The following is a 72,089-nucleotide window of genomic DNA, read 5'->3' on the forward strand; positions in this document are numbered from 1 at the left end:
TTACAACACTTGATTTTCAAAATCAGCCATTGTTGATCCAAGCTAAGGTAAATTTCTGCTAATCATGTTTTTAGTTTATTTGAGTCCTTAACTTGAGTTTAACTTAAGTTTAGATAGATCTATGTTATATATGTTAATTTTGGTCAAAAAGAGTTTAAAAATGGAAGATCTCGTGTCTATTTATTAAATCTATGGTTTAAAGTATTTCTCAACTAAAATTTATTAGATTAAGAGGGTTTTATTCTTAAATCAATAGATCATGAAGGATTTTTAAGAAATCTAATAACAAAGTTGAGTTTAAAGCTTGTTAATGGAGGACTATTTTTCAATTTGTGCAAATTTGAGTTTCTTAAGTTTAAATTGGTTTAGATTATTTTTTTAGAGTATAAATAAGTGTTTAGAACAATTCCTAAGTGGTTAGAATAGATCTGGATTGAGAAATCTAAATTTCAACTAGTTTCGGCTAAGTTTTCAATCTAGAAAATAGAGACTGGAGTATGTGGTTTTGTTTGAATTTCTAGTGCTTTAATATGTGCTCTAACATATATGTATGTTGTATTTGGTGTGGTTGAAGTGACGGATCCTTCAGTGCCATCATCAAGCAAGTCGAGAGGTAAGGAGAAAGTCGGTTGAGCTTTCGACAAAGTGAGCGAAAGTGTCGAGGTGAGTGTTCTGGAGTTTGACTACTAGTAAGTATGATTTCGGATGTTAATCAAAAGCTTAGGAGGTCTTAAATGAGATTTAAGGCTTTGGTATAAGTGTTTTTTTTTCCTTCGCTAGTGTTGAGTAAAGTATGCCTATATGATACTTTGTTGATGATGTGTAAGTGTGTAAACTAGTAATTAAATGTTGTTTAATATATGTATATGTGATGTGAGTTGCTGATTTTATGCACATATATGCAAGTCTAAGTGTGTTTGAATCTATTAGCATTGTAGAAATGTTGTAAACACCTTTATGTGAGCATGCAAAATGAATGTGTAAAGTTTTTGTGAAAATATGAAATGGTTGTATAATGTGCATAAAATAGTAATAAACCAATTGTTATTGTGATGAATTGTCCTTTTGATCACTTGGAATCATTGAATATAGTTGGCATGCCATAGGATTGTAGTACTCACCATTATGTGTTATATGTGATGAACATTGAGGCTCATGGGATGGCGTGGAGAGATAAAGGAGCGTTGAGCTTAGCTTTGTTCACTAGGACAGCTTGGTGTGTTTGGAGGGTGTTAGCCATGAGCTACACTTATGGGATAGTGTATGGCTCATTAAGTCTTTGGTGTGTTTAGAGATCTAGGTATCCAATGTATATGTAAGAATATATGTGTTTCATGGTTCTTAATTGCCAATATATCTTTTAATGATATTACTTGAGATTCATAGGTTGTTATACGTTATGGTTAAGTATGTATGTGTGGTATTTGAAATCTAAAAGCATGTTCTCTACTTGGAAAACATGATAGTGTTGTTCAGCTATAGCATGGCTTGCTTAACTTTGGATAATTATATTTTCTTAGTAGTAACCTTAACATTCCTTGAGCTATGTTTAGCTCACACTCTTCATTTTAAATGTGCAACAAGTAGAATACCAAGTGGTGAAGGTGAGTGAGCTAAGTGAACCATAGGAATCTACCATCTTAAGTAGGTGTTTGAAACTTGTGTTAGTTCTTAAAGGCAATGTGATATGGACTTTCGGGAGTAGACATTTTAAGTTGTTTATGGACTGTTTGATTACTAGCTCATCATTTATATTGATGGTATATGGTTGATATATTTTGGTGCATCTTGGAGGTAATGTTAGTAGAGTAGCTAAAATGCGGTAAGATGAGTATGTTGGTATTTTGGCACTTGAGGTATGTTTCAATAGGTGAATCGGTATGTTTTGACTATATAGGTATCTTTGAAAAGCATGAATGTCAAATTTATCATGTTGAGTTTGGATTTTTGGAGGCCAGGATGTTTTCGAAAAGGTTTGAAAGTTTGCATGCTTATGTTTTAAATGTTTTATTTCATATAAATGCAATAAATTTTTATATTTTAGATAATTCTCAATATTTTGACATTGTTATAAAAATTAGTCTATAATTAATTGATTCTAAAATTAACTGAGATTTATAATCGAACTAAGATCATTCTTTTGTTAATGGTCTAATTAAGTGTTCTAAGACTAACACATGTCGTTAGTTTAATTTTATATGTATGATACTCATATGATAAGCATGAATGATGATTTTACCCTTATGTGTGCTTAAGGTATGAATGCCTATTAAATAAGCATGCAAATAGGTTTAATTGCTTGTAATTGATCATGTATGACATATCAAACATATAATTGCCTTCCGCTGGTATCTTAATTAATATTAATGTTAGTAAATCACATGCGAATATGTCGATTCTGGTCTGGGTCACTTCGGTGACTAATGTAACGTCTTAAATTCGGGTCAGATTGACCTGGCGGGTTTAGGGCGCCACAATCATCAACCACTCAAAGGTAGAGTAGAGAAACACACATGAAATCCTTCATCCTTGCCAACTTAGCTTGCCCAAATGCTAGAGCCTCCTTTGTCCTGAAAGCAATTAAGCTCAACAACCCATATTCCAGTCAAACCAAACATATTTAACTTTAAAACCCAAAAATCCAATATCTTATAGAAGTTTTTCGACAATTTTAGAAATTCTTGCTTCTCTTTACCCTAATCTCACGAATGCAAAAAGTTAAAACGGCTTACAAGTTCCCAAATTCATTACTCCCTATCCTCAACTCTCATGATCGCCGCCCCATGTAACGTCTTCCTCAACTTTCTCTTCTTCGGAGCAACCAAAGAAGATGATGTAAAAGGAAGCTAAACAAAAATGGGGAGAATCCTATCATCAGAATAACCCTCCACACACACACACACACACACACATATATAACCCTTCTCGCACGGTCACCAAAGCCTCAATTAATCCATCCATCGACAATCATTTTGTCATCCACTAAAGGACCAACCAATTCTAACTTAACCAAAATAGAATTAGATCTCAAATAATTATCAACATGCCACAAAATTTTCCAAATTTTCCAATAGAGCTCATCAACTTACTATTTTATTCAATTATCTCCCCACCTTTCCTAAAGTTTGGGACTTAAATGAAAATCGAGTGTGACAAGTTGAACCTCCAGGGACTAATCGATAATTTTGACTTTTCCCCATTTATACTCGATTTGATTCAATTTTTGATCTAAACGATTATTTTAAACAATTCATCAATACCAAAATTTTTATGTTATGCCGTGATATGCATGAACCTATTTAATTCCATTTTTTGAATTCTCTTTAAGTTTTGCATTTTATTCAATTTGGTCCCTGAAACTGAAATAACAATCTCTCTCAATTTGAGCTTTGGTTTGAAAACTGATCTCAATCACATCCCTTAGGGACCATCTACTATCTATTATTACAAAATTTCACAATTTATTCACTTTAGTCCTTATGTACTAGAGGTGCTCATGAGCCGGGCGGCCCGGCCCAGCCCGATGGCCCGCCCGAAATATGGGAGGGTTTGGGTAAAAATATAGGCCCAAAATATGGGCTTGGGCAAAAAAACGAGGCCCGTTTAGAAAACGGGCCGGGCCTAGGCACCACTTTTTTGGCCCGGGCCCGACCCGGCCCAATATAATAAATATATTTATTTTTTAAATTTTTAAAATTTTTTAATTTTAAAATTTTTTAAAATTTTAAAATATTTTTAAAATACTTTTTTTTAATTTTTAAAATAAATTTTTGGTATTTATTAAAAAAATGGGCCGGGTCGGACCCGGGCTTATGGTTTTTTTCTCGGGCCGGGCCTGGGCAAAATTTTAAGCCCATATTTCGGGTTGGGCCCGAACCCAGCCCGGCCCGGCCCATGAGCACCTCTATTATGTACAAGAACTAACAATTAATCATTACAATTTAGTCTTTTTTTCATATCTAAGCTCAAAATATATCAATTTAACACCAATTTCTTCAAGAGCTAAACAATGACAACTTTAAAAAATTTTAACAATTTTATAAACTGGTACATGGGCTAGCTAAATCAAACTCCCATGACATCAAAAACATGAAAATTATAAGAAAATGACTTAAAATCACATACCAATCAAAGGCCAAAAGTGTTGAAGCTTAAACCCCATTTTTTTTCTTTATTTACTCACCGCGTGAAGAAGAAGATGGAGAGAAAATGCTTTTTTCTTTCTTTAAATTTAACATATATACTACGATTAAACTTCATTAATTAAACTTTAATTAACCAAACCATCATAATTAATCAAAGATGATGGATTTTAACATCATCCACCACCGTTTGAAGAAACAGAATGGTCTATTTACCATTCTGAGCCTTTCGCTATTTGAAAATCTATAGCTATTAGACTTTTACAATTTAGTCTTTATACCTAAATTAAATAATTAATAGACAAAATTGAAGGACCAAACTTTAATATTCTATTAAATCAATTCCATAAATATTTATATTTAATATTTACAGACCAAATTTACGAAAATGAGATTCTGAAACCGCATTTTTCGACACCACTAAAAATGTTACAACTAATATTTTGTAATAGTACTTCAATTTTACAAATAAATGATTGTGGTTCCAATATAGTGAACTTAAAGTCAGTAAATGGTATGTATAAATATTAATAACACTAAATTATAGTATGTGTAAATATTTTATATATAAAAAAATATGAATCATTAAATATATCTTTTAATTTAGATACAATAAGCTTGTAGATCTATATATAAGTTATAATTTACACTATTATTAATTAAAGACACATTGATTGTTTATAATTACAATCAATATTACCATTTACATATATTAAATTATTTAAATTTACTTATTAAATATCTTATTATTAGATTTAAATTTTGACAAATTTTCATAGCTATTAGGATTATAACTAATTTATATGTTATTAAGCTCATGCATGGCAGGGGCAAGAAAACTAGTATTATATATTAAAAAGTCTAATACCCAGGAGCAGAAAGGATCGCGTGCTCCGTAGGCACGTGCCCAACAAACCTGCGTGTTTAGTAAGTATAGAGCCCGCCTAGAGTGCTAGTCCCAGGAGCAGAAAGGACCGCGTGCTTCGTAGGCATGTGCCCAGCAAACCTGGAGTTCGCAGAGAATGTCAGTACTAAGGACAAAAAATGTCAGTACTAGGAGCAGTAGAGTCAAGACAAAATAGTTGGGCCCTATCATGAATTGTAATAGTACCTATAACAATATGTATAAATACCTCAATATTCATATCAATAAGACACAAGAGATATATTACTCTAACAAAAATAAAATATTAAATAATGAATTAAGTTAAAAAATTGGATTTAATAAAATAAAAAAGAAAAGAAAGGGGATTGGATCCAACTAACCTAGGTGGAGTTAGTTATCTGTTAACTTGGGCCAACGAAAATTTGTGATCTTTGGTTGACACCTGTATTTGATAGGTCAGCAACACGGAAAAAAAGAAAAAGAAAAAAGAAAAACAGAACACGCAAAAGATGTGAACCCCACATTCAAGTCTAACATTTTGACTCTAATGTGAATTCAAAACTCGCCAACCAAAGCCTCAACGTTTGGTAGATTGAGCCATAGGCTAAACTAATATTTTATATTCCATTTTAAAAAGCTAACACAAAAACTGGTTTTTATTTTCATATTTAATTAAAATTTAAGGCGATTATATTAAATAAAAAAGTTGAGGATTAACACATCTATTACGTGGATGAAAAAAAATTTATGTAATAAATATATTTACAAAAAATTAATATAAAAATTAAAAATATTGTTAAAATTTAAAAATTATAATTTTTTAAAATATTATTAAAATTTATATAAATATTAAATAAATTCAAAAAATTTAAAAAAATCATTTAAAAGTTAAGTCCACAATGAATAACAGTCCAGATTCATTTAAAACGATTTTTTAAAAAAAAAATTATATTAAGTATAAAATTATTAAAATATTTTTTTTTGAAAATATGATACGTGTATCAAAATTTTAATTATATTGGTACATGAAAAAATAAAAATATTTTAGTAAATAAATAAATAAAAATAAATTTAATATATTAATTGTAAGTCTAAAGTTTTTTTAAATGTGAATATATCCAATTAAAAAATATATATCAATTATTTATTACATGTGTAGTCTAAAATGTTCAAATAATAGGATATATTCACAATTAATAAAATTAAAATTTATTTTTATTTATTTTTTATATACCCTAAAATGTACTAATAGAACTAAATTATTTTGTACAAATATCATATTTTTAAGGAAAAATAAATTTTAATATTTTTTAAACTTTTTATAATTTAAAAAAATTGTTTGAATGAATCTAAAGATATTGCTATGTAGATTCATTTTGGATTTAACTTTTAAATCATTTTTATTAATTTTTAATTTTTTTTAATTTTTTTAATATTTTTATTAACTTTAATAATGTATTACAAATTTATAAGAAATATTGTTTTTGTAATTTAAAAAAAATTAAGTTTGAAATGAATGAATGTAGACAACTATTTCTCCATGTTCATTCTAGTAAAAAAATTGAATTTTTTATTTTGCTAATGTGGCACAGCTAGGTCAGCAACTACCGCTGACATTGAGTGTCACATAGCGTTGTTAATGGCCATGTCAATGCTATAACGATCAAAGATAAAAAAACGTTGGTCAAAAGGCTTAATTAATGCAATTTGAGAATTTGATAACTTAATTAAGTGTGTTTTTCGCAGAGGGAATTAATTGATTTTTTTGCCAAAATTTAGGGGCTTATATACTCCTTTAGCATGTATTAATAAAAATGAAAAATATTTTTAAATAGACTTGTTTTTAAAAATGAAAAAAAAGTAATCATTGAAAAATTAAATAAATAAAATTAATTGATTTCGACTTTTTTTCATTTTTTTATGTAAAATTGATTTAAAATACTGATAATTATCACAATGTATATTGATTTAAAAGAATAAAATCGAATTTAAAACACTACTTTATAGTGATAAAATATGAAATAAATTTAAATTAAAAGTGATAAATAAAATATTGAGTTAATTTCTAATTTGACATGTCGCAACTTGAATTAGGTTTCTATCAACTATTAATACCAATCAAAATACTAAGAAAGTCTGGTTTTTCAGGTAGAATAGCAGGTACTGAATTTTTAATCGTGAATTAGTAAACATTCAATTCGAAGATCTGAACGATGAAGAGACACCTCGCATCCAAGAGCCATGATCAGCAATGCATGTTGATATAGTGGTGGATAAATGTAGGGGAAATTTACTAATAGAAGTCATTTTTTTTCAAAAATTACCAAAATTGGCCCATTATTTAATTATTTACCGGAATGGTCCTTTTCCGCGAAATCGCGTCCACGTCAGAGCGATGTCAGGGTACGCGCCAGGAAATCGCGTCCATGTCAGCGCGAGTTGCTGACGTGGACGTGATTTTGACCCGCGCGTGAACAGTACGCAACGGTCAAAAATTTGACCGTTGCCCCCCCAACGGTCAAAAAAAAACTATAAATACCCCCACCCCTTTTTATTTTTTCACAAACAAATCCTCTCTCATATTTCCTCTCAATTCCTCTCAATTTCCTTCCAAAATTCTCTCAAATCCATATTTAATTTCAATTTCCTCTCAATTTCCTTTTTTTAAATAAATTTTAATTTTTTTTATATTTTTATAAATCGTAAAAATTTGTATGATTTCATCAATGGCCGGATCATTGACTTGTCTTGATAGGCATCACATATCGGTGGAACAAATGACAATGGTAAGTGTTAAATTTAATTTTTAAATATTATTTAAGAATTTTTTATTTATGCATTTTTAGATAATTATTAATTTATTATTTGTTATAAAAGTCTGAAGATCAGGTATTGGAATGTAATATCCGGAATATGCATGCTCCTCCATCACCGTTGGTAGAGAACTACCTGCAGGAAGCGGGTTTTTGGCACGTGACGACGGTAGGCCGGGGATGTAAGTTGGACCCGAAACTGATCAGTGCGTTGATCGAGAGTTGGAGACCTGAGACGCACACATTCCATCTTCCATGTGGAGAGTGCACTATCACTCTAGAAGATGTTAGTTTGCGGTTGGGATTGCCGGTGGACGGGCACCCAATCACCGGGTCTGCCCAATCTAGCAATTGGGAGGCGGTGTGCTACGAGCTTTTGGGTGCTATTCCGGAGAAAATAGAGGGATGTAAGGTCGAGATGGGCTGGTTACGTGACACATTCCCTGATCCGGATGAAGATTCAACCGAAATTGAAAGAATTTGATATGCTCGGGCATACATTCTTTAAATAATTGGAGGTTATCTGATGCCCGACACGTCACGGAGCCGCGTACATCTAAGATGGCTGCTAAAACTTGTTGATTTTAGAGCAGTCGGTGAATTGAGTTGGGGGTCTGCTGTCTTGGCAACATTATATTGGGAGATGTGCGGGGTGACGCGACCGAGGAGAGCAAACATCGGAGGTTGTCTATCACTACTGCAGTCATGGGCGCAGTTTCGCTTTCCATTTCTACGTCCTCGAGTGAACCACCCATATACATTCCCACTCATAACGAGGTAAATTTTATTATATTACATTTTACAATTATTATGTAGATTTTTAAAAATAAAAGTATGCTAAAAATTTATTTAATTAGGTGGAACCATCCGGTAAGTTATGCTCGATTACTGTCCTCTCTTGAAGATATACGGCTTCTATTGGACCAACGGTCGGAAGCAGAAGTAAGTATTATTGCAAATAGATATTTCTATACATTCGCTATTCGATTGATATTTAGTATTGAGTATTTAGTATTTAGTATTTAGTATTATGCCTATAACTAATATTTCTATCATGTTCATATAGTTTCAATGGACACCATACGAGGATCCGGCAATTCGGGCAGTAATCCCGGAAGAGTTTTTACAAAATCCACAAGCTTGGCACGTGAAAGTCGTGTTGGTCAACTACGCAACCGTGGAGCCGCACCAGAAAGACAGAGTGCTACGACAGTTTGGATGTAGACAACCGATTCCGGTGGATCTTGAGGTGTTTGACGATCAACACAAAGTCCACTTTCGGAAATTGAATACGGATTGGACGAGATACTGGTCCAGGTACATGGAAATATGGAAAGATCGGTATGAATATCTACCTACTCAGGAACCAATCATCGTTCCAGAGTTATCGTGCGTTCCAGAATACATGCCATGGTTTTGAATCCATGGCAAGCCGTATTTACTGATGTCAGAGGAGAGGCAACGGCAAATACGTGTCGAAAGGGTAAGGCGCGGGCATCTAAATCCAAGACGACAAGACGAAGGTAGCCCCTCAACAAGGCCCAGACATTCATTCGGCTCATCATCAGCGGCCAGAAGATCATCAGGCCCAACGAGAGCACCGACGCAGTCACCCGACGCAGCAGTTTAACCGATGATACCCACGCAACCGCTTTTTCAGATGATGCCAGGTGCGTTTCCTAGCCCTTATATGTACCCTAACCCTTATATGTATCCTTTTCTGAGTCCTATGGAGGTTGGAGCCAAATGCCTGGTTCAGCTCCATGTCCTGCTATACCGAGCGGACCACCGATGTATAGGCCAGCGGCGCACGAGGGATCACAATGGGGCCATCAGGGAGCTCTCCTTTTTACCAATCCCCACCAACGTATGGGTTTCAAACACTGTCGCCGTTCCTGATGCAAACACCTCCACATACACTATTCTTTGAAGGTGGATCATCGTCCCAAGTCCGACAACCAGATACCGAACCGGAAGAACCAGAATCCCCACCGAAGGAACAATAACCACCGCCGGAAGCTAAAGAAAAGAGGAATCCAGTGCGTAATCGTCGACGGCCACCATGTGGCACTGAATCCCTCGGGCATAGACATTGATTGCTGTATTTAAATTTTTTGTACAAATATTTTGAATATTTTGATATTATTTTATGTAAAAAAATAGAAATTTTTTGAGTTATTTTGATATTATTTGATGTAATAAAATAGAAGTTTATTTGATGTAATAAAATAGAAGTTTATTTGATGTAATAAAATAAAAAAAATTGAGCTATTTTGATATTATTTGATGTGATAAAATAGAAGTTTATTTGATGTAATAAAAACCCTAACCTAATTTAACCCTAAACCCTAACCTAAAATTAATTAAAAACCCTAACCCTAACCTAATTTAATTAAAAACCCTAACCCTAACCTAATTTAATTAAAAACACTAACCCTTAACCTAAATTAATTAAAAACCCCAACCCTAACCTAATTTAATTAAAAATCCTAATCCTAACCTTAACCTAAATTAATTACAAACCCTAACCCTAACCTAATTTAACTAAAAACTCTAAACCTTTAACTTAAAAACCCTAACCTTAACCTAATTTAATTAAAAACCCTATCCTAATTTAATTAAAACCCTAACCCTAACCTAATTTAATTAAAAACCCTAAACCCTTAACTTAAAAACCCTAACATTAACCTAATTTAATTAAAAACCCTAACCTAATTTAATTAAAAACCCTAACCCTAACCTAATTTAATTAAAAACCCTAAACCCTTAACTTAAAAACCCTAACCTTAACGTAATGTTAGATTTGGAAAAATGTTTTGACTGGTACTAAAAAATAATAATTTTACATAATTTGATAATTTTACTAACCATTAATACAATTTTTTGACTTAATAATTTTACATTCACATAATGTTAGATTTGGAAAAATATTTTGACTGGTACTAACAATTAATAATTTTATATAATTTGATAATTTTACTAATTAATACAATTTTTTGACTTAATACAATTTATCAATTAATAATTTCACAAACTTAATTTTTTACAATTACATTCAACTATTGCGATCAGGGCATGATCGACTTGTATGGCCTGGATTCCTACACCATCCGCACAACTTCGTTTGACTAGCTGTTTCTCGGATATCCATATTGTTACGTATTCTAGTCGAGCAAGGTCGACCCTTTGGTTTGCGACGTAATTCTCTATCCGGTAACAGCTTAAAAGGAGCAAGAGATACGGGTGGCCACTTACGTTCATCTGGGACCGGTGGGAAAACGTGTCTCCATACATTGTACATGTTTTCTAATTTGTACACTTTGTCCACATAACTCATCGGGTCCAGACGGAGTTTCTGACAAGCTGCAATAACATGAGCGCATGGATAATGAAGTGCATCAAACATCCCACAGTCACAAGTCCTATTTCACAAGTGTACACGATATTGCTCGCCAACAACACCTTGGTGCGGTCTGTTAAACTCTGTCATGCGAAACCATAAATTGTCGTGATCGTGACATACTGTGTGCATGGTATTTGTCCTCGCCTTGGCCTTGTTAATTTCTTGAACTACCTTACTGCACCATACATGGCCTCCCTGCATCTGGCCTGCATAACTTGCTGCTCGCTTTGGAAATAGCGCCGCCAAACCAAAATATGTCTCTCGCACAACCGATGTTATCGGTAGATGGTGCGTTCCTTTAAGAGAAGAATTTATGCATTCTTCCAGGTTCGACGTCATATGGCCATATCGTAGGCCACCGTCATATGCTTGTGCCCACTGTTCGAAACGTATGTTACAAAGGTAGTCTGCCCCTTATCCGTTTTGGGATCGTAAAATTGCCAACATCTCATGGAAACGATCTTTATTTATTTCATACCCTACCAATATAATATCATAGCAAATAATTTATACCACTTCTACTAATAAAACTAATTCAAATTGACAAACGAAATAACACAGATATAGACTAAATACCCATGTTGGTCACTTGTTATCGTTCGCTCTTAGACGGATATTGCCTATAGTAGTTCGAAGCAACGTGTCTTTGGCAATATCTATGGTGTGTGCGCTGCCATAAGCTTCCCTCTCGATCAAATGCAACTAGTATACCGGCACCCCGATCTAAAATAACACAGATATCAGTTTGGGGGCACACATGCCTCCTTAACCTAGAGAGAAAGAAATCTCAGTTATCAGACGACTCCCCCGGTGTTATTGTAAATGCAATTGGAAGAATTCTCCCACCGCCATCCTGTGCCACTGCAAGCAATAGCCGATGAGTATACCTACCGGACATGAAGGTACCGTCAATTTTTACCAACGGCTTCCAGTATGGAAATGCGTCTCGACATTGCTTAAAGGTCCAAAACAGACGTTTGAACATTTGGCATCCACGTAGCAATCGGCCATTGTAGTACGCATGCTCCGTTTCAAGGTCTGTGATGACACCGGGGACGTATCTCTCTAGCACCTGACACCACTGCCATATTTCATTATATGAGGCGTCCCACCCACTATGCATCTTCTCCAACGCCTTTTGCTTAGCTATCCAAGCCTTGCGGTATGAGGGCGTGTACCCTATTTGGCTACGGATATTGGCAATTAACACCGACACTGAAGTCCTAGGATCTGCTTTTATCATGGGCAGTATCAAGCTAGCTAACATAGCTAAATCCATTTTGGGATGATCTTGTGAAACACCTACAAAGGGAGTACATTAAATAATGCAATATTGCATAATAAAAGTATTATTCAGATACAGTCAATACTTTACCTGCAGCACATGTATGTGGACCTTTGTACTTTTTTATCCCCCACAACCCTGTCCTTTTCCTTAACGAGGCATAGATTTTCCATGAACATGTGTCGTCTTGCACCGCACACTTCGCCTCAAACTTATCAGATTTTGATTTAACGATGTGGTAGTTAACGTCGTTTTTGATGTTATGTTGTTTCAAAGCACCAATAAAACTATCCTTGTTGGTAATCTGATTACCAACTTCAAGTTCACCGAAATCTACCCCCGAACTTGTACGATCACACAACCGATGTGGTAGATCTGGAAACTTTAACGCATTATCTGTAGACAGATCGACATTATGCATGTGGGCTGGAGGTGAGTATGCTCTAAATCGTGGATTTTCTTTCTCATCTGAACTCCTGTCAGCATTTTCAGCTTCTATTGAAATAGGCTCCGGTTCAGAAAATAAGCCAACTTTTGCACCATCCGGCCTGGGCTCTCGAGGTGGATCCACATCGGAGTCATCTTCTAACCCACAATCATCTGCAGTGTACGAGGTCCCCTCACCGGTTGACGTCGTAGGGAGTACATCATCCCTTCTTCTGGGCATTTGATAACGTCCCCAATTGGATGTAGATTACCACCCGCTAGAACTTGATGCCGCTCCCCAGTAAGTATTTCCAGAATCAAACATCGAGCCACCGACTTACATGTCCCATCTACCGATAGAGTGTCTTACAGGGGATGTGCATTCGACACCACTACTGAACATGGGCTGTTCCGTATTTTGTAACCCGCTGACCGAGTGTCGGCTAGGGGTGGTGTATACATCTCGAACACCGGTCGCTGGTACATCAGTTGGTAATGTAAATTGTACATATAACTCAATATAAGGTGCTCCACTAGTAAGATGAGTCTGCACCATTGCCTCCAAGCTACGAGCACCTTTTATGTCGAACGAGTCATATGTCACCGGATCAACAGAAGAACAAAATCGATACGTGATAGACAAAAATTTCAGTGGCATCGTTCTAAAAGTTTTACGCCAAATCCTTTTACGAAGTTCTGTCAAATCTATGTTTTGGTTAAAAACCAGTCGCACCGTATTCTCCGATAAAAAACAACACCATTCTCGGTGTGGCAAACCTTACCATCGTAGTAAGTAACAGCACTAATACGTTCACTCATATTTGAAATTCTATCCTTCTTAGCATATCTAAATTGTTTCTGCTGTGACTTATGCATTTTGAGAACATTTTCTGCCTAATTTATAGCCTCAGCCCAAACATGCTACTTTAGCAAAAGCGCGTCCACGAGGGCGCGATTTCACAAATTCTTCTCAACTAGCATCCTGCTAGAAGCGATTTTATATTATTTGCTAAGAAATGTCAAAAAAATTATTTCTTACATGACCTATTGTAGCAAAAGCGTGCTGACGAGACCGCGATTTCACAAATTTTTCTCAAATAGCATCCTGCTAGAATCGACTTTATACTATTTACTTAGAAACGTCAAAAAAATAATTATTTCTTCCTTGACCTACTGTAGCAAAAGCGCGTCCACGATGGCGCGATTTCACAAATTCTTCTCAAATATCATCCTGCTAGAAGCGATTTTATACTATTTTATCAGAAACGTCAACTCTAAACTATTTCTTCCAGGACCTAAAAACCCTTAAAAGCCTGAACCTTAAACCCTAAAAGCTAAAAAAAACCTAACGTGGGAAAAATCGCGAAATTGCGTCCACGTCAGCGCGATGTCAGGGTACGCGCTAGGAAATCGCATCCACGTCAGCGTGAGTTACTGACGTGGACGCGATTTCCTGGCCCATACCTTGACATCGCGCTGACGTGGATGCTATTTCGCGGAAAAAGGACCATTTCGGTAGCAATTTGATGCCACATCAGTAACTCTCGTTGACGTGGACGCGATTTTTTGGCGCGTACCCTGACATCGCGCTGACGTGGACGCGATTTCGTGAAAAAAGGACCATTTCGGTAAATAATTAAATAATGGGCCCATTTCGGTAATTTTTGAAAAAAAAGGCTTTTGTTGGTAAATTACCCTAAATGTAGATCCGATGGATAGAAATATGAAAATAAGGATAATATTTGGGGGTGCTTTTTTTGAGGGGGAATCCAAGCTAACAAATATAAAGAGGAGTGGAAGAGAAGAAATTTGGCGGATACCAATTGACGAACGACGATGTCAGTGATATGATCGTTGTGGTCGTGACAAAAGTAAAAGTTAAGAGAAGAAGAAACTCTCTCTTTCAAAGAGAAAATAGAAAGAAAAGATAAAATATATTAAATGAGTTTTAATAATAATAAATGATAATGTCATATTTTTCCCCTATATTTTAGAAAAATTTTCAATGTGGTACTTAAAAATTTCTAAATGTCCAATGTTGTCCCTTGTACTTTGCTTTTGTCTTCCAAAAAAGTATCTGGATCTAACAAAGTTAATACTTGACATGTCAGGACACATGGACCACTCTTATCACGCCACGTCTCACATTTTAGTAAAAATTTGCCAATTCAAATCAAATGGCTTTGAAACAATTTTACCTTTTTTTACAAGGTCATTGGACTATTGATTTTTATTGTAACGGCCCAAATTTTTAATATTTGACTATTGATTTTCATTGTAATTAAGTGTTTGTATCTGTGGATAGAGTAGAGGTTAAGAGTTCAAGTTGTAACATTAGAAATTTTGTTATTTATTTTAGGATAACCTCTACTGTAGAGTTGCGTATTTAAGTATAATTTCGTGTAAATTTATGTCAAGAGTAAACTTGCTGGTTCACTAGTTAAGCATCTGTATTCTGTTTGGTCCTGTGTCTGAGTCCCAGTATATTCGTTAAAAATATTTTACTAACTGTTGGATTTTTTGTTGGAAGTTAAACCAATTAATTTAACGTTCCTATTTGTTTTTCCCATTTTTTCCCTCTTTTCTTTTTCTTTCTTTTGCTTCCTTTCGCTTGTCGTGTTAGTGGTTTCAGTCATGTTGCCTCGTACCATCTACTTAGATATGTGCTCTTTACCTGTTACTATTGTCGGTAAGTTTGTTTTTGGTAAACTTTGTGAATTGGTTGTGCGATTTTTGAAATTCCTTTTTGTCAAGAAAGTGGTTTCGTGATTAATGATAGAATCCTTATTTTCGTGTTCGATTAATGACTTAGGAGAAAACCTCGAGGACGACGGTCCTTCTAACGCTCGTAATTCGTAAACTTCATCTGAGTGCAGAGGTAATGGTTGTTGAATTTAGGTTTTGTGTTAAATTATGTCAATGGCACGTTAATCTTAGTAATTGTGATGATTTTGTATTAATTGACAGTTAATCGTCCATTTTAGGCCTCGGGAGTCCGTTGCGTAGTTCTTGTACAAAAACTACTTTAGGTGCATGCCAAAAACCTCATTTTATGCGAATTTTAGTTGCCAAAAAACGTGGCTGTCGGCGCTACACTACTAGACACATGGGCATGTGTCTAGGTCGTATGTGGCCATGGTACAGGGTTCACATAGGCGAAGGACCCGAGCGGGTGTTTAGGCTGTGTAACTCACTGTTTGTGACTTAGAACCACACAACTAGGGACAAAGGCGTGTGCCCAGGCCGTGTGAGTCACACGGGTATGTGTCCAGGCTGTGTAACTCATTGTTTAAATTTTAGAACCACACGGGCAGTGGACATGGGCATGCGCCCAGGCCATGTGAGTCACGCGGGCAAGGACATGGGCGTGTGTCCAGGCCGTGTGAGCCACACGGGCAAGGACATGAGCGTGTGTCCAGGTCGTGTCGCATATAAATAGGGTTCGAATCTTGTTTTATTTTGAGGTCGTGAGTGTTGTTCAACACTAACACTGACTTCTCCAATGTATGAATGATCTGAATTTGATGGTATGAGAACTCTTTAATGCTTTATGACTAACATATGGATAATATAACTGTATGTGTACCGTAATGGCTATTTTTGACACTGAACTGTATTATCTATTCATGAAATGAATGTGAATGATTGAACACATGTTGTGGATACTTGTACTCTACATTTGCATGGGTTAGGATATTGTGAAGAAGGAAGTAATCTATTCTGAATTAGTGGCTAAGCCACGATGCGTATAAATATGAATTTGGTACTTTATCGCATTTTCATTCTAACAGCTAAGTTGTGTCTCTGTAAACGTGTCAGATAGACACTCTATGGTGTGTAGGGTTAGATAGGCATTTAACGCCCTTAATGGTGTGTTAGGATGGCCGAAGATTTGTGTAGCGGATGAGGGTAGGAATAACTGCATATAAATCTAATATGTTCTGTAAATGAAACTAAAATTGCTTTTGCTTATGTAACTAATCTGTTCTGTATCTGAACTAAAATTGCTTCTGTTACTTAACTAGATCTTGGGATTTGGAAATTATCTTATAAATGTGTTCCAATTGAGTGAATGTCTTTTATGCGCTGAGTTCACAAGTCATTTTGTTACTGATTGGATTTCAGGTGGTTCTTAAACTTGAACGAGTTGGCACTGTGAGAGCTCGGTCAAACTTTTGTCTTTCCTTTAAATACTACCATTAGGTATTTCGATATTCTATGATATTATGATGTTTGGGAAGATTCTATACTTAGTTAATTGTTGTGTTTGATATTATATGTTGAATGGTTTATTTTGACTACGTTATAAATGTGGTATTTTTAATATTGATGATGTAACTTTCTGGACTTAGTCTGAATTTTTAGGTCGAGTTTAGGGTGTTACATTTAGTGGTATTAGAGCCAGGTTTGTCAAACTCAGACTATGTTTGGGCGCATAATTTGTGATAAAAAGTAATTAAATGATAATTTAGTATCTGAGTTAACCTAGAAACTGAAACATTAGCAAATGATCGAGCCTCCGATGCCAAACCTGTAAGTATTTATGTTCCGTTATAATGATTGTATTACCTGAATTATTATCTGGTTAAATGTTTTGATGTGAACTAGTGAAATTATGTTGTTAGATGTCTGAACTGGTCTGTGCACTCTAAGATTATAGCTAGATTGCTAAAATGAGTTCGCATGGTAGTCGTGGACGTGGAACTCGTGGGCATCAAGGACGTCGAGGAGGAGTTCGAGCAGAGTTATCCTCAATGGGTAGTATGTTTAACATGGAGATCAGCGAGACAGTTGGTACTTCCACTACTGAGACAGAGTCCCAGACTTCGACAGCTGGGGACGATGTACTGTCTCAGGCCATGAATTGAGCACTGGAGAGGGTCGCAGGGGCCCATTTTGGATCGAGAGGTCGATGGTCAATTACTGAATGACTCCGGTCGAATTGGGATGAATTGTTTAGGGGCATCATAGGAGTCGCCCCTACTGTTACTGAGTATTGGCTCGAGGCTACCAAACATATTATAACTGACCTTGATTGTACTCTTACTAAGAAATTAAGGGGTGCGGTGTCCCTACTTCGGGACGAAGCTTATCAATGGTGGCTAACGGTTGAGCAGGGTACTCAGCCCAAACAAATTAACTGGGATTATTTGAAGAACGCCTTCCAGAGTAAGTATGTGGGGGCGAATTATGTTGAGGCTCACTGACGCGAGTTTATGAGCCTAGTTCAGGGCAACCGATCTGTGGCTGAATATGAAGTCGAGTTTCTACGAATGAGTAGGTATGCACAGGCATTGGTAGCGTTTGACTACGACAAATTTGTGAGGTTTGAGGAAGGATTGAGATATGATCTACGGGTTCTAATAGCTCCTAAGATGGAGCAGGTTTTTACGGTTCCAGTTGATAAAGCAGAAATAGTGGAAGAGGTGAAGCGCAATGAGCGTGAGCGGCGTGACTGCGAGAGGGATCAGAGTAATATTAAAAGGGATTCGGGTCCCTATGGTTCTGGATAGCTCCCTAAGAAACATACGATATTTGGTAGGCCTTTGAAGCTTGAGGCACCAATTGTAGTGACCAAGATTCAACTGTGCAGTGATTGTGGGAAACGCCATCTGGGCGAGTGTTGGAGAAAGTTAAGAGCGTACCTCCGTTGTAGGTCGATAGAACATGGGGTTAGGGATTGCCCCTGTTGACCAGATTAGGTACCATCTACGACATAGACTCCGGCTCCAAGTTCTGTTTAGCCTCTGAGAGTGTCTTAGCAACCACCTAGAGGTCATGGTACTGGTAGAGGGGGTAATGGTTCGGGGAGAGGACGGAGAACACCAAGCAGAGGTGCAGGTCAGATTGAGACTCGACAGCTAGGACTGGTTTATGCGGCGAGATATCATGAGGATAGCGATGATGCTAATGTCATTGCAGGTACATTCTTTATCCATTCTGTTCTATACTATGCCCTCATTGATATTGGATCTACTCACTCGTATATTGCTAGTATTGTTTCTACGAATCTGGGTTTAACTGCTGAAAATACTGCTAAAGAATTTTCTGTGATTAGTCCTTTGGGTTAGTTAGTTCAGATTGATAGAGTATACAGAGGGGTACCCCTAGAGTTCAAGGGCACGGTGTTTCCAACTGATCTAATGGAGTTACCCTTTTAATGAGTTTGATTTGATTTTGGGAATTGATTGGCTCATAGAATATTGTGTCAGTCTAGATTGTGTAACTAAGAGAGTTACTCTGAGAACAACTGAGAATGATGAGGCGGTTATGGTTGGTGAGTGTCGAGATTACCTCTTTAATATAATCTTCGCTCTTGTGGCTGACAAGTTAGTCTGAAAGGGGTGCGAGACATACCTAGCCTATGTATCTGATTGTGTTCCCGCAAAGCTTTCTATGAGAGATATCCGCACTATAAGAGAATTCCTGAATGCTTTTCCTGAGGAATTTCCTAGAGTACCTTTAGATAGAGAGGTGGAATTTGGTATTGACCTATTACTAGGAACTGCTCTAGTGCCCATTATACCCTACCGCATGTCACTGAAAGAGCTGACCGAGCTAAAAGCGTAGCCTCAAGAACTTCTTGATAGGGGTTCATTCGATCGAGTGTGTCTCCGTAAGGGGCACTAGTGTTATTTGTTAAAAAGAAAGATAGATCGATGAAGATGTGCATAGATTATCGATAGTTGAACAAGTTGATAATCAAGAATAAGTACCCGTTATCAAGAATTAATGACATATTCAATCAATTTCGATGGACATCTATTTTCTCTAAAATTGATCTGCACTCTAGTTACCATCAGCTCAAGGTCAAAGAGACTGATGTGTACAAAATCACCTTCAGGACTTGTTGTAGACACTATGAGTTTCTGGTGATGCCTTTCGACTTGATGGATGCATTTCGGCTTGACGGATGCCTTTCGGCTTGATGAATGCCCCAGCAGTGTATATAGATTTAATGAATCAGGTGTTCTAACCGTATTTAGACCAATTAGTGATGGTTTTTATCGATGACATCCTGATCTATTCTAAAACTGAGTTTGGGCATGACAATTGCCTTCGCGTTGTACTTCAGATACTCCGAGAAAAAGAATTGTATGCTAAGTTCAGTAAGTGCAAGTTTTGGTCACAAGAAGTTAAGTTTCTAGGTCATGTAGTAACAGTGGAAGGGATCCGAGTTGATCCCAAGAAAATAGAAGCTATAGTTGAGTGGAAACAACTAAAAAAATGTATTTGAGCTTTACAGTTTCCTAGGTTTAGTCGATTACTACTGAAGGTTTGTCGAGGGATTTTCTCTGATTGCGTTACCGCTGACGAAGCTGTTACGTAAGAATGATCCGTTTGTGTGGTATGAGGCATAGTAGTCTAGTTTTGATAAGCTGAAGTCCGTTTTGACACAAGCTCATGTTCTAGTTCAATCAGAATCAGGTCGGGAGTTTGTGGTATACAGTGATGCATCACACATTGGGTTAGGATTTGTTCTGATGCAAGACGGTAAAGTGGTCACTTACGCGTCGTGATAGCTTAAGACACATGAGGGTAACTACCCTAAACATGATTTTGAGTTGGCTGTGGTTGTGTTTGCTCTGAAGATCTGGAAGCGCTATCTATATGGTGAAAGTTGTAACATTTACACCAATCACAAAAGTCTCAAATATCTGTTAACTCAAAAGAAATTAAACCTTCGTCAGTGTAGGAGGGTTGAGTTACTTAAGGATTATGACTGAACGATAGAGTGTCATTCGGGTAAGGCTAATGTGGTAGCTGATGCCCTCAGCCGTAGAGCGATGCCTAATCTGAGAGTAATGTTAGCTCATCTGAGTTTCGTTGAGGATGTAGGGCTGTTAACTAAATTACAGGTTAAATTAAATTGGGTCAAGCAGGTTTGAGCTAAACAGTTGAACGATAAATCCATAGTTCAGTGACTGCAACAGGTCGGCTCGAACAAAACTTTGGATTTCAGTTTGAACAGTGACAATGTTCTGTGTTTCAGAGGTCAGATTTACGTGTCTGACAATAAGGAGTTGAGGTAGTCGATCCTATATGAGGCGCATTGTAGTCTTTATGCTATGCATCTTGATGGGAACAAAATGTATCGGGACCTCCAAGAACTCTATTGGTGGCCCAGACTGAAATGAGAAGTAGTTACTTTTGTGTCACATTATCTAACATGCCAAAATGTTAAGGTTGAACATCAGTTTCCCTCAAGTTTGCTTCAGCCAATTAAGATTCCTTAGTGGAAGTAGGAGCGTGTAACGATGAATTTTTAATGGGTTACCTTTAACTGTCACTAAGAAAGATTCAGTTTGGGTCATCGTTGACCAGTTGACCAAGTTCGCTAACTTTATTCCTATCAAAACAGATTATTTCCTACAGAAGTTAGCTAAAATTGTATATTGCTGAAATTGTGAGGCTACACGGGATTCTAGTCTCAATTATCTCTGATAGAGATCTGTGATTCATATCTTAGTTCTGGAAGAAACTTCATGAGACTTTAGCCACCCAACATAATTTCAGTACTGCGTATCACCCTCAGACGGACGGACAGTCCGAGCGAGTCATTCAGATTCTAAAGGATATGCTTCAGGGTTGTGTAATAGATTTTCGAGGTAGTTGGGAGGATTATCTATCGTTGGCTGAGTTTGCATACAATAACGACTTCTAATCTAGTATTTAGATGGCACCCTACGAGGCCTTTGTATGGTCATAGGTGCCGTACTCCTTTATGTTGTACAAAATTAAGTGAACATTGAGTTTTGGGTCCCAGCTGGTTTCTGAAACTGAGAATACTATAAAATTGATTCGAGATCGTGTAAAAGCTGCATCTGGTCGACAGAAGTCTTATACTGATTTAAAAAGAAAAGATATCGAGTTTTCTGTCAGTGATCAAATGTTTCTAAATGTATCACTGTGGAAAAAGGTTTTTCAATTTGGATGCAAGGGCAAGCTGAGCTCGAGGTTCATTAGACCTTATCTCATTTTGAAATGTGTCGGATCTGTTGCGTATCAGTTAGAACTATCGATAGAGTTAGAACAAATGGTATCGATCTGATACATCGCACATTATTATTGTCAACGAGATCAAGTTGCAACTGGATTTAACATTCGAGGAGGAACCTATTCATATCATAAATCACGATGTTAAAGTCTTGAGGAAGAAAAATGTTCCTCTAGTTAAGGTTTTGTAGGGAAATCACGAGACTGAGGAAGTCACTTGGGAACCTGAAGATTTAATTCGGTAATAATATTCGTATCTGTTTGAGTTCGGTAAATTTCAAGGCCGAAATTTCTTTTAGGGGGAGAGAGTTGTAACACCCCAAAATTTTAACATTTGACTATTGATTTCTGTCATAATTAAGTGTCTGTATTTGTGGTTATGTTCTTTGCTTCTGTGGTCGAGGTCAAGAGTTTGAGTTGTAACATTAGAAATTTTGTTATTTATTTTAGGATAACCTCTACTCTATAGTTGCATATTTAAGTCTAATTTCATGTAAATCTATGTTAAGAATGAACATACTGGTTCACTGGTTAAGCATCTGTAATTTGTTTGGTCTTATGTTTGAGTCCCAGCGTATGCGTTAAGAAATATTTTGCTAACTATCGGATTTTTGGTTGGAAGTTAAACCAATTAATTTAACGTTCCTTTTTCTTTTTCGTTTTCTTTCTTCTGCTTCCTTTCGCTTGTCGTGTTAGTGGTTTCATTCATGTTGCCTCGTACCATCTACTTAGATATGTGCTCTTTACCTGTTACTGTTGTCGGTAAGTTTGTTTTTGGTAAACTTTGTGAATTGGTTGTGCAATTTCTGAAATTCCTTTTTGTCAAGAAAGTGGTTTTGTGATTAATGATGGAATCCTTGTTTTCGTGTTCGATTAATGACTTAAGAGAAAGCCTCGAGGACGACGGTCTTTCTAACACACGTAATTCGTGAACTTCATCTGAGTGCGGAAGTAATGGTTGTTAAATTGGGGTTTCGTGTTAAATTATATTGATGGCGCGTTAATATTAGTAATTGTGATGATTTCATATTAATTGGCAATTGACCGTCCATTTTAGGCCTTGGGAGTCTGTTGCGTTGTTATTGCACAAAATCTACTTTAAGTATGTGTCGAAAACCTCATTTTATGCGAATTTCAGTCGTTGAAAAACATGGTTGTCGACGCCACACAGCCAAGCACACGGGCATGTGTTCAGGCCGTGTGTGGCTATGTTAGTGCAGGGTTTACACGAACGTGTGTCTAGGCCGTGTAACTCACTGTTTGTGACTTAGGACCACACGGCTAGAGAAATAGGCGTGTGCCCAAGCCTTGTGAGTCATACAGGCAAGGGCACGGACGTGTCTCCAGGCCGTGTAACTCACCGTTTATATTTTAGAACCACACGGGTAGTGGACATGGGCATGTGCCTAGGCCGTATGAGTCACACGGGAAAGGACATGGGCGTGTGTCCAAGCCGTGTGAGCCACAAGGGCAAGGACATGAGCGTGTCCAAGCCGCGTGACATATAAATAGGGTTCGAATCTTGGTTTTTTAGGCCGTGAGTGTTGTCCAACACTAATACTGATCTCTCCAATGTTTGAATGATCTAAATTTGATGGTACGAGAACTCTCTAATGCTTTATGACTGACATATGGATAATATAACTGTATGTATACCGTAATGGCTATTTCTAACACTTAACTGTATTATTTATTTGTGAAATGAATGTGAATGATTGAACACATGTTGTGGATACTTGTAATCTGCATTTGCATGGGTTGAGATATTGTGAAGAAGGAAGTAATCTGTTCTGAATTAGTGGCTAAGCCACAATGCGTATAAATATGAATCTGGTGCTTTGTCGCATATCTGATGTAGCAGCTAAGCTACACCTCTGTAAACGTGTCAGACAGACACTCTATGGTGTGTAGGGTTAGTTGGACATTTAACGCCTTTGATGATGTGTTGGGGTGACCAAAGATGGCGTGTAGCGAATGGGGTAGAAATAATTGCATATGAATCCGATCTGTTCTATAAATGAAACCGAAATTACTTCTGCTTATGTAACTAATCTGTTTTGTATCTAAACTGAAATTGCTTCTGTTACTGAACCAAATCTTGGGATTTAGAAATAATCTTATAAATGAGTTCCAATTAAATGAATGTCTTTTACGCACTGAGTTCAGAAGTCATTTTGTTACTAACTGGATTTCAGGTGGTTCTCAAACTTGAACGGGTCGGTGCTACAGGAGCTCGGTCAAGCTTTTATCTTTCCTTTAAATACTACCATTAGGAATTTCAGTATTTTACGATATTATGATGTTTGGGAAGATTCTATACTTGGTTAATCGTTTTGTTTGATATTATATGTTGAATGGTTTATTTTGACTATGTTATAAATGTGGTATTTTTAATATCGATGATGTAACTCTCTAGACTTGGTCTAGACTCTAGGCCGGGTTTAGGGTGTTACACGAGCACTCCAAACGCTAGAGCTTCCATCATGCTGATAGTTAAGCAAGACAACCAAATCTTAGGTTAAACCTAATATTTTCACTTTAAACCTCAAATTTTTAGAAACATGCAGAACTTTTAAAAATGGTTCATGGAAACTCTTAACTTTGTTTTTTAAGTGTCATGTATACTGATGGGCTTAGAACCTTACCAGTTTACTAGTTTCCCTAGTTTTTCGACTTAAACCTCCCAATTGTCACTCTATGTAAAAGAGAAAATGAAATAGTCTAAGAGGAAATCATTTGAGGATTCATTTATCAACTATTTACAATCCTTAATACAAGGTCTCTAATCGCATATCAGTCGCTCATCCATAATCATTTTGTCTCCCACTAAGAGACCGACTGATTCTAATCCAACCGAACTAGACTTGGTTTTCAACCATGCTCCATTCTGCTTTTAACAATTCCTTATTTGTCAATAGAGACCGCCAACCACGTATCATCTACATGGCATCAATGTGTATGTCACGTTAGCAAAGTTAACATTTGTTAACTTTTCCATCCATTTTGGGATGATTTGACAAAAAATGCAAGTTCAAAGGCTAAAAGAGGTGAAAAATTAAATTGAGGACTAAAATAATTTTTTTTTTGGAAAGTTAGAGGGCAAAAAAAGTCATTATATCAATTAAAAAGTATTAGGTATATATTATTTCTAAGATTTAAAATTAAAAAAAATGTAACTTTATTTCTAAAATTTAAATTTATTTTAAACATTTTAAATTAAGTATTATTTATAACTTTATTTCTAAGCTTACCTATAATATATATTAAAATTATCATATTATAACAATTTTATCTTTCAAAATTTCGTCATTATAATTAAAACAGAAATTATATTCATAATATTACAAATATATTGTATTTCAAAAACTTAAGTAGATTTTTTTGGTGATAAAGAGAAAAATTACAAGAAATAAACTACGTTGATTAGCCTAATTCCCTATACGAGGGTTTTCCAAACATTTGCAGTCCTTGACTTCTCGAGTGAGCCAAATTGGCCAGGCTATTAGCTTCCTGGTTCTTTGCTCTGAGTATGTAATAAATATTCCAGTTAGAAATCCGAGACAGTAACTGAAGAATCTTCTTAATCAAAGCCTTGTTAGACCCTCCTACAGAACTCTCCTGAATGGTAATCACCACTTCAAGACTATCAGATTGAATCATCACATTATCCAAGCCATGATCAATTAAGATGTTTAGACTATCCAATATGCCCTACAATTTAGCCTCAAACACTGAATAGCTTCCTAAAAACCTATTATATCCAATGATCCACTCCCTATTTCAATTTCTTACAACCCCTCCTGCTGTTGCAAAATCATCCTTAATCCTAACGGAACCATCTATATTTAAAAAAACCCATCCTTCTAACAAAATGGAACACGTGTTCATATTCCTCCCTGTATTCATTTGACTCTGATCAATCTTTAAAGCATGTTTGATCCAACTATACGAGGATCTGATAATATTAAAACTACTCCATGTCCCACCCTAAAAAATAAAGAGATTACGATCCTTCCAAATACGCCAAATGATCCTGAAAAAACATTCCCAATCAACCTCCCCAAAGCAAATGTCATACTGATTATGCAAGTTGGACACTATCCATTCCTGAATATTACTAGAGTAGAACCTGATAAGTCAATCAGTGGGAATTAGAAGTTTCCAAATTTTACTCGCTGTCGAACAATCTCTTAAACTAAAAATAACCATTTTCCACATTCATTATATGGATTTGTTGAGTGGGCTTCCAAAGATTCTGAATCCTATTTTGTAAAATAGAGTAAGACATATTCCGACCAAGTAATTTTACGACCACCGTGGTCGCCATCTCTCTAAAAAGAATCTGTTGGATTCTCTCAGAAAAGTTGATAGCGGGAATACCATTCATCATAGATCTCACCAAGTCACCATCAAGAAACTCAAAATCCTCATCTCTACCTGAATTAGGGGCATCTAGACCCAGAAGTTTAACCCTCCATGAGACTTCCAAAATAAGAAAAGAGTCCACAACCATTTCATTGTTCACACCAGAAACCAAGTCCTTAAAAGAGAACTTTTTTAATAGTTCTATCTCCAATCAAATTCTCACTACCTCCGATTTCAGACATTTTTTTATAACAATATAAGAAACTGGTAACTTTAAAAAGCCACTAATCACATATTTAATTAATGTGTGATTATTTAAATAATAAATGTTTTAAAAAACTAGTATATTAACTTATAAGGTAGGAATTTTTTTATGTGGCATACCTATTTTGTGAGAAGTATTGTCATTGCTTGCCACATCACCATCTTTTATACTAAATGTAGACGTTATTGTTTAAAAGTAAGGGGTAAACTACAAAATTAGTCACTTTTGTTTGTCTTAGATTACATTTTAATCACTTATGTTTGAAATGTTATGTTTTAGTCACTTACGTTATCGTTTTGTTACGAAGTGGTCACTCTATCTTTAAGCTCCGTTACCTCCCTAATGGTGGTCCTACGTGGCAGTCCAAATGGGTTTTAAATGCCAACTTGGATATCCTACGTGGCAATCCAAATTGAATTTATTTAATTAAAAACTTATTTTCATTCCAACAACTGGACATCCAAGTTGGCATTTAAAACCCATTTGGACTGCCACGTAGGATTACTGTTAGGGAGGTAATGGAGTTCAATGGTAAAGTGACCACTTCGTAACAAAATGATAACGTAAGTGACTAAAACGTAACATTTCAAACATAAGTGACTAAAATGTAATCTGAGGCAAACAAAAGTGACTTTTTTTGTAGTTTACCCTAAAAATAAGGAATAAAATTGATTGAATTAAAAAAAAACTTTAAATAATTAATTACAAGTTTAATATTATAATATTAATGTACCTTAAAAATACATAAGGCTAGAAATTGATTTAAATGATCAAAGGAATAAAAAAAATCTTACACAAATAGAAACATTTCGATATCAAAACTGTAAAAATATCATATTGAAATCTATTTCATTTTATTTTAAAATGAAAATGTATGTATGAATAGGATGGTTACATAGAGATAATTGGATAAAAGAACTAATCTAAATGCTTAAGTGTCAGTTTTAGGAGCTAAACACGTTCATAAATGGTTACGTTACGAAAGATTTATGACAACCGCATAAATTTCAATATGGATCCCACCAGTCCACCGCCCCTTTTCCGCTTCAAACCACTCCACCGTCCTATAATTTAGTCAAAGGCCATACAAGAGTTGCTTTTAATGTTAATGCTTAAGCGCGTCATCTTAAGAAAGGGGGAAGACGTTTCGTGATTTGGCAAGAGGAAAATGGGGATTGGATTGACCCAAGGAATTTCTGTACTGTATAATGAGTTAATAAAAACACATCACATACTATACTATGTGCAAAAAAACTTTTCATATAAACTTTACCATTTACCCTCAAACCTCAAATCTATGTGAGTTTTACTGACTGAAAACAAATTATGAGAAATAATGTGACACCTCAAACTTTACCCCGATACTCTATTGTTGCATATTTATATTTCCAAACACTGTCAAAGCTGGCCGTATCCCAATAGCAGTTTTGCCACAGATACTTACGTATCTTCCGTCGATTCTCATCAGGACTCCAAGTTGATTTTCAAATCCTTTTGGTATGGAAGAATCATAGTCATGAACAACCCGCCGAGTGCTGAGTCATTCAAAGCTGGATAATTTTGGAGGTGCGGGGTTCCTCGCATGCGAAGCGAGCGCTCTACCGTATGAGCTACACCCCCGAATGGTTTTCAAGTGAAGTGTTATTTTAAAAACGTATACTAGAATTTCACATCCACTGAAAAGATACTCGCTAGTTTCATATTATTACTGCATATATTTCCGACTCCATTCCAAGTAAATAGGAATAATGTTTTTAATTTTATAAGGAGATTTATTGTGTTTCTTAAAATAATGATAAATTAAATCTTGAAATTCTTCATTCTTTTTGAATTACTCGTATTCAATGTATGGATATAAACATACAACCTTCAAAATCTTACAAATTTATTAAAAAATATTTTGTATTAGATACATACTATATCAAACACTCAAACCTAAATATAAGTATATTTACTTACTAATTTCAAAATAATACTATTAATTTAAAATTATTGAAAATAACAATTAGGTCCTTCATCATCTCCTAAAACTTTTCAATTTCCTATTTAATATATAAAGATTTTTTCTTTATAGTGGTCTATTCATTATTATTATTATTATTATTTTGTTACTTTTTTGTCGAATAACTAAAAACAGTTCTGCTTTTTTATCAAACCATCATACTTTTTATGATTCACATTGAACATAGAAACAAGTCATTAAAGATAAAAAAAAATATTAACTGGAGTTAGTTGGGACGTAAGGATCTCTCCTACTTTAACCAGTGATCATTCGATCCTCACTTTGGGTATGAACTAGTTTTAAAATTCGTAACTAGTATTTACCCCTTAATGGATCTATAGAATACGGAAAATTAGTCACTGAGCTCGCTCTGATGAATACATTGTGAAACTAATAAAAGATATAAAGAATTTATTTAAATTTGGCGGTACTAAGTTAATTGAAGAAGCCCAAGTAAGAAATCAAAGTTTGTCATTTCTAAATTTAAGGAATCCTCAAAGATGGATGATGTTTTATTAATGGAAAGTGGCATCCTATATTTACTTTCACTAGACAATTTGTTAGTAACTATAACTTTCACCTTATATTTACAACTTACTGTTACAAAATCTGTAAATGATTCTACTTTTTACTTTAACCATTTGGAACTAAAACATCAGATTCAGAAACCACCTTGCAGCCTGTCTGCAAAGCCGATAGCCAGGTGTCCACCTACCAAAACACAGAAAATAATAAAACTCAAATTTGATCAATGCAAAATTTACATGGACACAGTGAAATTATCTGATTTTCTTCAACCTTACTATATATGCTTAGAGGTGTATATATAGATGATAGAATTCGAATCTCAACTTATTAGCTGTGTGTGCATAACGGTGATTATATGTACTAATCAAATAGACTAAGGGTGAGTTTGGATGGGCGGTGCGTTTACCTGCGGTTAGTGTAAAAACAACGGTGGCGGTGAGATTAGATACTGTAACGATACTATAGCTTGAGACAAAAAGTAAGCTAAACGCACCGCACTGCACCCAATCCCCATCCAAACTCACCGTAAGTCTTGAGTTGACCTTGCTATATAGAGAGAAAATTAAACATATTACACTCAGTAACATAGCTTAGCTTCATCTTAATAAATTACAAATAAGCAAATGCGGAATTGACCTCAACTTACACAGGCTCAGTACTCAGCAGCAAGCATACTTTACAAAAATAACATGAAGCAATAACGTTTATGAGTTTAGAACAGCACATTGTACTCTGTTCATATATATGCATATTAAAGACGCATTGTTTACCTGTATTTGAGAAACATGTGAACATTCATAGCGCAGTCCTTGGCGAGTTAAGATATAAAAGGAATATCGTGTTCCTTCATCTTCTCTCGTGAAACTTGGCAAGGAACCTACTTCCACAACATCGGACAGTAGGGTGGAATCCTGAGGGCTCAAATCTGCAGATTGTAAATTAAGAAGTTGATTATCAAGTCATGTTTATAATTAATATACCAACCTGTTTCATGTATCCTTCAATCTTACTAGTTTACTTATTGCTTTTTCAAAGTTTAGCTCCATTTGAAACTTAATTCATCAAAGGGTTAATTACCTGTGGAGAGTAAATAGAAGAATATACATTGGCCGTGAAGAACAATGAATCGAGGAAGCCAATCGTTGATTTTGGTATCATCGATAGGAGCAGGTTCTCCGGGTAAAGCTGTCCATCTCTGAGAATGAAAGATATGTAGGAAGATCATTAACCAGGAGAGTAACAGTACTGCAAGAACAAAGAGCTGGATGCAGGATAAACTTGATACAAATGATAGCAAAATTGGAAAATGCATACGGTTCGAATGTACAAATAGCCAGAAAGTCGAGCCGATCGCAAAATCCCATCGATATGTTCCAACCTGCAATGACACAGAAACATCATCACATGCAAAAGTATCCAAATCTGAATATTACGTAGGAATATTATTTGCTAGACCTCAAGAACTAAAGGTTCATATATAGTTGACCAAAATATACATAATAGTTCAAAGGACAAGATTCAGCTCTCCTTTACCGAGCTTTCATGTGAGCTTCTCTCTCTTCTATATCAGCGAGTTCCGATCTAAGTGATTCCAACTCTGCAGCCGTTAACTGAACCTGAAAATGGAGGTGACTAAGGGATGTATGATAATCAATGACAACCAAATGGGAAGTTCAAAGAGGCTGTTAAATGAACCTTTTGCTGACCATCAGCACCAGTCCAAGGCAGTCCCCGCAAACTGAACAGATTCAACATGAATGCACCACTTCTCAATCTTTGCCGAGACTATAAACTGCTACGGGACCTATCCTAAAGCGGAACCCTTCAATATTGAGATAACATGTATATCAAAAGAATAATCAATCACTCATGCTTCCTAGATTTAGAATTAAAATCTCATAAATCTACTTTGTCATAAAATTCGTATCTAACCCACTTACAGGGACAAGGTTTTCATGAACCGGGAACAATTAAACCATTGAATTTTCAATTTTTTTTACATCAAAGTGAATCAATTAACCCGTAATTAACAGCTCAAACTATTACAAAAAGAGAACAAATTATGCCCCATATTCGAAAGCTAAAACAACAAACTAAAAGCAAAGCAAGAAAACTAATAAAACCAAAATCCCATTAACCAAAGTAAATAAGTAAAAAAAAAGGTTCTGCAGAGCTTACAGAAGTTGATCTCTTTTTGTATACGCAGCAGGAGCAGAAAAAGAAAGAATAAGTTTGAATGATACAGATAATGATTTGGTTATAGAAAAAGAATTTCTAACAAAAGATGAAGAGATATTTTTCTCTTATCGCTGTTGTGTTAACGGGAAGTGTTTTGACTTTCCTCAAACTTGTACATAACCATGACCGGTGGGTAGAGTCGTTTCTGTATGATCGTATTGCTTAATGTTAAAAGACCATTATACACCCATCTTTTCTTGTTTTTTCCCTTCGGCTCATGGAGTGAAAGAAAAGGCTTGATAATCTGCGTTACCAACGCTGCCCCTGTTGATCCATTGATCAGTGCTGGATGCTTGATTGAGTCAAACAATTCCATGAGCCCAATCTCTGATCCATCATTTATCTCTTCGCATCCACTGCCTAATACAATTGTTACCATACCGATAATCTTGATTTATGCGTATGCTGTTTACTCTAGGTGATACATAGGTAAATAGAAATTCTAAGGGGAAAGTGAGTCCGAGTAGTTCCTTACTTTCGCCTTAGTGCCTTGGTGATCTAATCAAGAGATTACTCAAAATTGATTTCAGGTAACAACCTCCACGTGAAGATCTTGATAGTTGAGGACAAAGCTAATAATTGTAGTATATCACTTAGGGCCAGTTTTTCATTACTTTTCAAAACTGCTGTGGAAACGTACTTTTGAGAAGTACTTTTGAGAAATACTTTTGAAAATTTTGATTGTTTGGTATTGTTGTTAAAAAGTGCTTTTGAAGAATAAAATGTCCATTTTAGACATGATATTATAAAGTAACAAATATGTATTTAAATAATATTCAAATTAGTTAATATTATGATTTTTAGCAAAAATATAAAAAATATTTTATTATAACTTATGGTTAATATTTTAATATATAAAATTAATTTTAAATATTTCTAAGTAATTAATATTAATTAATTATTAAATTTAATTAGAATATATAAACTATATTTAAATATTTAAATATAATAATTAAATATTTGTAATTGGATATTGACACAATTGTATTATTATAAAAATTATTTTTTATTTTTAATTAATGCTTTCAACACATTTGTATTATTTTATTTTAAAATGTATTTAAATATATAACTCATATTAGATATTAACATAACATAGAAAACATAAACCTAACAAATTAAAATATTACATATATTTGGATTGAAGTTTTAAAAAGGAATAATATTTATATATCAAATATAAATACTAAAAATTTTACAATAGCATTTACAATTTAAAGTGAATTCATTAAACTAGAAGCTATAGCATCTCTTGTTAATTCCATTTCAAAACCACTTAAATTATTTGATTCACCGTCATCATCACTATTATCGTCGTCGTTGTCATCATCATCACTTTCCTATTAGCAAGGAAGGATTTAGTGGAATAGTAAGCATCTTGTTTTGGATTTGGTAATTAAATTTTAAATAACAATAATAATCTCACATTCAAAAAGTAATATTTTATTAATTTAGTTAGAGAATGCAAAAATTATAAACAAGCCTAGTTAAACTCGATGTAAAAAAGCTTAATCAAACTTGAACATGAGCTTAAAAATGATGCTCGATCGAGCTTGAGCAAAGTATCAAACATTGAATTTTAAATGAGCACGACTCGACTCAATTACACCCTAATTATTTATCAACTTGATTATTCGGGGTGTTGATTGGTCAAAGAAGGATTATAAACTCATTTTGATTACTGCTAGAAACACCTTAACCATGGTGGATAACGATCAGTAGGGATGGGAAAGCTACCGGTACTATTGGACTTGTCAAACAAAACATGGTGTTATGCTCACTAGAACTTGATTGGTAGATAAATGAGCAAAGCTAGTTATAATGACTACGGTGGCAATAGTAGAAAAATTCTTCCAAAAATCGAACTTACTAGCTTCATCACTGAATGTCATCATTTTGCATCTCTCCAAATGAAAGCTTTTTTTCTTTTTTCTCCTTTTTGGTGTTCAAGAGAAAATATACACATTTTGCAGTACTGTTACATGAATAACTTAAATGAAAGGCAACACCTTTAACATACATAAAAAAGGATTCAAGAGCATTAGTATGTACCAAAACTCGATGCCATCTCTTTTATTTTGCCTTCAACTTTACTTCAATCAGTCTCCTTACAAATGAGGGAGGTTTTCCCCTTATTAGTCAATCCGCGACTGTTATTTTTTTTCACTACATAAGCTGCATAAACAATTCCAAGCAAATGGGAAACCTCAATAATATTGTTTTCCATAATCAGAATATGAAGAAAATCGCGGTCGGATTCTATTTTGTAATTTGACTGAGAAAAATGGTCTTAAAATTAATTAAAATCTAAGCAATTGCTGCTCAAGTCTCCTCTAGCAAAAAAAAAAAAAAAAAATTCAGTCAGATGGGCCAATCATTTTCTCTGGGACCACAAGAGTGTCAAATTCTTCGCTTGTGAGCACACCAAGGCTCAATGCTGCTTCCTGCAGAAGATAAGCATAGAAACAAGTGTAGGTCATATTCAGTATTTCAGCCATCAAAGGAAAGGATTAGGACAAACATTGAAACAGTTCCATATGAGAACAACTTAAGTGAGGTCGAATTTCCATATTAAGATGTCAGTAAGCACAACAAAACAAAGTCATTGCTATCCATGATCGCATCAAAGATACTCAAGAAGTGAACCATAAAGAGAAGAAACAAATCTCACCTTCAAAGTGGACCCCTCCTTGTGTGCTTTCTTGGCAACTGCTGCAGCATTGTCGTAACCAATTTTCTGAAAGCAAAGAGATCATTAGAGACGTGTTCAAAATGCAAAAGACTCATTGAGGAACAACTGATCCTAGATAGAAGCAGGGAAGAGAACTTACAGGGTTCAAAGATGTGACAAGCATTAGAGATTGCAAGACCATTCAAAATGTCACAAGACAACATATGATCATTAGCTTGACAATCTATCATATGGTATCAAAATAAAATTAAAACATTCAAGATGTGGCATCAACTGACCTCATGCAGTAATTTAGAAATTCTTTCCCTATTGGCTTGAATTCCCCTCACACAGTTCTTCTCAAATGAAGCAAATGCGTCACCCAGCAATCTTAATGACTGATAGCAAAGGACAATGATCATCAATGAATGAAAATGACCACTGAATAAGAAAAATGCTGAAACCATCAGAATAATGCCAACCACACTCACACACACACACAAAAGAGGGTTATCCAAATTGCAGACAAACCTTCCCAGTAAGCGTATGTCATTTGCAACCTTCATCAGGGACGTAGCAACAGTGTTTAGGGCTCCGCTAGTTTCAACAAAGGCATCATGTGCAGCCTGATTAAAGAGAAATAAATATTCATGAATGTGTAACTATTTTGCATGACAACTTAAAATGGAAAAATAATCAATTCCTTCAACCTAAAACAAAATGGAAAAATAAATAAATAAAAGCTTGATCAGAGAGAGCTAAGAGATTCCCCAAAGCTTCAAACTTATTTTCTGCTGTGACAAATGGCAAGTTTGTCTCATCTGCTACGGCAGCAGCAATTTTTGCATCAAACCTAGATCAATTTTAACATTGGGCATTGTCAAGTTCAGTACGAGAATCCTAAAGGAACATTGTTATGATGATAAATAATGCTCTCAAACAAATAGTTCATTCTTTATAATAATTTCAGTTTTAAGTTTGCATTTAGTAAATTTGGTAACAGCAGCTTCAAGCCATGGCATAGCAGATGCAACATCTATTAATATAAAAATAATATCTAGAAAGTTTACTCAGGTGCACTAGCTTTAAACAAACATTCAATGACCAAAGAGTATTTCTGAGGCTCTGACCATAAAATATAAGAGATAAAACATGAATTATAGCTTAAATATCATAAAGGGCTTGGATCTTAATAAATCAGAGAGCAATATTAAAGCAACCAGGTAAAATAAATCAACTATATAGCATCAGAATAAAACGAACAAAAGAAAACCAACTGAAATTGACAAAGGAAAATAGACATAATTACAAAATCAGAGAAGCAATGTTCAAGGCTAAGTAACATACCCTTTCTTTGTGTTCAATCCAAAACAAGATGAGGGCAAAGAACCAGCGTAGCAGCAGAGGGAACCAGTAGAGAGCAGGGAGCAGCGTAGCAGCAGGTACTGGGCGTCGTGTGGCTAAAAAGGTAAAGTAACTAGCCCAAAAGTACTTTTTGGCTGAAAAGCTAAAAAAATCTACTTGTCATCTGCCCAAACTGAGAATTTGCTATCAAATGAATGGTGTTCTTCATTACTTTTCAAAGAAAAGTACTTTTCTAGCTAAAAGCTCATCTCAGCCGCAATGAAGAACACAGCCTTAGAGGCGCTGAGGAATATACATCAGTGGCAATTGTGCTTTCTAAGAACTTACCCTAAATTTGGAGATGCATTTGAGTAATTGATTCTAAATTCAAGTTAAATCGACATAAATTATTAATTTATGAATTGAGGTTGAATAAGTGAGATTAATTTGTAATTGTTCCTTTTTCTTGCATTCATTTCGTACACTCTTTACATTTATTTTCTTTATTAATTGTTGACCTATATTAGTTAGTGAGTCAAGTCAATTGGTTGAAGCCACTTGAACATTTTCTTATGGGTTTTGAAATTACCTCGATTTGCACTTGTTTTGAGTTATTGTATAACATGTTTGCAACTGATCTAAACTTCTTCCAATCTTGCATACATGTTGCCATCTAGGTAATTATTCCATCAACTCTTGTAACATTAGATTAGATGTTCCTTGTATTTCTCCATTTTTGATCATTCATCAAATTGTAACAATGGGATCTTATATATTCGACTTTCCAAAATGATAACAAAGAGATTTTTTTATTCTTCTTTTTACCTACCTTAAAAGATGAAGTAGCAACCATCTCTTTAGATTTAACAAAAACTGAAGGAGATATAAGTTTCTTAACAGTGTAATCAAGTTCATTATGGCCAGGTTCAAATCTTTCAACAATTGAGATATCATAATTTTGGCTTTCATATTTTATGAGAATGGCTTTGGAATCATTTGACTCTTGTTGTAACGCCCATTGCCCGAACCGACCACCAGTTCTAAGCTACAGAATGCTACACTAGTTACCGGAGTAACTACAAACAATTTATAATTCAATTCACACCATTAACATTCAATTATAGGCAATTTGAGTATATAAAATTATATACATACATTTCTACGTCTTATACGAGCTTATGAAAGTTGTAACGCTAACTCGAGATCAAATTAGGACAAAACTGTAACATTTTTAGAACTTCAAGTTGAAGTCGCGATGTCGGGGGTTCCTCGTCGCAATGCAACATACTGACTAGTTCTCGTCCTAGCGACCAATACTCGACATTGTGTCGTAGCATGGTAACTTGATCTTGTTGCGATGTGACAAACTGTTTCTGCAATTTCTAATGAAACTCCAACTTGCAATTTCCAATTTAACTACTTTACACATTCATACCATAATTTCAAACAAAACATACAATCTTTATGAATCAAATATGAACAAACAACTTGATTAATAATGTACCAATGTTACTGTAACACCCCTAATTTGTCTCTGTCGCCGGATTAGGGTTATGGAGCATTACCAAAAAATTGGAAACATTTAAACATCATAACATCCAATAATTAAAATGTATCATAAACCATTCATTCTCATATGCATAGTCCCTAAATCGAGCCTTTGAGGCCCTAAAAAATAACTTGGAAGCAATTTGGGACCAATTTGAAACAAATTAGAAAGTTTAGGAAAAATTCGTAAAAATTGGAAACAGGGGTCACACGGCTGTGTGGCCAGGCCGTGTGGAATCACCCCGGGCCATGTAACTTTCGAACAAGGGATACACGGCAGCGTCCCAACTCGTGTCCTTACCTGTGTAACTCATTGAGTAGGGCCACACGCCCGTGTGCCAGGCTGTGTAACTCTCGAAGTTGCCCCACACGCTCGTGTGCCAAGCCATGTGCTAGGCCGTGTAACTCACTGACTTGAACCTTAAAGAATCTTTAGATGACACACAGCCGTGTCGCTAGGCCGTGTGCTTCACACGGCTGTGTCACACGCCCGTGTTCCAAACCGTGTGAACCCAACATTTACTTAAAATTAAGCCATTTCAAAATCATTTCATGCATAAACATATAATCCAATTATGCACACTTTAAAGGTACTTAAACATCATCCAAGCACACATAAAGATACCATTTCAAAGATCCTAATTTAACTAATCAATATGCCATTCAAAGGCACCACAACTACATCAAAACACTATTTACCAAATCATGTTAATATTACCTAATTCCATGCATAAAGATCTAGTTCTATCATGTACTTAAACACATCTTAAATGACCATTATCAAACCAACATCTCATACGAAAAGGCCATACACATCCATTACCTAAAAGTGACCGAAGAAACCTAATTTAACAAGCATTACAAGTCTATCATCCACACATAAACATCAAGGCACAAAACATACCAAATTTGCCATTTACACACCCACTATATACCATTACAAAATAACCTATACATGATAGTATTTCCATTTCCATACATGATAACCTAGCTCAAATATGAACTAAAACATGTCACAAGTAATCATTTTCAAGTCATCATAGACATGACAATATAACCTTATAAACAAGCAATTAAAGTAATCAAAATCACATAACTTGGTAAGGGATCAAAGTGTACCAAACCAACATAGCTTTCCAAAGCTCATACATGCCAAAACACTATTAACACATACACCATAATACCATTACAAATCACCCTATACATGCCATTATAAACCTTAGCTAAATTACTCAAAAGCTACCGAATTGTCTACTGGATAGTGTGATAGGTCTCCGACAAGCTTTCAACCAATCGAGCTTCCGAAAATCTATAAAACAAAGGAAAATAACTACATAAGCAATGAATGCTTAGTAAGCTCGTATAAACTTAAAACATAACTTACCATTTCAATAATGAAATTGATAGAATAAGTATAAACCTTTACCAATGCTATAAGTTTAATAAAAGCCTATATAACACCATCAAACTCACAAGTTAGTATACTTGTTCATGGCACATATGAAATCAACCATATATAAACATAACATTTAATTCATCCTCGTTACCATACGATCATGATTCATTCTATTTGCTTACTGACCGTTTTCAATACCATGAGTTTAATTAATATAAGCCTATTCAAGCATCATCAAGCTCACATGTTAGCAGCTTCATTGAAAAATCATATAAACTCATTTATAACATAAATAGATTTCATAAGATACATTACATACATGTCAAACTTTTCATAAAGTCATGAACCTTTCCATTGAACCTTTTCTTACGATTTCAAAAACGTAAAAAATACTTAAAAGAGACCCAAAGAGTATACAAATGTAAGGGAAGCAAAAGGCCAAAGCTCCAAGCTCCCAACAATGGCGTTTTGGTCGATGAAAGGAAATAAATTAAGAAGATTACTTTATGTTTCATATTTTAACCTTATTATTTTATTTTAATAATAAAAATAACATATAAATTAAAAGTAAATTTAAGCTCAAATCGTCCCACTATTTTAAGAATGGGTAATTTACCAATTAAGGCCATCCAATCACGTTTCTTCAATAAATTAACACCTTTAAATTAATAGTGATTGACTTTTTCAATTATTATGATTTAGTCCTTTTCGCTTAATTAATTATCTAAACATTAAAATTTCTTAATCAAACTTTAATACATCCTTAATAACACTCCATAAATATTTAATAAAATATTTACGGCTCGATTTATAGAAACGAGGTCCCCATATCTCATTTTCTAAAACCACTTGACTTTAGGGTCATACCACTTGAACCTAATTATTCATTCAAATAACATAAATTGCCAATTCAAAATTTATTTTAATACTATATTTGACACGTAAATATTAAATAATAACATTTTACAAACTTACTCGTCGGATTTATGGCCCCGAAATCACTGTTTCTGACACCACTGAAAAAGTTATGGTCACATTTCCTAGTTCAAACCAATCAAACCCTTAAACTACATGTTTAATCATTTAAGCTATGAAAATAACAACATTACCTATTTCAACCAATATATATAGTCTTACCAACATTCATTTGACCGTTTCAATTATGCCAAACCTAATAAAATATGTTAAAACGAACTTGTACAAATTGAATTAAACCATTTAACTTACCATGTAATCCATGCCATTCATCCAAGTTTAATTTCATCATTTACTTATCTGACCATTCGAACTATCGTACTTATAATCTTTATCACGCCAACACTTATCAAATGAGATCATTATGCATACAAGCATCACACAATACCATACATGTATCACTTAGTTCACATAGCAAGTCAATTACATAAGTTCCAACTATTATCAACTTAACACATAACATTAACACCAAATTGACCATTTGTACAACAAAGGACCCTATTTACATGCCACAAAGTCTAGATTCAAAATGAATTTATAACTATTGTCTCAGGATAGTGTGTGCTTCTTCACTGATCCGACTCTACAGTTTGCAAAGTGTTAATCTACAAGGAAGGTAAACAACTAGGGTAAGCATTAAGAATGCCTAGTAAGTTAAATGGAAACTAAAACATACCTTAATCGTTAAGGCATAGTTAGGTAATATATTTGGCAATCAACTTAAATATCCTTTAGCACATTATGATATATCTAAACATATAACAACATCACCAATTAAATGCATTAGTCACATTCCCAAATCATAAGTAATATTGAAGCTTAAATTAAATCCACGTGTCAAGTATCAACAAATACCATTTCATTTCCAGTCCATAGTTAAATTTTCATTCCCAATCAAATGAATATTGTCCAATGAAACTATAGTAAAATGGACTCGTACACACGTGAATAAGTTACTCATACAAGATGATAATATATTAGAGTTGCTCACACAAGCTGACATTATATCGAAGTTACTTGTCTGAGAAAAACCTTTGATACGTATAACATGAAAATATGCAAAAAATGCTAGATATTTCAAAAACATGTAAAATCCCTGATCAAATGCATGTATAACCTTAAATGGCATGCCATACTTATATTAACCTTTTACTAAGTTCACACGGGCATAATTTTTGTATACATATATCATTACCAAAATTTGAACACATTTACATATTCCATTTATGTGTTCGATAATCAACCAACATTTACATTTTTACTATCTCAAAATATCCAATATCCATGTAACTTTTCAATTCAGTCCAATTTACACCATATGTGCCATATTCACTAAATTCTACTTAAATTTAGCATATAGATACATTCAAACATAATTCAATCATAAAATAGAATAAAGAGGTAAGTCCCAAATGAACTTACTTGTTCAAAATACGTAAAGTGGATACTTTAGGGGATAATATACAATTTTAGCTTTTCCTCCGATCAACTCCACTTCAACCCAATTCTTGATCTAAACAATCATTTTATATCATCAATCAAAACCAAATATTTTTATTCTGTGTTATGATATGTATGAATCTATATGAACTCACTTTTTCGATATCTCTAAAATTTTATATTTTATTCAATTTAGTCCCTAAACTCGAAATAGTTATAACTTCCAATTCCTAGCTTCGGATAAAAATCTGATTTCATATATTCTCATTAGGGACCTTATACTTTCTATTTATAACATAATTTCGTAACAAGCTTTATATTTATTCAATTTGGTCATTAATGTAACGAAGTAACAAACAAGTTAAACTAACTTTACAATTTAGTCCTTTTTATAAACAATGATAACTTTAAAAAAATTTATCATTTTTACAAATTGATGCATGGGCTAGCTAAATCAAGCTCCTATGACCTCAAATGTATAAAAAAATACAAGAAAAATGACCTAGTTACTTTAATTTCTCATTGGTTGAAAGTTTGAATGCTTGGAATGGTTTTCTTTTGTTTGAAACAAAGGTAGGTGGTGAAGGGGAGAAAGATACATCTTTTTGCACTAACTTAGCCTTTTATACTATGATTACATGCTAATTAACTTGGTTTAAATAAGTTAATCATGTTTTAATTAGTTTAATCAATCTTTAATCAAGAATTAGTGGACTCTTTCATCATATTTCACTAGTTCCTATTGCAAAAATTGTTTAATTACGAATTTAAACCTTCATCTAATTGATATTTAAGTCCTCAAGCCTTTTGACAATTAAAACTCTATAGCGATTGAACTTTTACAATTTAGTCCCAAGGCCATAATTTACTATTAAATTGACAAAGTCTCTTATCTAAACATTAATACATTATTATATTACCCTTGTAAATATTAATATTTAATATTTATAGACTCGTTTTATTAAAGTAGGGTTCTCAAACTGCATTTTTCAGTACCACTAAAAATCGGGCCGTTACACTTGCTCATTTGCTTTCAAAGTTGCATCTATTTTAGCAATCATCTCAACCTGTTCCTCGATAGTTTTGTCAAGCATTTGTTAGCATTCTTAAAATCAAAAATCACATTATCTTTTTCTTTGATCTCCTCCACAAGCTTTACATTTCCACCTTTGAGTCTAACATTTTCGTCCTCCAAAACTTGAATCAATTGACATAACCTATTCCAATTATCCATCATTGGCTAGAAGCATCCTCTAAGCTATTAAAAGTGTAACATCCTCAACCATTTTGTTTGTCAGATTCGAGTATGAGTATCACAATCAAACCGGTTTACCATTCAGACTAAATTGTCGCTAAGTTAAAACAATTTGTATTATCTATTAAAACAACTTACAACAAGTCTAAATTTTAATACAAGGTTTATGGTCCTAACTTCAAACCCGGAGAAGTTTAAACAATTACAAATTTAATCGCCTCATTTGGCGAAGTTCTCAAAGGTAACCCCTAATTTATGTGCTTGACCTTTTTTTTGTATATCCCCGTGACTCTTCAAGATATGACTTGGTCCCTCCTCAAGTCTCTTATTTCGAAATTCCTGCATTCACAGAACAACCCTAGAAATTTCATGCGAACTTAGTGAGGTTTTTTGTTCACATGCATTCACCACCTATTCGGGGTTTCAATAAATAAATGATAATAATAAACATAACAACTCTCTGGTCATTTGAATAATTTCTCTTAGATCGCTCAAGTGGACTCGACATTGATTTCGCTCTTATCCGTTGATGGATAAATCGACGAGCAATTTCCTTCTGGTCGCTCTACCAACCACTCATAAGCCTTTGTCAATTCCTTTAATTATCTCGGCATCCCGTCGGACTCTACCCATTTCTTTACTTTTATTCTTCATTCCACTTACCACTATCATGGGATTTCTTCTCCCCACCATTTGTCCATGTTAATGCGACATTCCGGTTTACATTTCTAAAGGCTCTTATTAAATATTCTCACTCTATTTAGTCCATGGTGGTCTCTGTCCTTATTTTAATCTAGTATGACATAATCACCTTACTTCCGTCGGTGTGATTAACAAGGTTCCACACCACTCTAGGAAACCAAGTCTTAATTTAAAGTGTGGTTGAATTATTTCTTTGTGATCTCCCTAACTTGCATTACCTATACTTTTGGCATAGCATAACCTTATTCTACAAATCATTTTGGTCTATGACACTCAATCACTGATGCTGAGTGATCATTTGATCCTACAGATTATTTGCCATGTTCCTAGCCTTTTGGCTGACACTACCTTACTGATTTTCTCTTTAAGTGGAATAGTCTTGACAGACACTTCTATCATCTCGTATATTCACCTTTGCTAATGGGTTCTAACCACCCTTCCTTTCCTCAAGGGCTAACCTATGTACATATTATACGCCACTAGTCTATGTGATTTCTCTAAACACCCTAGGCGTTCCTTAATGGTAGATCCTTGTCCACGATCCATTGTTAAACCATTTCTTATTCGCCTATATATCGACCAGTGCTATTACATCATTTCCCATGTTTGATCCTCATCGAGTTATTACCCTTATGCCCTACTAGTTTGTATGACCACTATTCCAGTGGTCTTTTATTATTCCTATTATGTTTCTATTCGCTGGTAGATTCCTTCAGCTCATCTCTGATTTGTCGCTTGTTCATACTTCTATTTTCCTTTCAACCCTTTTTCCTATTGGTGGGTTGTCTTATGCTCTTGTTCTAAATTCCTTCTCGAGTTTATTGTCTCGATGGGATTTCATTCGTTCTTTCTTCATGCAGCCGTAGCCAAGTTATGGTCTTTGCAAGTAACCTATGTTTAATGTCCTAGGGGGCTCCATTAGTTGTCATGGTTCGACTATGGCTTTTCACTTCTGAATTTTCGTGTTTAGAGTCCCGTCAGACTATCCTGTGTTTAATGTACCATCGGACAATATTTGATTCCATAACATCTTGTAGCTATGGTCTTACTTTCTCTACTGTCAATTCATCACTTGATGCCATATCATATTTCAGCTAGGGTCTTACAGAGTATCATCCGTGTTTATTGTCTTGGTAGATTACCTGGGTTGCCATAGTCGAACTATAGTCTTACACCTTATATTTTTTGTGTTTACTGTCCCGTCAGGCAACTAAGATTCCATAGTTCAATTATGGCCTTAGCATTATTTACCTGATGCCACATCATCTTTTAGCTATAGTTTTACTCATTTCTGTTTTGATGCTATCAGATATTTTAGCTATTGTAACGACCCATTTTTAGAGAAATCAAAATAGTAGTTTTGGGATAACAAATCTGAGGTTGTAAAATTTATTTTAATATCTATGGTATGTTAGAATTATGGTATAAAAATTTTGTGATGAAATTTTACCGTTTGTATGCTCAATTTGTGAGAAAGGACTAAATCGCGTAAAGTATGAAAGTTGTGTTCTATTAGCTACAAGTATTAAATAGAAATAGAAATTTAAAATAGAGGTAATTGTATGGTAATTAGCCCATTATTTGAGTTATTGGATGTGCATGGCATGGTATTTATGAAAATTTAAAGTTAGGTAAGGGTAAAATGGTAAAAAAACCAATTAATGATAAAAATAAAGTAAAACAAAATAGTTATCATCTTCAAACACACATGAGCTGAAAATTTTAGCAAGGAAAACACCATTAGAAGAGCTTTGAGGTTTGGCTAAGCACTCCTTTGCATGGTGAGTGACTTGCGTTCTGTTTTTAATGATTTTTATGTTTCCGGGATCGTTGTAGCAAACCTAGCTAGCCCGGGGACTAATTTGCAAAATGGTTGAAAGTATAGGGTTTTACCATGAGTATAATCTAGTTTTTTTGAATTTTAGTGGAAGAAAATGAATCATCGTGGTTAGTTAAACAACATTTGTTAAGTGAGTTTTGATGAAATTGTTAATTAGGGGTTAAATTGAGAAATATGAAAATTATGTGTTAAATGTGTGAATTTGTGGAATATATGGGCTGCTATAAGCACATATAAAATTTTTCTAGGCATAAGTGTAGATGAAATTGTATGAATTTCATTTTATGAGCCTCGGGACCAAATTGTAAAGAAGTTAAAAGTATGAGTGCAAAATGGTAATTTTTTCATAACATGAATTTTGGACTTAATTGAATGGATTGAGAATTAAATTAGTTAAATTTGGTGATTTAGATCAAGAAAAGCCACATTCGGAATTAGATCAAGGTAAAGATAAAGTAGTGAATTTATCGGTCGATTTTCTTCGTATTAATTCGAGGTAAGTTCGTATGCTAATAAGCTTTAAATTACATGTTTTTTGAATGCTTTATTATTCTAATTGTTATGATACGACTCCATGAAAATGTTCGACGAAGTCTCGACGACGTAAATATCCCGGTTGAACCTTAGGAATAGATAGGATACAAATGACATGTCATTAGGGGTTACCATTTTTTGGGTGCTGGTCTTATACATCCTACCGGTGGCTGAGTTTCTGGCATTTGTTGCGGTTACTTCACAGCTTGTGTGAGCAGAATTGTGTAGCTACGTCTTGACTGACAGCTTGTGTGAGCAGGCCCATTGATTGCTCGAAAGTGGGCATCTATATGAGATATGAGATAGATGTGGTTTTAACCACGTAATGGCACTTAGTGTGCGAGATACCTAAGTATCCGTTAGTATTCCAAATGGTTCAACGGGTATAGTGATGATACGAAGTTATACGAGTTCGATACGAACTAGTTTAGGTATTCACGTGAAATACGGGAAGTAATTCATAATTGATGTATTCATATACGACTAACATGACTGTGAATTATGTGTTAGGCTTTGGGCCGATTGGAGTTAATCTATGCATTAATTTTTGTTTACCTAAATCGTGGTTGATTTGGTAAGTTGTATTTATTAGTTATACGAACTTATTAAGAATAATTGCTTACTCCATTTTAATTTTTGTATTTTATAGTGATTCGGAAGCTCACTCGATTTAGAAGTTGTCAGAGACTATGTCACACTATCAAACTCTCATTTTGTTATTTTGGACTATATATTTTGGTTAAATGACATGTATAGGTGTTTTGGCTAATGTAGCCTATATGTTTTGTTGTGTATTTAGCCATTTGATTTGGCTTGAATATGGTATATTTTTTGTTATGTAAATGACTTATGGTATGTGGTGTATAGTGGTTATGTGAATGCTTTGTTTGTGACTTGGTATTTTGGGTACCAAATGGTTGAAATTGAGATGTAGTATGCACGCTATGTTTTGGGCACAATGCCTTACATAGGTGATGATCATCTAGGCACATTTTGGAAGTATATTTTGATAGGTTATAAGTGGTCAATGGATGTAATTATGGATATCATGTTGTATGTGTGGATATTACAGGTTATAAACTTGATATTGGTTTGTTTTGAATGCTTATTTATGTCGTGGTTGTATTGCATTGTTGAGCTTAGGTTGGTACCACATTGGGTGAGAAATATGGCTTGGAAAATGGCCAATTTTTCTCTACACGGACAGAGACACGGGCGTGTGTTCCCTGATACTTCTATAGAAATCAAGTCAGTAGCTTCACACGGCCTAGCACACGGATGTGTGGCTTGGTCGTGTTGGACAATTCAGTATACCCTTCAGTTTTCACACGGCTTAGTACACGGCCTGACACACAGGTGTGTGAGGCCATTTTGAATGGTGCACAGCTTAGCACACGGGTGTGTGGGTTGGCCGTGTAACCCAAGTCAGTGAGTTACATGGGGTCAGATACGTGCTAGGACACGGCGGTGTGATCCCACTTCGAATGCCCACACGGCCTGGCCACATGGGCATGTGTCCTCTGCACTTTGAAAATTTTCCATATTTTTCAAAAAAAATTTCCTTGAGTGCTCGGTTTAGTCCCGAAAAAATTTTAATGTCCATTTAGGGTCTCGAGGGCTCATATTAGGGACTATATGAATGAATTTGAATGGTTTTTAATTTGAATGAGAAATGAGTATGAAATGTAGGATTGATTTTATAAGTTCGGTAATGCTTTGTAACCCTGTTTCGGTGTCGGATACGGGCTATTTATTGGTATTAGAGCTACTATTTAGTCGATTCTCGAACTAACGTAGCGTATGTGAGTCTAGCTATACATGCCATTTTATAACCTGTGATAGTGTGACATCTTTTAACAGTTTAAGATCATATGTTTCATATAGTAATGGATTCCAATCGAGCAGACTCTGATGATTTTGAAAGTAATGCGCTGGCCTCCATTCGCGGGGTAGCATAGTCTGAGTCTAGACCCATATCTAAGGGTCGTGGAGGGGAGGCTAAGGAAGCATTCTTCCAAATGATGAATGAGTGGTTCACTGAGTTTGTTCGAACTAATCTGGTTGCTCAACAACCTCCACCCCACATTTTCCCCAACCGATCCCTGTAGATCTTCAAGTTTTTGAACCGGTACGTATGAACAAACCGCCAGTTGAGAAAATTTGAAAATATGGGGCTGAAGAGTTTAGGGCGACAGTTAATGATGACCCCGAGAGAGCTGAGTTTTGGCTAGAGAATATGATTCAAGTTTTCAATGAGTTGTCTTGTATACCGTCAGAATGCATTAAATGTGCTATGCCTCTTCTGAAAGATGCCGCATATGAGTGGTGGAGCACGTTAATTTCTATAGTACTGCGAGAACGAGTCACATGGGAATTCTTTCAGATCGAGTTCAAAAAGAAATATATAAGTCAACGGTTTCTTGATCAAAAGTGCAAGGAATTTTTAGAGTTGAAATAGGGTCGTATGACCATAGCTGAGTATGAAAGAGAGTTTGTTAGACTGAACAAGTATATATGAGAGTGCATTCCAACCAAAGTGGTTATGTGCAAATGTTTTGAAGATGGACTGAATGAAGATATTAAGCTTTTAGTCGAAATAATTGAATTGAAAGAATTTGTGGTTTTAGATGATAGAGCTCACAAAGCTGAGGAGCTTAGAAAAGAAAAGAGAAGAGCCGATTCTGAGGCTAGAGATTTGAGAAAGTGGTCAACGGGTAAATCATATCATTCATCGTCAAATAAATCAAAGGATTTTCATAACCGTTTGACCGCTTTAGTAGGGTATTCCAATAGAGATCGTGGTAAGCAACACATAGGTTCAAAAGCTCAAGGCACTTCAGTAGCGAGCGTTGGTAGTGTCAAGGCCATCAGGCCTGAGTGTCAAAGATGTGGAAGTCGAAATTTTGGAGAATATCAAATGATTAATAGAACTTGTTTTAGATGTGGTTCATAAGAACATTTTATTCATGATTGTCTTAAGTTACCCGAGAAAGACAAACTTTCGATTGCTCGACCGAGCAATACAGCTGCAAGAAGGAGACCACCCCGTAATACTGGAAATATGAGTGGTAGTTGAGGTGCAACAAAGGATTTTATTGTAAGATCCGAGGTAGGAGTGCCAACTAGAGCTTATGCTATTTGTGCTCGTAAAGATGCATTGGCGCCAGATGTTATCACCGATACTTTTTCTCTTTATAACACTGATGTGACTGCTTTCATTGATCCTGGATCAACCCATTCATATGTATGTACAAGCTTAGTATCTATTAAGAGTTTACCTGTTTAGTCCACTGAATTTGTGGTTAAGGTATCGAACCCCTTAGGTTAGTACGTTTTAATTGATAAAGTTTGCAAGAATTGGCCTTTGATGACTCGGGGTTACAGTTTTCCAGCCGATTTGATGCTTTTACCGATTGATGAGTTTGATGTGATTTTGGGTATGGATTGACTGACTTTGCATGATGTGGTTGTGAATTTTAGATGAAAACTTATTGTATTGAAATGTCAAAACGGTGAGACTTTTCATATTGAATCCGATGATTCGAGTGGTTTGCATATTGTGATATTGGCTATGCTAGCACAAAAGTATGTGAGAAAAGGTTGTGATGCTTAACTTGCGTATGTACTTGATACAAATGTGTCTGAATCAAAGATTGAATTAGTGCCATTGGTTTGTGAATATCCAGATGTGTTTCTAGAAGTGTAACACCCCTAACCCATATCTGTCACCAGATTAAGGTTACGAGGTATTAACAAACATAACACAATTGAATACAATTAAAACAAATACATAATTCACAAAGTGATTTATAGAAATAAATATATAATTTACTTCATAAAATACATCAATCAAAAATGCAAAGTCAATCATCATTATAATCTCAAATATTATAAATACAAAACTAAATTTTATTTATCAATTTTATTTATAATTACCAAAATCGTATATATATAATTTAAAAATTATTATACCTAAATCAATTTACAAAAGTCTTTCATTTTATTACCATGTAACAACACATTTCATAGCACATTTTAAACATATATACTATTATATAAATTCAACTTCTAATTCTATGAGTTTAGCTTCCCAATAGTATAACCCTGATCAAACTCAATTCCAACAATTAAAACTTTTATAAAATTAAACATTCATTTAATCTACTTATAACATGCAAGTAAAATATTTCTAAAATTTCGCATAAATACTTCCATTTATAAGTATAATATATATACGTATATACATAATCATATAAATCTAACTCTAACAAACCACATAACCACATAACCAAGCATAAATATATATACCTGTATACATAATCATATAAATCTAACTCTAACAAACCACATAACCAAGCATAAATATATCAAGTTTCATATAATCCTAAACCACAACCAAAATATGACTAATTTATCATTCAAACCAAAACCAAATAAAACAACTAATTTAGCCACATTTACAAGGCTTTAATATAGATTTACTAGCAAAATAACAATTTCATCTAATCTTAGACTATACATGCCATAGACTCAAAAGGAACTTCAACTTAAAATACCATTATCTATCGATAGTGTAATAAGCTTTTCTGACGATCCCCGATCTCAAACCACTTCAAAAAAAATCTATAAGACAAGGAAAATAAATAGAAACAAACATAAACAGTAAGGCATTGATAGCTTAGTAAGTTTTTAACAATTAAATTAAAGAATTTTAACATTTTACAAGCCAATTTGTTTATATATATATTTATAAATTCCTTGAATGTTTATAACCAAATATTTATGTTCATCAAGAACATATAACCAAATGTATATATGTTTCCCACAAATATATTTAAACTAATTTACCTTCACATCAACGCATATGTCCAAATGCATAAATAAATTTATCAAACTCTTATATTCAATGCATATACTCATCCAAGGTATATATATATATATAACCGAAAACATATGTACCTATCAAATACTTTTAGCCGTATGCATATAAGCAACAAAATATAGAACTGAATACTCACAACCACATTTTTATAATTTATTACAATTTATCAATGTGATTATTTGATTCCAATTAAGACATAAATATCACTTATTCAAAATGATTCATCATCATATAGTCTGTTAAGCTTGAAGCTTGAATCAGAAAACTGGCATTAAGCCTGCTAGACATTAAGCCTGTAAAGTTCACCGGCATTAAGCCTGCTAGACATTAAGTTTGTAAAGTTCACCGGCATTAAGCCTGCTAGATATTAAGTCTGTAAAGTTCACCGGCATTAAGCCTGCTAGACACAGGACCTGAATATCACAAATACGAAAATAATTTCTCATATAACTCTTACTAGAATTTCACATGTTCAAAACATATGTGTATAATTCATGTAACATTATCCACACTTTCAAGAAATTGGCAAACCATAACTAACTCACATCTGTACTTATAATCCATACTTTTAGCTCAACTCAATAATTTTATATAGACATTTATATCCATTCAAACCACATTTATCCAAAAATATATAGTTCATACCTTAAATTCATTTGAAGAATTTATACATACACGTACAACTATGTTCAGCTTCATACATTTTCATGTATATGTTTCATAGCTTTAATTTAACTCAAAAACTATACTTGTATATATATATAATCGAAACTCACATATACAATATAACATACATACCTTAAATAAATTCCAAAAATTATACAAGTATATTCATATATATATTGAGACTTCAAATATATATTTATAACTCTCATACTTCAAATAAAATCAGGAACCTATATATATGTATACATATATATTCGAACAATATATATATTCATACATATACCTTTCATACTTTAATTAAATTCAACTTATATATATTTTTTATCACAGCTCATTAAGAATATAAATCATATACATGTATATATGTTGATTTAGAAACATTAAATTGCTAATAGACTTACCTTGGACGATGAAAAATCGAAGTCGGACGATTATTCGACTACTTTGGCTTTTTCCCGATCTAACTCTGATTTCTTTGGTTCTCGATCTAAATAAATTCAAAATGAGCTAGTTTAATCATTATCACATTCAATTTAGTCCAAAAACACATAAATTGGCAATTTACCATTTTGCCCTTAACATTTACACTTTTTGCAATTTAGTCCCTATTGAATAAAACACAAAATACACAAAATTTTCCCATACTGTGCTAGGGCCGAATGTTCATATACTTCATACAAATCCAAAAATTTCTTTTATTTCACATTTTAATCCCTCAAAAATTTATTTTCACAATTTAACCCTATTTACTCAATTTCACCAAAAATTCAAAGATAAAACATATTAATCTAACACCTAACTTTCATATTTCATCAACTAACATCACAAATCTCAAGCATTCATCAATGAAACCTTTCAAAATCATCAACAATTCAACAAATTAAGAAATGGGTTTTGAAGTATTCAAAGCAACGATCTCAAAAACGTAAAAATTATCAAAAACTGAAACAATTTCATACCTTAATTAAGCTAGTAAAGTGTCGAATCCCTAATAAGCTTTAATGGTTTTCTTCTTTGTTTATTTCGACTAAGAAAGATGATGAAAATGGCCTTTTTTAATGTTTTAACATAACATATATTATTTATTTGTTATTTTACTTATTTAACCTTTATTAATTAATTTAATAAATATATAATATAAGGGTAATGTTGACTATTGCCACCGACTATCTTAATTTTGGTCTTATTGCACCTTTAAATCTCCCATTTAAAAAGACAACAAAAATTAGGTGCTTTTAGATCTGACCCCTAAATTTTCATTTTACGCGATTAAGTCATTTTACTTAATTGGTCATTCAAACGATAAAATTTAAATACATAAATTTCACACAATCAAATTCACACATAAAAAACACAAAAAATAATATTAAAATATTTTTTGACTCAATTTCGTGGTCCTAAAACCACTATGTCTGATTAGGATCAAAATTGGACTATTATAAGAAGAGTTACCTGAATTACCACCGATTAGAGAGGTCGGGGTTGCTATTGAGTTAGTACCGAGAACATCACTGATATCGATAGCTTCGTACAGAATGGCTCTTACAGAGTTGAAAGAGTTGAAAGCTCAGTTGCAAGAGTTAACAGATAGAGGTTTTGCACGACCGAGTTTCTCACCCTGGGGTGCACTGGTTTTATTTGTAAAGAATAAAAATGGATCAATGAGACGTGTATCGATTAACGATAGCTTAACAAGGTTACAATTAAGAATAAATATCCTTTGTCGAGAATTGATGATTTTTTTTGATCAATTGAAAGGAGCAACAATATTTTCAAAGATTGATTTGTGATATGGTTATTATCAGTTGCGGGTTAAAGATTCAGATGTGCCGAAAATTACGTTCAGAACTAGGTATGGGCACTACGAATTTTTTGTTATGCCATTTGGATTAACTAATGCTCCTATTGTATTCATGGATTTGATGAATTGAATCTTTAGACCGTATTTGGACAAATTTGATGTTGTGTTCATTGATGATATTTTGATTTATTCCCAAAATGAGTTTGAACATAACGAGCATTTGAGGATTGTGTTACAAACTTTGAGAGATAAACAATTATTTTATAAATTTAGCAAATGCGAGTTTTGGCTCTGAGAAGTTGGATATTTTGGACACATTGTTTCGACGGAAGGCATAAGAGTTTATCCGAGCAAGATTTCAGCCATTGTTGACTGGAAACCACCAAGAAACATATCTGAGGTCAAAAGTTTCCTAGGTTTAGCAGGCTATTATTGGAGATTTGTTAAAGGGTTCTCAATGATTGCTACACCGATGACTCTATTATTGTAGAAACATGTAAAGTTTGAATGGTCTGAGAAATGCCAGCAGAGTTTTAATCATTTGAAAGCACTATTAACTGAAGCACCAGTTTTGGTTCAACTTAAATCGGGTAAAGAATTTGTGATTTTCAGTGATGCGTCATTGAACGGTTTGGAATGTGTTTTAATGCAAGAAGGCAAAGTGATAGCGTATGCTTCCAGACAATTAAAGACGCACGAGAAGAAGTATTCGACACATGACTTGGAATTGGATGCTATTGTGTTTGCATTGAAAATTTGGTGACACCATTTGTTCGGTGAAAAATGCCATATATTTACTGATCACAAGAGTTTGAAGTATTTGATGTCACAGAAAAATCTAAATCTGAGACAACAGAGATGGCTTGAACTGTTAAAAGATTACGAGTTAGTCATTGATTACCATTCGAGGAAAGCAAATGTAGTCGCAGATGCTTTGAGTATAAAATATTTGTTTGGTTTGCGTGTGATGAATACATGATTGACTGTGTTTGGTGATGGTTCGATCTTAGCTAAGTTAAAAGCTAAACTGATGTTTTTACAGAAAATTTGTGAAGCTCAGAAATGTGATCACAAATTGCAAGCTAAACGAGTACAGTATGAGTCAAATTCTGATTCTAAATTTTAGATCGAACCAGATAACTGTTTATTATTTCAAGGTAGAGTTTGTGTATCAAAGAATCCCGAGCTTATACAGAAAATTCTACACGAAGCTCATAGTGGCAGCTTGTCTGTTCATCCAGGGAGTAACAAGATGTACAGTGATTTGAAATAGATGTACTAGTGGTCGGTAATGAAACGTAACATTTCTGAATTTGTGTCCAGATGTTTGATTTGTCAACAGGTTAAAGCTGAACATCAAGTACCTTCAGGACTGTTACAACTAGTGATGATACGAGAGTTGAAATGGGATAGAGTTATGATGGACTTCGTATCGGGATTACCAATATATCTGAAAAAGAAAGATGATATCTGGGTTATTATTGATCGTTTGAAAAATTCACACATTTTATTCTGATGCGTACATATTTCTCACTTGATAAATTAGCCGAGTTATATATCCCTCAGATTGTCAGATTGGACAGAGTGCCAGTTTCCATTATTTCAGATAGAGATCTGCGGGTTACATCGCGATTTTGGAAGAAACTACCAGAAGCTTTGGGTACGTGATTGCGTTTTAGCACTGCATTTCATCCTCAAATCGATGGTTATTTTGAGAGAGTAATTCAGGTTCTCGAGGATATCTTACGATGCTGTGTTTTAGAGGCCGAAGGTAATTGGGAAAAATACTTACCGTTGGTTGAGTTAGCGTTTAATAATATCTTTCAATCAAGTATAAGATTGTAACACCCCAAACTCGGCCTAGACGTTATTGCCGTATCTGGTGTGTCACATTGAAGTGTCTCTCAAAATTTAGACTTGTTGATAAAACTCGTTTCTTAAGTTTGGAAACATCTTTAGTAATGTTTAACGGAACACTTAACCAAATGTTTGCCTTATTAACTACTATTATTATATTAATTTTATTTAAAACTCAGAAGCATTTGAAAACTCTAACGTTTAAAGTTCGTGTCTTTGAAAATAGTAATTATTTTGAAAATTTGTTTTCGCCTAACTAGCAGTATAAAATATGTAAGCAAAAGCCCACTTAAAACTTAAAACCCAAATTAAAGGCCTTATTACAAAACAAAACCCAACTTATAATTTAAAGTAAAATAAAAGCAAGTGTAAACAGTAATAGTTGTGTGGCCATCACCGAGTCCCTCGCGGCACTGAATCGCCTAAAACTAAGGATTACCTGCACAGTTAAGAGGAGAGGGTGAGTTTACGAAACTCAGTGTGAAATCCCCTATCAGTTAATTAGTATACAACATGCAGTAGCAGTCTGGGCCTGAGCCCTATACACCAACAGTGTGGGCCTTAGCCTAATACAGTAATAGTGTGGGCCTTATCCCAATATAGTAACAGTATGGGCCTCAGCCCAATTCAGTAACAGTACAATGCAGTAATGCAACCCATCCCAATCCAGCCAACACACCACTCCATACCACCAACACACCAGTATCGCAGCAAAGTTGCAGTAATAATGACCCAGCAAAGCTGCCAGTAACAGTATATGCGGCAAAGCCACCAGTACAGTATACTTCCCCTATATCAGAATCACGACCCATGCAGTATGTCATGTCATAAATCATACGTGTATGTAGTAAGTCATACTCAGAAATAATCATATATATGTAAATAGAGCAAATCGGTCATACACTCATTTCAACTCCTAGGGGTATAACAGTTATTTTACCCAATAGGGGTATTTTGGTCATTTTACCCTTCGAGGGTATTTCGATAATTTTACCCTTTGGGGGTATTTCGGTCATTTTACCCTTTAGGGGTATTTCAGTCATTTTACCCATCGAGGGTATTTCGATCATTTTACCCATCAAGGGTATTTCGATCATTTTACCCATCGAGGGTATTTCGGTCATTTGCCTACGACTCACAAGTTGGGCTTACCACTCGAGCGATCGCACGCCCATGTGGTTTCAAATGTCATGTTAACAGCTTTTCGACTTTTCATCGATCTACGATTGCAGTGGGTGATTACACACCTTTTTGTGAAAACGTACCTAGATCCACGAACACCCAAAATCTGCATTCAAATACGTTCTAAGTCAGTCCTTTAATCACTATGGAAAAACACCCTTTTGTCGACACATAATCAAAACACCATCATTACCTGGCTTGAAAGAGAGCGACTTACTTCTCTAAGTCTACCAACCAAAAGTGGTCACTCACTTATTGAATATCTGCACCACGAACAGTGATCTCAAAAACTAAGTTAGCCATATAAGTGGCCAAAAGGGTATTCGATTTTAATGAAAAAGAAAGGAAGAAAATTGGTTTTAAACAAAAAGTGAAGAGTATTCATACTTTCTCAATAACCAAAAATACTTGCAGCATTGAGACAACAAAAATAGTGAGGAGAAGATCGGCGCAGAGAAATAGAACAGAAGGGTGATAATCGACTGAACCACACTCAAAATAAATAGAGAGGTTGCTCTAAGTCAAAAAGAAAATAATGGAAGATAGAAATCCCAAGAAGTAAGAGAAAAATATTTGATCAATGAAAAAGAGGAGAAGAGAGAGAAGGTTCGGCTAGTAAAGAAGAGAAGAGGGGAAAGGAAAGGGAAATTAGACCACAAAGGGGAGGGAAAAGAACAGTGTGTTCGACAGGGGGAATTGCAACTATTCGGCCTACACACAGTAGGAAAAGAGATGAGCAGAAAAAATACCCAACACACTCAAGAGATACACCAAGCCTTAGCAAAAATGGGCACAAAAAAAACAAAAGGGAAGAAAGAAAAATTGACCAAAACCGAAGCAGACAGAGTGAAAAGAAAACCCCAAACCGATTACCTACTGTCCAAAGAACAAATTTGGCACAACACTCCCCCATTCTCAAATTCCTTGATTTCTCCTAAAAAATCTCCCCTAATCTTTCCTTGATTTTCTCCACCCAATCACAATCCCACTAATCCCTTAATGATTCACTCCTCCATTCAAACCCCACAGCATTTCAGTCAAACTCTACCACCTTACTGCATAGGTGATAAAAATAAACACTCTACAGTGCAGCTTAGGACTCGAACCTCAGACATTAAAAATACTTCACACGCCACTTACCACTGGATCAATGGGCTCTTTGTGTCATAAAACAATCACAAATATTAATAAGGCCTATATACCAGTGTCCAAGTTCATTTAAGGGAAAAACTAAAAATTTTGCCAAGGCCAAGACTTGAACCCAGTCTCCTCAAGCACTCCCAAACACACCCAAATTACTTAACCACTGAAGCAAACAAGCAATTTGTGACAAAACATGCAAAAATTAAAGACTTGAATTTTGGGGCGTTACAAAGATGGCACCGTATGAAGCTTTGTATGGTCGTAAATGCCGAAATCTATTGTACTGGACCGAGCTTAGTGAGAAAAGATACACAGGGTTGATTTGATTTGAGAGATCGAGGAGAAAGCGAAAGTGATTCGTGACAGTTTGAAATTAGTTTCAGATCGACATAAATCGTATGTGGATTTGAAGCGTAAGGATATTGAATTTCAGATCAGCGATAAAGTGTTTCTGAAACTATCAGCTTCGAAAAGAATTTTCCATTTTGGTCGCAAAGGAAAGTTAAGTCTGTGATTTATCGGACTGTATGGGATTATCGAGAGAATTGGGCCAGTGGCTTATCGACTTGAGTTACCTTTAAAATTAGAAAAGATTCATAATGTGTTTCATGTGTCTATGTTACGATGGTATAGATTGGATGCTTCGCATAAAATTTATTCGACCGATGTTGAGATTCAGCCCGACATATCGTATAATGAAGAACTGACCATAATTTTAGCTCGAGAGATCAAGGAGTTAAGAAACAAAAGAATAGCTTTAGTAAAGGTTCTTTGGCATCGTCACGGTATTGAGGAGGCTACTTGGGAACTCGAGGAAACCATGAGAAAATAATACCTTAACCTACTTTTTGGTAGGATTTTCGGGGACGAAAATTCTTAAGAGGGGGAGAGTTGTAACGACCCGTTTTTAGTGAAATCAAAATAGTGGTTTTAGGACCACAAATATAAGGTCGTAAAATTTATTTTAATATTATTTTAATATTTACAGCATCTTAGAATTATGGTATAAGAATTACGTTAAGAAATTTTACCATTTGTATGCTCAATTTGTAAAAAAGGACTAAATCGCATAAAGTGCAAAAGTTGTGTTCTATTAGCTAAAAGTATTAAATAGCTATAGAACATTAAAGTGGAGATCCTTATATGGTAATTAGACCATTATTTGAGTTAGTGGATGTGCATGGCATGGTATTTATGAAATTTTAAAGTTAGGTAAGGGTAAAATGGTAAAAAAACAATTAATGATAAAAATAAAGTAAAGCAAAATATTTATCATCTTCAAACATGCATGAGCTAAAAATTTTAGCAAGGAAAACACTATTGAGGAGCTTTGAGGTTTGGCCAAGCACTCCCTTGCATGGTGAGTGATTTGTGTTCTGTTTTAAATGAATTTTTATATTTCCGGGATTGTTGTAACTTAACCTAGCTAGCCCGGGGACTAATTTGCAAAATGGTTGAAAGTATAGGGTTTTACCATGAGTATAATCTAGACTTTTTTGAAGTTTAATGGAAGAAAATGAATCGTTGTGGTTAGTTAAACAACATTTTTTAAGTGAGTTTTGATGAAATTGTTAATTAGGGGTTAAATTCAGAAATATGAGAATTATGTGTTAAATATGTGAATTTGTGGAATATATGGGCTGCTATAAGCACATATAAAATTTTGCTAGGCATAAGTGTAGATGAAATTGCATGAATTTCATTTTATGAGCCTAAGGACTAAATTGTAAAGAAGTCAAAAGTATTGGGGCAAAATGGTAAATTTGCCATAACATGAATTTTGGATTGAATTGAATGGATTGAGAATTAAATTGTTAAATTTGATGATTTAGATCAAGAAAATACAAGTTCAGAATTAGATCGAGGCAAAGGTAAAGTAGTGGATTGATCGGTCGATTTTCTTCGTATTAATTCGAGGTAAGTTCGTATGTTAATAAGCATTAAATTACATGTGTTTTAAATATTTTATTATTATAATTTTGATGATACGAATCCACGAAAAAGTTCGATGAAGTATCAACGACGTAAATGTCTTGGTTGAACCTTAAGAATAGATAGGATACAAATGACATGTCATTAGGGGCTACTGTGTTTTGGGTGCTGGTCTTATACGTCCTACCGGTGGCTGAGTTTTCGGCATGTGTTACGGTTACTTTACAACTTGTGTGACCAGCACCGTGTAGCTACGTCTTGACTGAGAGCTTGTGTGAGCAAACCCAATGATGGCTCGAGAGTGAGCATCTATATGAGATATGAGATAGAGGTGGTTTTAACCATGTATTGACACTTAGTGTGCAATATACCCGAGTATCTGATAGTAGTCCAAATGGTTCAACGGGCATAGTGATGATACCAAGTTATAAGAGTTCGATACGAACTAGTACAGGTATTCATGTGAAATACGAGAAGTAATTCATAATTGATGTATTCATACATGGCTATCATGATTGTGAATTATGTGTTAGGCTTTGGGCCGATTGGAGTTAATCTATGCTTTAATTTTTGTTTACCTAAATCGTGGTTGATTTGGTATGTTGTATTTACTAGTTATACAAACTTACTAAGCTTAATTGCTTACTCCTTTTTAATTTCTGTGTGTTATAGTGATTCAGAAGCTCGCTCGGGTTAGAAGTTGTCAGAGACTGCGTCACACTATCAAACTCTCATTTTGGTATTTTGGACTATATATTTTGGTTAAGTGACATGCATATGTGTTTTGGCTAATGTAGCCTATATGTTTTGTTATGTATTTACCCATTTGATTTGGCTTGAATATGATATATGTTTTGTTATGTAAATGACCTTATGATATGTGGTGTATAGTGGTTACGTGAATGCTTTGTTTGTGATTTGGTATATTTGGTACCAAATGGTTGAAATTGAGATGTAGTTTGCATGCTAAGTTTTAGGCACAATGCCTCATATAAGTGATGACCATCTAGGCACATTTTGGAAGCATATTTTGATAGGTTATAAGTGGTCAATGGATGTAATTATGGATATCATGTTGTATGTGTGGATATTACAGGTTATAAACTTGATATTTGTTGGTTTTGAATGCTTATTAATGCCATGGTTGTATGTGCATTGTTGAACGTAGCTTTGTACCACATTGGGTGAGAAATATGGCTTGGAAAATGACCTATTTTTGTCTGCATGGGTAGGGACACGGGTGTGTGTCAGTCGTGTGTGATACACGGCCAGGTGACATGGTCGTGTGTCCCCTGATACTTCTATAGAAATCAAGTCAGTAGCGTCACATGGCCTAGCACACGGGCGTGTGGCTTGGCCGTGTGGCACAAGTCAGTATACCCTCCAGTTTTCACATGGCCTAGTACACGGCCTGACACACGGGCGTGTGGGTAGGCCTTGTGACCCAAGTCTGTGAGTTACATGGGGTTGGACATGGGCTGGGACACAGCCGTGTGATCCCACTTCGAATTCCCTCACGGCTTGGCCATATGGGCTTGTGTCCCTGCACTTTGAAAATTTTCCATGTTTTTCAAAAAAAAAAATTTCCTTGAGTACTCGGTTTAGTTCCAAACAAATTTTAATGTCCATTTGGTGCCTCAAGGGCTCATATTAATGACTATATGAATGAATTTGAATGATTTTTAATTTGAATGAGAAATGAATATGAAATGTATGATTGTTTGATTTTATAAGTCTGGTAATGCTCTGTAACCCTGTTTCGGTGTCGAATACGGGTTAGGGGTGTTACAATTATGGTTTTATTCCTTGTAGGTGTTTAGCCTCTGATTAGTTCCATGGCCTCACCATGATATTCACTCTTCCCAGTTCATTCATTCCATTCCTCCATTTCACCATCCTATACGTTAATGCTAAAACAACAAGGGTTCCCTTCGTAAGACTCAAAGCTTCACACATCACAGTTTGCACTTAGCAAGATTGTATGGCGGTATCTAACATAATCATTCCATGTTTCCATTCCTAACTTCTTCTATTCTCTTTCATGATTTCCCCTAATCATGCATGTTAAACTAAAATGGAAGATACCCTTAAACTCATAAAATCATGCATCATACTTTTACAATTCTGGGGTTGAGTACAGAAACTCACTTGATGCCCTTTCCCTTGTCCGCTTAGCTTTCCTAAATGCCAAAGCTTCCACTCTCTTGGCAGCTAAGCAAGACAACAAAATCATAGGTTAAACACAATGTTCTCGCTTTAAACCTAAATTTTCCAGAAACATATAGAATCTGACTTAATCTTCACGATTGTCGTTCCATTATCAAATTACTGGTTTCTCTACTTCTCTAAATTATTCTTTACAATTTTCATTCCATGCAGAGCTTTCCAATGCCATTTCTTCCTCGAAGCAACCATGGGAGATGAAGAAGAGAAGAAAAAGAAACAGATTAAGAGGAATTCAGTTGAGGATTCATTTCTCAATTATTTATAACCCTTCATACGCGGTCCAACCGTAGATCAACCGTTCATTCGTAATCATTTTTTCTCCCACTAAGAGATCGACTGATTCTAATCCAACCAAACCAGACTTTGTTTTCAACCATGCTCTATTTTGTTTCTAACTTTTCCTGGTTTTTTAATAAAGACTGCCAATTTGTGATTTCTTTCAATTTAACCCCTAATTGTTCCAAATTTCTAGGTTAAAAGGATTTTTAGTATGATAGAAAGGAACATCATTGTTACTGTTTAAATATGGTTTTTCAATAACCAAAGATTGGCATAAGACAAAGTGACCTTTCGAATTGGATTTCTTTACTATAAAATGTAGTCAAGATCCCATTCAAGTATGTTTAAATTCAAGTTTTAATACCAATTGAAAGTACTTTGTTTATAGCAATTCAAAAAAATTTCTTTCTATTAGTAGTTCGAACAAGAATTGGGACAAGAAAATTTTATAATTAGAGTACAGCAATGAGAAAGATCAACACACGGTATTTGTTAACATAGTTTGGATTCACCAATCCTATGTTTGTGGAGCCTCGCTTAGAGAATGATTTCATTCAACAATTTATTCTGTACAACTATTGGTTTAAGATCAATCTACCCTTATATAATAGATAATTGGAGTCCTAAAGTTGAATCTAATTTGTTACAAATTAGTATCCTAAAACCTCACAATACAAACAATATAACTTTCTAATAAATGTCTAAGGAAAAAGTGTTTGAGTACACAATAATAACCTCTCAAATTCTCAAGAGAAACAGACACACAAAAACACACCCCTAGTGTGACACATCAACAACCTATAAATAGGTTTCAAGTTACTTCATCTCCAAGTTGAACTAGGATAGTTCAACAACTTTCACTAAATTCAATCCTACTTGAAGTCAATCTCAATATGATTAGCTCTTATCCTTTAGAGGAGGATCTATCACATGTACCACCATCACAGAGTTGGTGTAAAAAGGAAACCCTTACATTTATGGAGCCATAAGCCCTAGTGGTTGAGATAATCTGTTTGAGGGAAGTTTTCGGTTAGAAAGGTTCTCTACTGACGGATAAGTCCCACATCAAATGTAAGGTTTAGCGGGCAGGGTGGATTACCAAGGGTAATCCAAACAACATTACAAACTGAGTGTAGGATAGAAATAAAAAGGAAAAAATGAGATTAAGACTGTCAATGAGGAGCGACCCTTTTTTAGACGAGCTTATGAGTAGATGGATCTCATGAGTAGCAAATCAGTGTATTCACCGGAGTTACGCTATTATGAGCTAGAATGAAACTAGGAAGGATATTTCAGGTAGTAAGTTTACAATGAACAGTATGTACCCACAAGTACAATAAATCGTCTAGAAAATCATCATAGCATGATGACTGGTCATCAGCTTGAAATTAAGTGGTTGATCTGCCAAGAAGGAAATACAAAAATTGACCTAGAGTCTACCATACTGGACATAACATGAACGTCTAAGAAAAATAGGGAGTAGTGTATTTATTTCCTTTCAATTCAAACCCTCAACAAGATGGGGCTTAGTTATAATTTATGAATGTATGTGAAGGAACTCACTAAGTTCAATCCAAACTTAAAAGGGTTTAACATGTAACGGTAGGAATTGTGGGATGAGGAGCTCGAGGAAGGGACTATGTTAGATTGCATTGTATCGAAGATTGCTATTGGTGCGGTGTCATGCATATAGGAAAAGGGGTACCTTTAGAGTCTACACTAGGGAGCGAATGTTATAGTTAGAGAGTTTCCTTAGATTTCGGAGTTGAGACAGTGAACAACTATTTAAAAATTTGTGTTATTGATGTAAAAATTCTTTCTTTAATTAAATAGGTATTACAGTCCGATTTTAAAAATTCTAATGTTTAAGTATGTATTTCAACATAATTCAGATGTGATGCTCCATACGAATTTGAAGAACAGGTCAGGTAGGGGTGTTACAGTTGGGGAGAGCCCAGTCATGATACTATAGTAGGATGAATTCGTGACTAAATGTGTTTATAATTAATACAGAAAAGTCTGGAACTTAATTATAAATATTTGAGCCTCAATTGCATATGTCCAATTGGTCCCTCCGCTAGCTCGTTAAAACCAGAAATGAATTGCATGTTGAATCAAATGAACATAAATGAATAGAAATAATGAAATGGAGAAATAGAAAACATTTGGAAATGATTAAGGTTTTCTCGAAAACGAAAATAGAGAAATGAAATTATTTGGAAATGACGGTGGCTTTCTCCAAAATAAAAAATGAAAATGACTTAAAAAATGAATTTATGATTTTCGAATAAATGAAAATCATATCATTTGGTCATAGTGAATTGTTGAATGCAGAAATATTAAATATATATTTTCATAGATTCTTTTACGATAAAGTCATCATGATTTTAGCGAAATTAGAATTGGGTTGAGAAACTTATTTAATTTGAAATATATTAAAATTTATTTTTTGGAAATAGAAAAAAAATTGGTTGGATCAAATAATAAAGTATCGGGATAAAAGTGCGGGAAGTACTTGTAATTGGACCCAATATGGAAGAGTTGCAACCCCTTATGTAATAAAAGGGGATGGCAAACCCTAGTATATTTAATTAGGGTTTTCGCCCCCTACATCCTAGTTGAAATAGACTTATCTAATTCAACAAGGGTTCTACCTTCTCTCCTTAAAAATAGATGGCACTAGTAGGGCTAGAGACTCAACTTTTAGATATCATTATTCTCCCCGAAAATAAAGAGACTTTTATTCTCTAAGAATTAAATATATTTTCTGGAGCAATTTTCTATTTGAAAGAGAGAATTTTTGTTTTCACCGCAAAAGAAAAGAAAACCATTTCTAGTTTCTGTGTTTGATTCATTTTTTTCGAGCCCACACTCGAAGCAATTCGTGGTACGAGAATAGCGAAGAAGATTGTTTGGTTGAAAGCTAAAAAGGATAAGGATCCTTTAACGAGAAACTTATCTTGATTTACAATCAATCATATGAAGCTATTTAACTCGATAAAGTTTGCTTAATATAGTAAGTCACAACAACAAGGCGAGCTTTAATACCTAATCAATCATATAATGTATCTAATTTAGTATGATTGGTGGAGTAGTATTCACCCAAGTACATGTTTTAGCGTATAGAGTGGGCATATACAATTATGTGTTTAAGTTAACGTAGGCTCTAAGTCAGATTTCTATGATAGTTTGAATAAGATAAGGGCAAAGTAAAACTGTATTGAGGGTATGAGTTCACATAACAAGTATAGTGCGCCCTTTTACTGTAATACTATACAAGTTAAGTTGCAATGTAAGTTGGTTAGGAACCAACCGAATGTGAACCAGGATAATTAAAAGATAAGGGGATAGTCAAGTAGGTTTCTTGGAAGTTGTAGACCTTTGTATTAGACAATTCAGTAAGTATATGACATTTTTCAAGTCCCAATAAAGACTTAGATTACATTAATGGATAATCAGGTTAAAATAAGAGGAAGTTTTCTTCTTTCTTCTTCAAGAATCATTGTTATCAAAACCTTAAGAAAAACCTGAAGTATTTCCTTCTCTCTAAGTTGGAGCAGCAAATCAAGATTTTTTTTAGTGACTACTCCATGTCAAGTGGTTGATGCAGTTCCTTGTTGGATCTAGAGTTCAAGCTGCTATCTGTTGTTGTCAGGTGAGTCTCTAAGTCGTCTTTTACATGAATAATGTTAATACAAAATATTTTTGTGGAAATTGATCAAACTTTGAAACTTAAGCTAGAAAGGTATAGCCTGATGGTTATGTTTTTTTATGAATGTTGTTGGGGTCAACATGTAAATTGTGTGGAATTTAAGGGGTGTAAGCATGTGATCAGTATTGTGTTGTTGAAGTATGGTGGTATGGCTACATTTGGAATGTACGCTACGAGACATGTGTTAGTTGGGTGTATGTTAGTGGAGTAAAGTGTAGAGTCTTTAATGATGTCAGGCATGAAAGGTCTATCAAGTAAGTCTGTGTCTGTTCATTGTGGTGGAGTCTAAAGGGTTTTGTTGGGACTAAAAAAAGGACCTTTGATATGAATCTTCAAGGAAATATCCATGGCCATGGCACTTTTCGAAAAACTTAATTATTAAAACCACTTTGATATCTAAAGTTACATTTCATTTAGGCATTTATCGATTTAGGGGAGGTACGAATGTTGGAGTCGACTTTTTTGTAGGGCAGTCATAAACCTGGATTATAAAAATGAGAAAAATAGTATAATTGAAGGCGAAATGATGAATATTATCCATGGACTTTTGAAATTTGAATTTCGAACTTGATGTTCGAATTGAGAATCTAAGTGATGTCCTAGATCTTTAGGGCTTAGTGGCTTTGTCATCAATGAGCAATATGCACACTAAAATGCAAAAAAAAATGGTAATATTTCAAGTCCTCATCTAGTGTGAATAACCCTAAGCAACTATAGGGAGGTATAGTGTCACGAACATTAAGATACAAATTTAATGTGCCTTAAATTCCGCATCTAATATTTTTTGATGATTGCATTTTTTTTGGTGAGGCCAAAGAAAGGGGGGCAAATGCCATAAAAAACATACTCCGAGCATATGATGTTTGTTTAGGCTAGTATGTTAATTTTGAAAAATCCACTGCATTTTTTAGTTCTAATGTGACTGAGTAGATGAAATTGATCGTCTCTCAACTACTTAATGTTAGAAGCACTATAGATCCGGGGAAGTACTTGGGCTTACTGAACATGGCGGGTAGAGGAAAGAGATTGACATTTCAAGGGTTGAAGGATAGGATAAAAAGAAAAATTAGCAGTTAGAGTACCAGGCTTCTTTTACAAGGGGGAAAGGAGGTATTTATCAAGTCAGTCTTACAAGCGATTCCAACATATTCGATGTTATGTTTCTAATTGCTTAAATAGCTATGTGTGGATTTTCAAAACATCATAGGAAATATTTGGAGGCAAAAAAAACCAAAGAAAGCATGGGATCCACTGATAGTACTCTAAAATGACATACTTTTATAAGTTAATTACATATACATTTTGGGTACGATCCTACTAATTTGGGCTGCTTATGGTTTTTTTTTATCTTGTAGGAACTAAATTGAAGGCAAAAGGAAATTTGAGGGCAAAAAGCATGAATTTAAAGAAAAAACGGGTTAGCATGTGAAACAGGGAAGAAGTGGTGCCAAAAATACAAAATGTGGAAGACTTGGGGCAAAATTTCAAAGAAGAGATTTATGAACATAAAACTTTGTTTAGATTTGAATTCTATTTTTAGGATTATTCTTAGGATTATTATGATATTTTTTAGATTTAATTTTAATTATATCTCTTAAACGTTATCATCTAGAGTTTAAATAGAAACCAACTAGGGTTTTTCATGTACTATAAATAGGGGATGGAGTGACATGAATACTCACTGATCACTTCTGTAAAAAAACTCCTTCCCCATAAGGTTCTTAGTCTTTTATTTCTTTTTTTTTTCCAATAAAATTTTGTTTCATTAAACTTTTGTTTTTATTCCCAAAAAGCATGAGTAAGTAAACTCGTCTAGCCAAAGGGTATCAAGACTCCTAAAAAGAGTTCATGAGGCTTAGAACCCGGACTTAACCCTTCTCAACGAGTATTCATCATTTCTCCGCATTACGGGACTGACGCTTCCGTCCATGTCCTTCCAAAAGTAATCTTTTCATCTTGTGCAAAGATGACCACTTTGTATGTTAGTGCACCACCAACTACGTAGGCAGGTGAAATTAAAAAAAATATTCACAAAATATTAGTAGTTTTTTTATATTTATTTTTTTAAGTTATAAAAAAAGGGAGTTACATTTTTATTTTTATTTTTTTATAAGTGAGGAATGTACGATGTTAAGTGATAATAAATTGTTTATTTTAAATTAATTATATAAATTATATTAGTTGTATTTTATCTATTTATTTAATTTAATTTGTTTAAATTATATTAGTTGTATTTTATCTATTTATTTAATTTAATTTGTTTTTTCTTACATATTCAAAAGTATGTTAGTATGTCCTATCATATTTAAATATATTAATATGCAATTAAATTGATAACACAAACTCAATCAATTTTTTTATAACTAATAACATAAACTTGGTTAAATATTTTATTATAACAAGTACAAAAGATAACAATAATAATATATAAATATATGTACACCCCATCCCATTCTGTCCGTCATCAACTTTTCAAAATTTTTTTGCTCCATTCAGGCGTATATCTCGAACTAGTTGTAGTCTATTGCTATATCCCTGCTCTATTGTGGTTTGTTACACTTCCATGGCATTATGGCAATCCACCTCAAGACGACGAACACCCAAGCTCCAAGCCGAAGTAAACCCTTCTAAAACTCCCCAAAGCTCTGCATCAGGTACGGAGCAAGAACTTAAGAGTTGAGAATAACCCAACATCAAGTTCATAAACCAATCCCACAACACACCACCAGTTGTTGCCCTCTCCGTTTTTCCTCGCATCAAACCATCACAATTCAGTTTAACCTAGCCTAGCTCCTCTTATGCCCAGACTAGCTCCTTTTATGCCCTTTAACCTCATTCCCATTATACACCTCAACCCCCCATACATACCTTGCCCACAGCATCCCTCAAGCACATATATCATTACTACTAAAATTCAACCCAATAAAAAACTAACAAATTACGTTGTTTCCAAATAAGCCAAAATATAATCCTGTACAATGTAATATATTCCACACCATCAATTCGCACATTAAAACAATTAGCAAGGTTCACACATATCTAATCATGGAGAGGGAGATTAAAAAAGGAAGTTGACCTACAACCCTAAATCAACCTATTCCAAATTGGTTTTACACTTGGACAATCCCGAAGAACATGAAACAAACTCTCGTTACTAACCTCACAAATAGCACAACTCAATATCAATGTCAGGCCTCTCTTAGACCTTTCCTCATTTGTCTAGAGTTGTTCACGCCTAACTAGCCATAAGAAATTCTTAACTTGTTGTGGACCCAGGAACTTCCAAATCAATAACCATATGTTCTCCACTTGCAGCGAACTAGTAAGGATTTATAAGTTGAGGCCATTGATAATAGCCCGATGAACTCTTGCTCCAAATGCATACGTCTTCCCCTGCGGTTCTTAAAAGAGCCCATATAGTCACAAATTTGAGTAAAATATCCCTACCAAGAAAATGGCCAAAAATTTCCTAAAGCTAAGCCCTCTCACCATCACCCATGTCATACATCAAAATGGCTGGGTCTAAATGCCTTGGTGCCAAACAATATTTTTCCAAGGTTTCCAAGCTAGGAACTCATTGTTCCAACCAAAATCGTACTATTCGGCCAGCACCAATTGATCAACATATTGAGGCAAGAAGTGTTGGAAAAATTGGTTTAAGAAACAATTATTTTAGGTAAAGTGGAAGTTTTAAAATTCTCTAAATTCGAGTCCGTTGTGTTATTTATAACAATAAACTTAATAGAAATTATACGTGTGTTTTGTACAAGACAGACTAAAGTCAACCTTGGCTTTCTACTGAATGACTTTCTCGACTATTTCCAAACCAAAAATTACTTTGAGTGTGGATTCGAGTAACACAAACCAAATACACAAATTGAAAACTTTAACTTAACTTTCCTACTAAAAGTTAATTCTTTCTTTAACCAAAAACTATGCATTTTCCAAAAAACAAAATTTACTCAATAAAATAAATTTCCATTAATTTATGATGGAATAATGACTTATGAGAAGTGTTGTTAATTACTTAACACATAGTTCCTCTTTATACAAAAATAGTACTAAAGTTTAGTTCAATTAAGGCCTCATTAAATAATAATATTTAATAGAAAATATAATTTCTACTCCAATTAGGAGTATAGGGGGCAACAACATGCCCCAGTAAATACTAGAGTTTGCTGCTCCTTGTACTAACAAGACCTATTTTGGGCCTCTCATGTATTGGGTCAATTATATGTGTTATTTAAAATTTTATCCAACACTTACATTTTATCCAACCCAATTTTATTTTTTATTTCCAAAAATATTAATTAATTAATTTAATTAACTAAATTAATTTCTCAATTAAGGTCCATTAAGTAATTACAACTTTACTGTAATAGATTCTACGAAAAAATATATTTAATTTTTTATTCAACAAATTCATAATTAATTAATTAATTTAAATATCACTTCGAGCTTCAATTATTTAATTATAATTAATTAAATAATAATTTGGAAAACTTTAAAATTAATTCCGATGCCTTCTTTTGTACTTAGCGAGAAAGCACATTCACTGCGGATAATGATACATGCCATCTATTCCTTTTAACTCATCGATTTCATTCATTTCATATTTGTTCGTTCTACATGCAAATTGTTTATGGCTATCTTGAGCAAGTAGAGAGATCGATTGGACATATATAATTAGGGCTCAAATGGTTTGTAATTAAAATTTGACTTTTAGCCTATTAATTACAACATTATTTAGTCATGAAGTCATTCCACTAAATTATCGTGATTGAGCTCTCCCTTATTATATACCATTACGAAAGCCACGTATCAAGTGCTCGTCCAATGACCTTATCATAAGTGTGTTATCCTCATAGGATATCCTTAATCTATTTGGATTAATTCGTTCTCCCAATATGGTCTTACTTTATCTCATGATAACTGTAACACTCCTAACCCGTCCCCATCACCGGATCGGGGTCACAGGGTATTACGATGACATTCTAAAAATTTAACCTCTCATACCAACAAATATTCAATCATAATTACAATTAATAAATCATAATTCATTCATAAACTAACATACACTTACGGGCCTTAAAATGAGTCTACTAGGCCCTAAAAATAAATTAGAAACATTTTAGGTTCAATTTAAAATGAAACAGAAAAGTTAAGAAAATTTGAGAATTTTTGAAAATAGGGAACACACGGCCTTGTGGCCAGGCCGTGTGTTGCAGCCCAGATCTTTTAGACATTCGATGTCCAAACACACGGCTGTGTCCCAGCCTGTGTGTTTGCCTTTGTGTATATTTGAAATACGGTCACAGGCCGTGTAACAAACTGTTCCAAGACACATGGCCGTGTCGCAAGACGTATGCTTGTCCGTGTGAAACCTGCACCTAAATACAATAAGACACACGGCCTGTGGATAGACCGTGTGTGACACACGGCAGTGTGATAGCCCGTGTTCCAAGCCATGTGTACCACATTTTACTTCAAAATCAAGACAATTATCACACATAACTTTGTTAAAAATTGAAGCCTAAAACCATCCTTTAAACATCATCAAATACTCTACAAAACAACCCAAAACATGTATATTTTACACAACCTAAGTGCCTAACCAATGTGCCCTCATTGACACCACATTTTAATCAACACACACAAAAGTATTCAATCTAGATTAAATCATTCTTTCATCTTAAATCACAATAAGATATCATCAACTTTAATTACTTTATCCTACCATATAACAATTTAACCAAAATGACCTAATTCAACTTCTTCTAAAAGAGCCACTTCTATAGAACTTAAAACATCAACCATATGCAACATCTTCCACGCAAAAATACAAAAACATACATCTAAAGATCATTAGACACCAAATTCAATTTATCTCATTCAAATCACTTAACATATAACATATACATTCAAAAGAGTCAATTTCATTAAACATACTTGTATTAACCAAATCTATATTTATATACAAGCATTTAGTTTTAAGGCAAAATATGATTCAAATCTTATATGGAAAAATCCACCACAAATTACCTAAAATAAATTCAACTATAAGTCTAAAGACCGATTCCCAAAATAATAACATCCTAGGTACATGCCAAGACTCCAAAAATAAATACATCACCAACTTTCAGCTCGAAATTGTTGTTGGATGCTGAGTTGTAAACCAAAATAAGTACCTAACTTGCACACAAGGGAATAATAAATATCGTAGCAAATTTTTAACTCAAAATTTACCAATACATTTCATAACCATAGTTTCTTATCCATAACATATAATGTATTTCAACTTGATCTACTATAAAGTTCAACATGAGCATTTCATATACATATCATATATCTCCTGTTTACTGAAAATGTTTAATAGATCGTTTATGCATTAATAATATGGATCAACCTATTATTAGCACTCGGTCCCTGACAAATAAACCATAATAAGGTTTTACTCCTAGCGCTAGTTGTATAACCCGACAAGATCGGTTGTGTGCCTAGCACTAGTTGGATAAACTGACAATGTTTTGTGCCCAATGCTAGTCGGATAAACCGACGATGATAATTGTGTGCCTAGCACTAGTCGAATAAATTTACAAAGGTTTGCGCCCAACGCTAGTTGGATAATTCGACGATGATAATTATGTGCCTAGCAGTAGTCAAATAAATCAACAAAGGTTTTGGCCCAGCGCTAGTCGAATAAACTGACGATAATACTTGTGTGCCGAGCACTAGTCGAATAAATCGATAACACATACATAATTACTAAATCCACAATTTCTTGTTTCATAATTCAATCTTTTGCAACAAATAACTATAATCCCGTAATTCTCCATTCAATTGGAATAGCCATCTTACATATCAAAATATAGTTAAATAACAATGTAACAATTAAATTAGTTAAATTAAATAATTAGAGTTTGAGTTCAAGGACTACAAACTTACCTCGAAAAATCAACTTCAAATGAGACCAACGATTACTCCGTTACTTTGGCTTTTCCATGATTAACTCCCAAGTTGTTATTTTCTTGATCTAAATTCAACAGTTTTAATTCAATTAATGCCATTTAAACATTTTAACTTCTAGAATTATATAATAATCTCATCAACAATAACTACATAATCACCCCCAAATCTTATCTTGAGTACAATTTAATCCTCACTATCAAAATTGCCAAATTAAATACTAATAATTTTAATTCAAATAGCCGAATATATTATGAAATTCTTAAATTTCCAAAACAACTAAAAATTTCAATTTAACTATTATATTTCCCACTTATGACATTTAAATCACAAAATTTCAAACTAGCAAGAATTCCCATACAAAGTGATTAATTTAAACCCTAAAACA

General features: G+C 34.4%; 3 protein-coding genes across 7 annotated transcripts; 1 reads left to right on the forward strand and 2 right to left on the reverse strand.

Moving 5' to 3' along the window:
- The first annotated feature begins 18,622 nt into the window (after nucleotides 1-18,622).
- LOC107907157 (uncharacterized) lies at nucleotides 18,623-19,525 on the forward strand. The gene is made up of 4 exons (XM_016834414.2): nucleotides 18,623-18,657; nucleotides 18,729-19,021; nucleotides 19,155-19,228; nucleotides 19,346-19,525. The coding sequence occupies exons 1-4, from the start codon at nucleotides 18,623-18,625 to the stop codon at nucleotides 19,523-19,525; spliced, it is 582 nt and encodes a 193-aa protein (XP_016689903.2).
- A 9,513-nt stretch (nucleotides 19,526-29,038) lies between these two features.
- Nucleotides 29,039-31,829, reverse strand: LOC107911211 (uncharacterized). Of its 3 annotated transcripts, none has more exons than XM_016839091.2 (7): nucleotides 31,291-31,829; nucleotides 30,808-30,934; nucleotides 30,646-30,728; nucleotides 30,427-30,490; nucleotides 30,190-30,307; nucleotides 29,883-30,037; nucleotides 29,039-29,295 (listed from the first exon to the last, which is right to left on the reverse strand). In XM_016839091.2, the coding sequence occupies exons 2-7, from the start codon at nucleotides 30,865-30,867 to the stop codon at nucleotides 29,218-29,220; spliced, it is 558 nt and encodes a 185-aa protein (XP_016694580.1). In that variant the 5' UTR covers nucleotides 30,868-30,934; nucleotides 31,291-31,829; the 3' UTR covers nucleotides 29,039-29,217. The 3 variants fall into 3 exon arrangements, with proteins under 3 accessions (XP_016694580.1, XP_016694586.1, XP_040954118.1); XM_016839097.2 differs by having other exon boundaries at nucleotides 30,808-30,916; nucleotides 31,291-31,810; XM_041098184.1 differs by lacking the exon at nucleotides 29,039-29,295 and adding an exon at nucleotides 29,519-29,658 and having other exon boundaries at nucleotides 30,808-30,916; nucleotides 31,291-31,817.
- A 1,568-nt stretch (nucleotides 31,830-33,397) lies between these two features.
- Nucleotides 33,398-35,794, reverse strand: LOC107911202 (fumarate hydratase 1, mitochondrial). 3 transcript variants are annotated; one of them, XM_041098187.1, is made up of 7 exons: nucleotides 35,369-35,794; nucleotides 34,793-34,874; nucleotides 34,553-34,647; nucleotides 34,321-34,462; nucleotides 34,182-34,211; nucleotides 34,022-34,087; nucleotides 33,398-33,794 (listed from the first exon to the last, which is right to left on the reverse strand). In XM_041098187.1, exons 3-7 carry the CDS (start codon nucleotides 34,585-34,587, stop codon nucleotides 33,708-33,710), a joined length of 360 nt encoding a protein of 119 aa, XP_040954121.1. In that variant the 5' UTR covers nucleotides 34,588-34,647; nucleotides 34,793-34,874; nucleotides 35,369-35,794; the 3' UTR covers nucleotides 33,398-33,707. The 3 variants fall into 3 exon arrangements, with proteins under 3 accessions (XP_040954121.1, XP_040954119.1, XP_040954120.1); XM_041098185.1 differs by having other exon boundaries at nucleotides 34,732-34,874; XM_041098186.1 differs by lacking the exon at nucleotides 34,793-34,874.
- Nucleotides 35,795-72,089: the final 36,295 nt, after the last annotated feature.

Source organism: Gossypium hirsutum, chromosome D08 (assembly GCF_007990345.1).
Source record: "Gossypium hirsutum isolate 1008001.06 chromosome D08, Gossypium_hirsutum_v2.1, whole genome shotgun sequence".
Lineage (NCBI taxonomy): Eukaryota > Viridiplantae > Streptophyta > Magnoliopsida > Malvales > Malvaceae > Gossypium > Gossypium hirsutum.

Bases quoted from the DNA above. Each gene is read 5' to 3' on its own strand.
- LOC107907157 (XM_016834414.2), top strand. From the start codon at position 18,623: ATGGGGTTAGGGATTGCCCCTGTTGACCAGATTAG. The intron at 19,022-19,154 runs GTTAGTTAGTTC...ATTGGCTCATAG, and splicing joins TTCTGTGATTAGTCCTTTGG to AATATTGTGTCAGTCTAGAT. The intron at 19,229-19,345 runs GTTGGTGAGTGT...GTTCCCGCAAAG, and splicing joins AGAATGATGAGGCGGTTATG to CTTTCTATGAGAGATATCCG.
- LOC107911211 (XM_016839091.2), bottom strand. From the start codon at position 30,867: ATGTTGAATCTGTTCAGTTTGCGGGGACTGCCTTGGACTGGTGCTGAT. The intron at 30,491-30,645 runs GTAAAGGAGAGC...GTGTCATTGCAG, and splicing joins GAAGCTCACATGAAAGCTCG to GTTGGAACATATCGATGGGA. The intron at 30,038-30,189 runs GTAATTAACCCT...TACAATCTGCAG, and splicing joins CTTCTATTTACTCTCCACAG to ATTTGAGCCCTCAGGATTCC.
- LOC107911202 (XM_041098186.1), bottom strand. From the start codon at position 34,587: ATGAAGGTTGCAAATGACATACGCTTACTGGGAAG. The intron at 34,463-34,552 runs GTTTGTCTGCAA...TTTCTTATTCAG, and splicing joins GACATACGCTTACTGGGAAG to TGGTCATTTTCATTCATTGA. The intron at 34,088-34,181 runs GTAAGTTCTCTT...CTTTGCTTTCAG, and splicing joins TTGTCACATCTTTGAACCCT to AAAATTGGTTACGACAATGC.